This window comes from Lathyrus oleraceus, chromosome 7 (genome assembly GCF_024323335.1).
Source record: "Lathyrus oleraceus cultivar Zhongwan6 chromosome 7, CAAS_Psat_ZW6_1.0, whole genome shotgun sequence".
Classification (NCBI taxonomy): domain Eukaryota; kingdom Viridiplantae; phylum Streptophyta; class Magnoliopsida; order Fabales; family Fabaceae; genus Lathyrus; species Lathyrus oleraceus.
Window position 1 is genome coordinate 402,880,714 of NC_066585.1, and position 72,089 is coordinate 402,952,802.

Here is a 72,089-nt window from a genome sequence, read left to right on the forward strand (position 1 = left end):
TCATCTGCTACATGGGCAAACTTGAAGAAGATCATGGAGTGGCTAAAGCTTGGATGTGGCTATATTTATTTGATGCCTTGCTCTTCAAGTTTATATTGTATGCATTATTTATTGCTTGATTCTAATATCCAAGGGAATTTGTGGTTTTTATATGGCATTCTTGCCTATTGGATTGCTACCCATCGGTTAGATCTTTTCAACTCTTAACTTTTAATTTGGTGCCTAGGATTAGTCTCTTCATCTCCTTCCCATATCTTTAATTCCAAAATCTCTCCCTCCCTTTAAAAACTTCTTTGTTTGAACTTGTTATTTTTTCTAAACTTTGACCACTTTGCAAACTAGAAACTTTGGCCTTATGCCATTTCATTTTTAAACTTCTTTTCTTAATCAAACTTGTAAATGAACTTAATTATACTTGACTTAAACTTTCAACAAAATCCAAAAAGAACTAACTCATTCAAACCATTTTTACGCCTTTGTGCCTTTCAAACTTAAATTTTATTAAAAGCAATGCATCCACTTTGAAATTTGTATCACGAACTACGAGGTTTTTATCCCTCATTTTTATGTTGGTACGTAGGCACAAGTCCGAAGGTCTTGTCAAACACAAAAATATAATTAATGAATTCTTTTCTCATCCTCTCACTCTATTTGTTTGTAAACATCATTTTTGTACAAAACACATATGCACACAAAAAAGGGCTCCCTAGGAGTACCTAGGACACTTTGGGTGCTAACACCTTCCCTCTGTGTAACCAACCACCTTACTTGTAATATCTGACATTTTATTAGTTTTGATTTGAAAACTTCTTACTTTTGGATTTTGTTCCTACTTTTTCCCTTTTCCCTTGGAAACAATAAAAGCGCGGTGGCGACTCTTGTTATTTGATGTCTTGCTTATCCATAGCTTGATGATCATGAATTTGTCGCTATAGAAATTAACTGGCGACTCTGTTGAGGAGTAGTCTCCAGTGGGGTTAGCCTACTTTTTTGTGTGTATATAATTGTATATATGTGATGTTTGTATATTTGTTTGTATGATATAATCTTCTTGTTGTGCTTGTTGATCTCTGAGTGGTGAGATAAGTTCTAACCCGAACTTGAGTGCAATTAAGATAGGAGGATGGTATAGTCATGTTCGACTTGTGTGGAGTAGTCCTTAACAAGTTGGCTTGAGATCCGTCTACTCAGTGGAGACCCTTTTGGATTTGGAAATGTCACACAAGTATTTGTGGTTAGGCATTATTATCTCTAATTTGGGTCCGAGAAGCTAAGGATCGTAGAACATTTATCCCCTCTTAGCCTATTTAGGATGTAGTGCGGAAACTGTTCAGGTGTATACTTGATAACAGTTGTTACACGATACTACACTCAGACAAGTTTCTCTTGAGAATATTATGGGTCGATGAGTCAGTCATCTTAACCTGTAATATCCGATAGATGGAATTAGGACTCTGGGAACTTTTTAGAACATAATCTACATGTTTTTATCCTTAGTTCACTCCTTTGGGATGGTTCTTACCTAGACTCCATGCTCGTGACTCACAACAAACCCTTGATTCTTGGTTGATCCAATCAAGTGTTGTCAATATCAATGGAACTTGGGTGTTGATAAGGTGTAAACCATAATCCACCAAAATGGATGATTGATCTTGACAATGACTTGATTCATCCTTTGACCTTTGATTGTTTGCCTTGTGTGTGATCCCTTATTTGTTATTGTTGCATTCATGCATATCATAACATTCATCACACGAAAATTTCAAGGAACTGAGGTATTATTTGCAAATATTCTCAGACCATGGATTATGGACGAAGGAACACTAAGACGTACAGTTTCAGATGTCCCGACTTGAAAGAGTTAAGGAAGCTAGCATCTTTTGTATTAGATCCCTTGGACTTCAAACAACGCCATGGGAAGCTTCTATCTATCTTGTCTGCTGATGTGGTTGAAGGACTTTTGAGTGTACTAGTGCAGTTCTATGATCCTCTCTATCGCTTTTTCACTTTTCCATATTTTTAGCTTGTGTCTACATTGGAGGAGTATTCCCATCTCTATGGGATACCTGTTTCTAGTATGGTGACTTTTAGTGGATTAGAAGAGATTCCCCGATCTCATCTTATTGCTGAAGCTCTTCACTTAAAGAAGTCTGAGATAAAGGCTCATTGGGTGAAGAAAGGAGGATTGTTTGGGTTGCCATCTAATTTCCTCATCAAGGAAGCTATATTTGTGTTGCTCATTTATGGATTAGCTTTATTCCCTAACATTGATGGTTCTATTGATGTTAATCTCATTAGACTTTTCTTGATTGGGAATCATGTGCCTACTTTGTTAGGTGATATGTATTTCTCTTTGCATCTAAGGAATTCTAAAGGTGGTGGAACCATTGTCTGTTGCATTCCTCTTCTGTACAAGTGGTTTATTTCTATAGCGGGGTATTCATTACCATTAGAGATATTAACTAAATCCAAGGTAAACCATACAAGTCGAGTCACCACCGCACTTCTATTTATCCACAGGAATGGTTAGAAAGCGAACAAAAACCTAAAAGTTTTATCGAATCAAAAACTAGTAAAAATGTCAGAGATCGGGGTAAGGGGGTTGGTTATGCAATGGGAAGGTGTTAAGCACCCAAAACATCCTAGGTACTCCTAGGGAGCCCTTTTCACATTTGTTGTAAGGTTGGTATTTTGTGAAAGTTTAGTTGTGCAAACATGATTGAAGAGATGAGAAAAGAATGTACAAGTTTATTTACGTTTTATGTTTGGATGGATAAACCTATTGCCTACGTACCATCTTTAAAAAGATTAGGATCAAAACCTCGTAGTTCGGGGTAAAAATCTCAAAATGACTTGGTGAATTGATTGGTCCAAAAGCCTTAAGGTCTTTTGTTATCCAAGGGAGAAAACTCAACCTAAAACCACAAATCGACCATGTGAGGATAACTTCAACATGCTAGTGAGGGGTTAACCTTATAATAAGCATGGAAGACTCATTGTTCATCACTAAGGATATAGGTGAGTATTACATCTACCTCCAGAATAACTCAAACCTAATAGCTAAAGGTTATGAAAAAAGTTTGATTAAGGAAGTGGCCATTGAAACCACAAAAGACATTTGAATGGGTTATATTTACCAATTAGAAGTATGTACAAAATGGTCAATGTTGATTTAAAGGTTCAATTCCAAATAAGTGTTATGAAAAGAAAGTTGGAAAATCAAAAGCATAAGGTTGAGGTTTCTAATGTTGAAAACAAGTTTTAGATGTTTGCACAAAAGTTTGGCTTGGGTTAGAGTGGAGAGAAGGAGAAGAATGGCTAAATCCTAAACATACAAGAGGTGAGGGGAAAGAGAACAAAACCACACAAGGAGTTCCTCTCTTGAGATCATAGTGATGATCCAAGTAGCTCCCATCCTTTGGAATAAGCAATCACAAAGCAATAACTCAAACAATCAACAATCAATGAATCCTTGGAAAGACTCCTCAATGCATCTTGAATCTCTCTCTCTTAGGAGCTCATGGTAATGGTTCCTCAATGTGGATCAAGTTTTAATTTAAGCATTCTAAAGGCAGGAGGCCTAGTTGCTCTTTGACATTTAAGCACTCTAAAGGCATGAGGCCTAGTTGCTCTTCAAATTCCATTTGCTTGGGTAAGGTCCTAAATTCTAAGTCCATTTTGTCCAATTCTTTGCATTTGATTCACACCAAACAGACAAACACAAGCACAAAAGATATATACACAATTATATACCCAAGTGGGCAAAAGACAAATGGCATTAACATAAACATGTGCTCCAATGAGAAAAAGGAAAAAGCAAATGAATAATATGTGCAAGAATGGTAAATTGCATAAAAGTAGAGTGCATAAAATAACTGTTAATTGTTAGTGGTTAATAGTTAGTGTGCCATAACGCAAATTTAGCGCTATGTTAAGCAATCGTAATTGGACTTATGTAGAAGTCACAACTATCTGAGGCCGGTCAATAATAATGTAGGCAACAACACAAGTTAGAAGTCTTGATTAGTGAACCAAGTTCCAACAACTTGCCATGCCAAAAAGAAGAAGAGAATTGATCTTGTATTGGTTTAAGCCTTTTGCATGATTTAGAAAACAACATATCCTTAATGAAAAGTTATTCACTTGATCAATTGATCAAGATGAATTAGATTTGGATCAAGGAAGATTAAGTCTCCCTAATCAATGCTAACTTATCAACCTTCAACTCATTGATCAAAAAGAAAAAAAGAAGGAGAAGAAGAAGGAGATGGATAATGGAAATAAGAATGGCAAAAATACAAATGCATTAAATGAAATAAAATGTACCAATCATCATATGTTAACCAATAACATTGAAAGTCAAAGTCAAACAATCAAAAACAGAAGTGGGATGAAGATTGGAAGTCAAGAAATGAACAAAATATTTTTTGGCATTTTTAAATATTTAAAATTAAACTTGAATTAAAAATAAAAGAAAGGTCAAACTTCAAAATTACTTCAAATCAACCTTGAAAGGTCTAAGTAATTTATCCCAAGTTCAACAAGGTCAAACAAAGTTTGACAAAAAAATTCAGCATTTTTAAAAGTTAGAAACTATTTTTAATCAATTAAAAATGAATAAAAATAACCTAATTGAACTAAAACCTCAAATAAATCTCATATCAATTAAAAAATTGATGAGATTTTTTTTCATAGATTCATCATCATTCAAATAGGTTAGGAAAATATTTTTGTATTTTTTGAATATAAAAAACTATTTAAAATGAATTAAAAACAGCCAGAAAAGAGAAAATTCACAAAAAATATCAAATGACAAAATAAAAATATTAAAAATCATTTTAAGAAACTAGAAATTATTTGGAGACTAATGCAATTGGTCCCATATTTTTTGGATTAAAAATGAGAGAGTTATGAATTTTTGAAATAAAAAGGAATTAAAGAAAATAAAATCAGAAATTAAAAATGTGGAAAATCAGGAAGCGTTGGATCACGTTCATTAATTGACGTGGCCAATCTGATGGTCCTAAAGCGCACGCTGATGGTGAAACTTGGTCAAACGCGTCACACAAAGAATTAAAAAAAGTCATAACATCCAAAGGCTGAGATTGAATCTGGAGATGAGATCCAACGATCCAGATTCAACCTGGCAATGGACGGTCACCGGAGCCACCTTCTTCTCTGGTGAGCTTCCAAATTCCGGCCAGATTTGCAGGTTTTCAAACTTTCACCATTTTGCACGATCCTTATACCAAAATGAAGCTGGGGTGATGTACATCACCCCTGTAACCTTGAATCACACTCAAGATTCCTATAGGTTGAGAAATCTGAGGTGGAAGATTCAGGTATGAAAAATGCAGATCAAAGAAAAACAAAATTGAAGCTACCACTAGTTTGCCTCTCAAGTGAGGACTTCAGAAAACACTTTGGCAAGGAAAATAGATCAAAGAAATGAGAGATTCGAAGCAAATAAGTTTGAACAACAACCTTTGAAGTGTAGCTTTACAGGTCTTGATCCACTCCAAATCTTTTGTGCAATGTGTTCTTGAGGTAATAAGGAAGCAAGGCTTAGGAATTTAAATTCAGAGATCAACAAATGAAGTTGAAATCTGAACTATAAAATTGAAATGGAAAACTCAGAATTCCTTTAATGGAGGTTGGGATTTCACTTGTGCAGAGCTTCAGGCGCCATTAGGTTGGTTTTTGAAGAGAATGAAGCATGCTATTTATAGCCAAGACTGATGCAAGCAAGGAGAAAATTCGTGTGCATGGAACTTGGACTCTTCATGCATGGGCCTGTACAGGCGCGTGCAAAGCCCAAAAATGGATGAAAATGCAAGCTGAACTCAAATGCCAATGGTTTGAACGTGTGATTAGAGCTGCATTGGCTTGTGCATGAAGTTATGATGTGAATCCCATAATTGAACCTAAACATTCACCTCTTCGAAAATGCCAATTAGAAAATCCAAACATAAGCATGTGGGTAATGGTTGGAAAGGTCTTGATCTAAGGAACAATTGTTATGTTGGGCAAAAATTCATTTGAAGTGTGTAAATTGGTGAATTTTGAGTTTAAAGTGTAATGTGCAAAACATGTCAAGGCAAGGTTTCCAAATTTGGCCAATGTTCAAGCCCCTCTGGTTTGATGATGAAAGCCTTAAAAGAAAAAACCTTAAACATAAAAGTTGTATATATTCTCAATACAATAAAAATGGACTTAAATTTTGTATCATTTGGATTTTTTATGAAAGAGTTATAGGCACTTGAAGTTGGACCTTTTTGCCTTTCAATGCATTTGGTCCAAAAGGACCTATAATGTCTTGCATTATCACATATATTTCCTTTGAGATTTTGAAATTTTGTTAAACATAACATTTTAATTAGACATATTAAGCTTTACAATTACTTTGATCCCACCTTAAAATCATAAAAAATGAATGAGTTGTGTCCTTGGGAATTTGACCCAAAATTAGGGTTTCAGTCAAAATGACCTATAATGTCTTGGAATGGATGATGACCTTACAAGCTTCAAATCAATTTTTAATGAACATTAAAGTTGTTCATGTTGTCCTTAAGAACATTTTTGCTTTTGGAATCATCTCCATTTGACCAACACATAAAAAGTTAGGTCTCAGTGTATTTCAAAATAGTCAGATGAATTGACTGATCAACTTCTCAAGTCCATGACTCAAATCTTGATGAATTGATGATTTATGAAACTCAAATAATTTCAAATATGAATTAAATGATGAATTAAAGAACTTCCCTTGATTTTATTTGACCATGGGCTGAGGTTGCTTCAAGAGCAAGGCATTATGGTGCACAGATGAATTAGGGTTTCTTTGGGGAACAAACCTCAAACCCTTTGACTTGCTTTGATCAAAATGATGAGTTGAGATGCTAGGGAGGCATATCTGATGGATGAGAGATTTAGGAACCATTACCTTGCTTGCTTTCATCTTCTCTTGGCCATATCTTTGCACCAGTGATCTCCTAGGAGCTTTTAGACCTTGTGATTGCTCAAGCTACAAACAAAGGATGTTAGTGACATATTTTTATGCTTTTGGTTAGTAAACAAAATAAGAAAAGCAATGATATACAATTCAAGCATGCCTGGTGATCTCAAACCACTCTCAAGAAGTCCCACTCAAAGGCCAAGGGAATCAAGATGCTAATGATCCTTGAGGCAATGCAAGTGCAATGTTATGATGCCATGAGGGATCTTAGGGACAAAGTTGGGGTCTTACAGATGCCCCTATTTAAGGTCATTCTAGCCGGAGAAGTGAAGGTTAAAATCTTCGTCTCGACGGGGTAGAATGGGCTTAAATAATAGCAAAGAGACGAATTTTGGTCCCTAAGAGACCTCATGATGCGAATGTATGCATGCAAACGGTAATACTCTGCGGGGATATATGTCCGCAAAGAAAGAAAGAGACCAGGAACAATTGAAGATCCACTAGAGTAACATACTCATAAATGGAACAGAGACTCTACTGGGGAGTAAAAGGATAAAGATGCGTGAGCAGGCCACGACTTGAAATTTGCTGAGACACGGAGAGAATCCATGGAATAAATCAATAGAAGGACTCGAGCTGACTCGAAGATGCATGTATTGGGGAACATGCCAATACAGCCAAAAATTATCCACAACGGACACTTTGGATAAAAATCCGGACTCAGGTGGAGGATGTCCACTAAGGACTCAGCTGAGGAAAATCCCAACAGAAACCTCCTGGGGAAGCAACGGGATGAGGTATTACCGGTTACTGGGTAATAAGCTCAAAGAGACGTGTGATCTGAACACCGGTATCAGGGTGAGAGATACAACACGCTCAGGAAGAATGAATATCTAAGACCGATATAAGGGTGAGAGATATCAAACATCCCAAACGCCTGAGGAAGACCTAAAAGGTATATTTCAACTCAGGGATTCCGACTCCACAGGGGACAAAAAGTCATAATAGGGAGCAGAAGGAGGGAACACCAGGGATGCCGGTTACTGGGCATATAATAGGTGACCGACCAAAACGTGAATTGGGGAATATTCCCAAGACACTCATCATCCAAAAGAGGGCTGAAAGAAAACTTGATTATAGGATGGTCATTCGATTTCCAAAACAGGGATACGAATCTTACTCGACTGGGGAAGAACAAAAGGCTTCGACCAAAGAGTGCATGAGATATATTATCTATTACCGTCAGAACATAGATAACATACTCGCATGGAAGATTATCTACAACCGGTTACTGGGTTATGTAGCGGTGTATTCGTCACTTTATGATTTATTGACAAAATCAAAAGCAAAGCATACAAAGAATCGAGTCGCCACCGCACTTTTATTTATCCAAAGGAATGGCTAAAAAGCGAACAAAAGCCTAAGAAGTTTTACACATAGAAAACTAATGAAAAGATCAGAGAGTCTGGGTAAGGGGTTAATTACCCAATGGGAAGGTGTTAGGCACCCAAAACGTCCTAGGTACTCCTAGGGAGCCCTTTTCACACTTGTTGTATGAAATGTTTATTTGTTATAAAAATATTTATTGTGCAAACATGATTGGGAAGATGAGAAAAGAATATACAATTTTATTATTTTTGTGTTTGAACGGATGAACCCGTTGCCTACGTACCTTTCCATGGAAGGTAAGGATCAAAACGCCGTAGTTCGGCTAAAAAATTTCCAAAATATGAGTGGGTTCATTATAAAACAAAAGCCCTAAGGTCTTTCGTTACCCACGGGAGAAAACTCAACCTTATACAAACAACAAGTCCACCATGTGAGAAAAGCTTCAACTTGCTAGTGAGGGGTTAACCCTATAATAAGCAAGGAAGTCTTACAATTCAATCACTAAGGACAAGAAGGTGAGATTAATATCAACCAACTAGGATAAATCAAACCTATGGCTAATGTATGAGAACTTATCAAGAATGGACAAAGCCACAAAACAATTGAATGAGTTGGATTAACCAATTAGGATTTATTCACAAAAGAGTGGTCAAAGTATGATTAGAATTCAATTCAAAGAAGTATTATGAAATGGAGTTTGAAAAATCAAAGGCCTAAGCCTAGGTTTCTAATTTGAAAAGAAATGAAAATGTTTGCACAATATTTTCCAAGTTTGAGATCAACATGCAAATGGAGGTTTAAAGAAACAAAAGGTTGGGAGGGTGAGGAAGTGTAAAACTTCTTAGATGTTCACCTCTTGAAATCATATGTAGATGATTCAAGTAATTCCTTTGGAATAAGGCAACAATGCAAGTAAGCAAATGAAAAATGGATACCGGATGCCAATCAATGGACTTATACCAATCTCCTAAACAAACAATGATACCGGATGCCAATCAATGGACTTATACCAATCTCACAAACAAACATGGATACCGGATACCAATCAATGGATTTACACCAATCTCCTAAAACAAAACAATGATACCAGATGCCAATCAATGGACTTACACTAGTCTCCCACCATATCATAGGAACAACTACCAAGTAATGGACTTATGCTTGTCTCCTCCATGGACAAAGCAAAATGCTATAAAGCAAAGTTTATGAAATGATATACAAATGATGATGATAAATGCACAAAGGAAAACTCAAGCAACTATGCACAGATGAATCAAGTAAGCAGACAAACAAGTCAATTAGCACACACTATATACAATCAATTAGGCTCAAGCAAGGTTAGACTTTAAAGTCAATTGGAATGGGGTATGTTGTGCTATTAACCCTAACATTGAGAGTTAGGGTGAAGCAGATGAAATGGAGATGAGGGGTGTGCCTCATAGCTCTTATCCCTGGCCTGGGAGAGCTTTAAACAATAGAATGTGTGGGAGTTCAGAAAGTTGGAACTCTTCTCCACAAGTGATTTGACTCTATAAGATCTTGGGTTGATATCCACAATGCATCAACATGTTATGTGAGCAAAGGGATGACACACTGAATAGTAGGAGATAGACTACACATCTCTTTTATCTACCAATTGCCTCATAAGAGGACTTTTCCTGCTTGTCACAAAGAGTAAACAATCACAAGCATTGCCTCTTAAGGAGGAGTTCAGACAGGTGCCTGTCCACATAACAGGGCAGGTCTTCCAGACTACATGAAGAAGAGAGGTTATACCTAAGTGGTTAAGCAACCAAGCAAAAACAAGTTCAAAGTGAACTTAAGCAACTTATGTACCTGTGGAAACATCAAACAAATCATTACCACTATACAGACAAGCAACCAACAGTTAATATCAACAGTCAAACCCAATAAGCAAAGGGCATAAGCCACAAGTCAAGCTCAAATGAGTTAACAACCCTACAAAACACACAATGTTAGTATCCAAAGGCAAACATCAAATGCTCAAATGATGGAGCATCATGACCCATATAACTTGGATGTTTAACCTGAAATCAAAGCTTAAACATGAGAGACAAACCACTAGGTCAAAGCCTAGGGTCAAAGATGGAGAAAAAATTCAAAACAGAAGCTGAAAATTAACATGAATCAACTTCAAACAATCAAGAACACAATCCAAAAAGTCTCACATCAATATCAATTACCAGAAGTATTTCATGATCAATTGAAGTTCAAGACTATTTTAAAGCACAAATGTGACCAACCAGAATGAAAAATCCCAATCAAATCAGAAATCAATCAAATAATTCCCAGAAAGTTCAGGCTCAATCACAACATTCATAATATGCATCATGCAAAAAATCAGAGCAATTGGAATTCATTAGGCATGGAAATCACATCACATAAGATGAACAAGCAAAGGTGTGACACAAATTGTCACACCTACCTTAACATGAACATAAAACAGCAACTACAAATGGTAAAAGTACCAAATTAACACCAAAATATCAAGCCATGAGTCTAGTTTCAACATGTAAATTTTCAGATTCATTGGATAAAAACTCAGCATTTCACAAAAGATATGGCAAGGCAATGTCAAGATATGATACATGTACAAGAACCCTAGGGCAAAACAAAAACCAGCCAACCACAATTCATGGAAAAATAACCAAAAAATAATAGGCAGAAACTGTGACATCATGCAAAAAAACCACATATTTTTTGGAGCAATTTTCAATTTAATATGAATTTATGAAGATGAAGAAAAATTAAAAAAAAGGCATATGAAGCATGGATGAATATATGGAGGGAAAATAAATAATATGTGAATCATTTGAATTTTTGACACAGCCAGGAATCGAATAGGGAAACATTTTGAAATTGGCGCCAGGACCATATGCTGCGTTTCATTAAAAATTGCCTTGGCCAATCAGAACGCCGCATGAGCGTTCCATGCAACCAGTGAAATTGAAGCCCTAACGAACACCTAAAGCAACGGAAACGCGTGGTACTTGGATCAAAAAAACCGTTCTCAAAAGCCTGAATCATCTTCTTCACACAACCACGCATATGAACAGTAATTCAACAAGAACATGATGAACAAATTTTCCAGATCCTAAAACTAAGCACATGTACATGTAGCATAAACATCAAGGATCATGAATCAACTATTGGCTAAGCATGGATCATCGTATATCATGAGGATCGAACAAAACAAGATTCATCATCAAACTTTTAAACAGTCAAATCTCAATGAATATGGCATGGATTTTAGTGATTCAAAGCTCAGATTAACCACAACAACATGATCTACAACATTAGCATAAGAAATTTGAGAAAAGAGAGAATCAATTTCGTGACCTCTTGAAGAGCAGCTTTGGAATTCAATGGAATCAGGCCTTGCAATGCTTCAATCTTCCTCTAGCAAGCTTGTACAAGTGTTTGGAAGAGATCTTGAGGTTCAATGGTTCTTGATTCGAGCAGAATTTGATTTCACCATGGATGAGTTCAAGCTCCAAGCGGCTCCAATGTGCACGAATTCATGTGATTCCAAGTCCAATAATGATCAATGATGCTTCAGAGTGATGAATCAAGTAGTGGGTTGTGCTTTGGTTTGAAGAAATGTGAAGAAAATTTGAGAGAAAAAGTTTGGTATTCTAGATCTAGATCTAAAAATTGTGATGTTGTTTTTGCAGAAACAGTTAGGATTTACTATATATATGCTGTGTTAATCATCCCTTAATCATGTTTAAGCAATTGGAAAAGTGGATTAGCAAAATGATGGTGTAAGTGCAAATTAGAAAATTCACCTCATGCATGAAATGCATGGTGAATAGTGCACGAAAATCCAATCCAAATTCACTTAAAATCCTGTTTTGGAGCTATTAGCAATGATAGAATGTTCAAATAATTAGCCAATTTTAAACTTTAATTTTCCCTCCAAAAATTAAGTGAATTTGCACATGATTTTGTGATGGTAATTGATGTAATGCAATGCATGATTTGGAAAGTAGAAGTCAAAATGAGAATTTAGCAAAAAGAACCACTTGAATTGGAGCTTTGGTTGAGAAGTTATGCACATTTGAATCTCCATGTACACCTTGCCATGTTTTGATCATATCTCCTTAACCACACATGAGAAACTGATGATCTTGGACTTTTTGGAAATGGGAGAGAAAGATACAACTTTCATGTTCAACAAAATTTCATTTGAAGCATTTTTGGTGATGTAATTTGAAGTTGAAGTTAGGTTAAAACCTTTCCATTTTTGGCAATTTTGAATTATAGGTCACTTTCTATTTTTGGAAAGTTTTGACCTGACTTTATTTTCTTCAATGTTGATGTTTGAAATGTCAAATGAGACTTGTTTGAACATTAATGAAGTATTTCTAATCACTTCCCACCTCCAAATCCAACAGTTGACTGAGCTGTTGACTTTCTAGGCTTTCAGTTGACCTGGCAATGTTCTGATGAAATTCAAGCCTCTACCACTTGGGATTTTGATTCAAAATGGTGTCATAGCTCATATGAACTCTGGATAATGATTGTGGGGTCCAAATTCTCAAGAATGGCCACCATCTATGGCTTAATGAATGCCTTTGACTACTTTGACTGTTGATTGCTTCATCTGCAAGACAAGGGTTAGATGACATATTTTTGTACTTTTGGTTAGTGATAAAAAAGAAATGCAATGAAATACAAATGCAAAACATGCTTGGTGATCAAAAAAACCACTCTCAAAAGGATAACCAACCCACAGGGAAGGAAAGCAAGGTGCACAAGGATCCTTGAGGCAATGATATGGTATGATATGATGCCATGAGGGATCTTAGGGACAAAATTGGGGTCTTACAGATGCCCCTATTTAAGGTCATTCTAGCCGGAGAAGTGAAGTTTAGAAATCTTCATCTCGACGCGGTAGAATGGGCTTAAATAACAGTAATGAGACAAATTTTGGTCCCTAAGAGACCTCATGATGCAAATGTATGCATGCAAAAGAACAAAACTTTGTGGGAGAAAAGACGATCCATCGGAGTAATACACTCACTAGGAACAGAGACTCTAACAGGACTCTCATGGGGATAAGAAAAAGAAAAAAGAATGCGCAAGCAAGACACGATTTTGAATTAGGGAACAAACTGACACTACGCGAACAAGACACGACTTTGGATTAGAGACCTCACTGGGGAGTAAAGGACTCAAACTGGGGAAAATAAGAATTCCAAAGGAAAACACATCCATTGGAAAGACTCAAGCTGACTCAAATTATCCACAAAGGATACCTCGGATAAAAATCCGGACTCGGACTGGGGAAAAGATTCACAAAGAACCTCCCTGCCGGGGAAAATTGCATATATTGGGGAAAACGCCAATACAACACCGGGGTAAAGATCACCACAAGAAACTCCATTGGAGAGGGTCTAACAAAAAGACTCTCCTGGAGAAGCAACAAAGAATGAGGTGTTACCGGTATAAGGGTAACAAACTCAGGAAGAATGAATATCTAAGACCGGTATAAGGGTGAGAGATATCAATCAACCAAACATCTGAAAAGGACCTGAAAAAAGGTATATCAACTCAGGAAAATCTGACTCCACAGGGGGACCGAGGTCATAATAGGGAGCAGAAAGGAAGGAACACCAGGGATACCGATTACTGGGTATATAATAGGTGACCGACCAAAGCGTGAATTGGTATATATGCCAAAACACTCATCATCCGAAAGGAGGGCTTGAAAAAGCAAATCGACTTACATGATGGACATTCGAATCCACAACGGGAAAACGAATCTTACTCAACTGGGGACACAAACCCAAAGAGCGCATGAGATATAATATCCATTACCGTCAGAACATGGATAGTATACTCGCATGAGATATATTATCTATTACCGTCAGAACGTAGACAATACACTCGCATGGAAGGAAACACCAGGGATACCGGTTACTGGGTATATAATAGGTGACCTATCGAAAACGTGAATTGGTATATATGCCAAAACACTCATCATCCAAAACACAAACTTGTTAAAGGATGGATATTCGATTCTACAAAGAATACGAATCTTACTCCGCTGGGGAAAATCAACAAAGGATTTCAACCAAAGAGCGAAAGAGATATATCATTCATTACCGTCAGAACGTGAATAATACACTCGAAAAGGAAGAGACATCAGAGATACCGGTTACTGGGTATATAATAGGTGATCAACCCAAAAAGAGAGACAATCGATACCAACAACAACAGGGTAAACGAAAGATAAATCACAGGGGATAAATTGCAAACATCCGACAATTATCCAAGAAACAAAGAATATTCGATTCCACAAAGGAATACGAATCTTACTCGACTAGGGAAACACAACAGGCTTCGACTGAAGAGTGCATGAGATATATTATCCATTACCGTCAGAACGTGGATAACATACTCGCATGGAAGATTATCCACAACCGATTACTGGGTTAAAAAAAGGATAAATCAACCGAAAAAGAAAGGCATCGGGATACCCAAAACTAGGTATATAATGATGACCAATCAAAGGGAGCAACAATCATTACCAAGAAAAAGGGTAAATGAAAGAAGACCCGCTGGGGATGAATTGCATAAACAACAATTATCCTCAAGGACTTGCTGGCGACTTCAAAGGGGATAAAATTGCAGGCAAACGACAATTATCCAGAAGAAGATTTGCTGGGGATACAATTGCTAGCAACCGGCAATTACCCAGAAGCAAGGAAGGAATATCAACATCGAATACTGGATGAAGATAACCACGAAGAGTAACCATCATCGATTAGGATGAACAACAAGGTTAACTCTGCAAAGGGGAGAAATTAGGGTTTACAACTACCGAACACGGGGTAGAAGACCAAAGCTCTGGCTGGGGATAGGGTTGCTAGCATCCGGCAACTATCCACAAAAAGCGCAGACTCCGTTGGGAATAAAACCACAACAACATATGATTTACAACTACCGAATACTGGGTAGAAGACCACAAAATCCACCATCAACCAGAACGAACCACAAAGGTTACCTCTGCTAGGGGAAAAGAGATGGGACTTACAAATACCGAATACGGGGTAGTAGCTAAAACTCTGATGAGGATAAAAAGTAGGGTTTACATCTACCGAATACGGGGTAGAAAACCAAACAACTCCGCGTGGGGAATGAAGGAAATCACAAATCCGCACGGGAACAAAAATAGGGTTTATAACAAACCACCAACTGCTGAAGAGCAGAAAAACTAGGATTTACGACTACCGAATATTGGGTAGAAAACCATCGACTCTTGCTGAGGAATAAAAGATACATAACCACAAATTCCGCCAAGAAGAGGGAACATAGGACTTACAACTACCGGTATGAGGGTAGAGGCCCAAAAGATTCCGCTGGGGATAAAAGAATTATTTCCGGTTACTGGGCAATTCATTCATTTATTCCACAGGGAAGCACGAGAAACGGCTGACAAATGCCAATTCAGGGTCAAACTGAAAAGACAGACTGAATCAAAACTCATCCTAATGAGGGTATAACTCAAATAGGAAAATTCATCCCAATATATGTGTTGGGAGGAAACGGAAGAAACCGACATCCACGAGGACATATCTCAGTGGGGAACTGCAGAAGGAAAGACAGACACTTTCTGCTTATGGGCTGGACTCTACATTGAGAGATTAAACACCTGACATCTGCTTGGGAAGATCTATTGGAGATCTATATCACCCATAGCAGGAGACAACAAATAAGAGATATATGGCAAAAATGCAATATGAATATCTGAATGTTTATGAATATGCATGAATATGCGTGATTTATGTTTGATGAATGCTGACAAAACAGACATATCTAACACAACATGATCCAGGGATCAAACGCCCGGTACTACACTTCCAGAGGGAAAAAAAATCCAACTGGAAAGCCAATTTGCTGGAGATCTTCAAGCTGAAAAGCAAAGATCTGCGGGGAGGCAAAAGATCAGAGATATCAAAGAAAATCACAAAATCTCTGAGTGATGGATCAACAATCAACCCAACTGGAGAACAGAAAGTCACAACAGGCAACAACGGCCACAAAGACAAATCTGTTGGGGAAATGGAGAAATCCCGAGATTTCTGCAGGGGAACAAGAGTTCACTGCACAAGCGAGAACTGCCACGAAAGCAACTCCAAATAACTCCGCCGGGGAACAACCCACAAAGGGAGAACAGATCATCCATGTAGAATCTAACTGCACAAACAACTCTACTGGGAATAATGTCAGCCATTCCATCGGGGAATACACCCACTGAGGAAAAGGTAGATCACACAAGTAGATTCTGCAACAAGCCACTCTACTAGGGATCAAAAGCATCAGGAAATCAACCAAATCTCTGGATGATAGATCACCAACCGACCCTACTGGGGAAAACAAACTACGACGGGGATCCTGACTCTGTTGGGGACTCTGGGGGATAAAGGGGAATATCACCTATGCAATCCACCATACCATAAATCTACTGGCGACTTTACTGGGGAATCCACTGGGGATGAGGAGGATAGCTGGGGATTAACCACCAAATGCTGAACCTTCCAAGAATAAACCCACAACTGCCGAGGAGGAACATAAACACTGCTCTGCTGAAGGGATAAGAGGTAAAAACCTCAACAAGCACTCCGATGGGGAGATATAGCATCAAATGCAGTATATCATATCAACAACCCTGGCGACAGTGCTGAGGAGAGAAGCAACAACTCCTGCTGGCGACTGCACTGGGGAGAGTGATGGGGTACCGGGGTCTCAAACCACCTACTACCGAATCTTCCAAAGGAAAGCACCCATGCTGAGGAGAAAACACTGTTGGAGAAGAAAACAAAATCTTCAACAAGCACTCTGCTTGGGGAACAAGATCTCAACAGAGGCTCTGCTTGGGGAACAACCCCAACAGCAAAACTGGAGAAGAGGATACAACCATGCCAGGAATATGAACAAATGTCTTACCTGTTGGGAAATCATGCCACCCTTGGGAGAGCACTGAGAAATCTTGAAGTATCCTTTCATCATTGTGAATGTTCACTTTGTTTAAAACAACAATTTTATGAAAAATTTATTTGTTTAAAACAATGATATTTTATCAATTAAAACATGCAAAACATTTGTTGAATTGAAACAAATAAGAGTGCAAATAATTGGATAAAAAGCTCAAATTGATTTGATGGAATGGTAGCCTGCAAATGGCAAGACTCCATAGATCTGTACAAATTTGAAATCAGTGATGTATATTGGAAGAGGGCTACATTGAACATAATGATCCTTTCTCTACCAATTTGAATCTCGATGTATTCGAAGCTTCAGTTGACGACGAATCGAGAGTCTCTGACGAAAAGACAGTTGCGGAACAGAAAGTCTTGTCAGGATGCAGTTACTTGCCAAATCCCTTATTTTTGCCTAGATTGCCCCAGGGTGAGGTACTCAATCTAGCGGGATACAAATATTCTCTTTCAAGTCTCTAACTTTTGCCTGGATCACCCTTTCGGGTTCTCCACCGAGACGCTCATTTTTTTGCCTAAGCCACCCTTTCGGGTTTTCAACTTAGCGAGCTATTCTGTCTTTGTACTCTTTTTTTTTAGGCAAAGTATTTCTTGACTGCATCTGAATTCACAGGACGAGTGAAATCCTCCCCATCCATTGTTGTAAGCATCAAAGCACCGCATGAAAAGGCTCTCTTAACAACATAAGGACCCTCGTAGTTTGGAGTCCACTTGCCCCTGGAATCGGGCGCGAAAGACAAGACTTTCTTGAGCACGAGGTCACCTTCTCGGAACACACGAGGCTTGACCTTCTTATCGAATGCTTTCTTCATTCTCTGCTGATATAACTGACCATGGCACATGGCAGTCAATCGCTTTTCTTCAATCAAATTCAGCTGGTCATAACGACTCTGAATCCATTCAGCATCAGTCAACTTGGCTTCCATCAAGACTCTCATTGATGGGATCTCCACCTCTACTGGGAGAACAGCCTCCATGCCATAAACAAGAGAAAAAGGGGTTGCCCCTGTTGAAGTGCGGACAGATGTACGATAACCATGCAAAGCAAATGGCAGCATCTCATGCCAATCTTTGTATGTAACTGTCATCTTCTGGATAATCTTCTTGATATTTTTATTAGCAGCTTCAACAACCCCGTTCATCTTAGGTCTGTAAGGAGAGGAGTTATGGTGTGCAATCTTGAACTCAGTGCACAACTCTTCTATCATCTTATTATTCAGATTATATCCATTATCAGTAATGATCTTATCTGGCACACCATAACGGCAAATCAGCTGATTCTTGATAAACTTCACAACCACCTGCCTGGTCACATTCGCATACGAAGCGGCTTCAACCCATTTGGTGAAGTAATCAATTGCTACGAGAATAAACCTGTGTCCGTTGGACGCTTTCGGTTCAATCATGCCGATCATGTCAATTCCCCAAATAGAGAAAGGCCATGGTGACGAAATCACATTCAAAAGTGTCGGAGGAATATGAATCTTATCCGCATAAATCTGACACTTGTGGCATTTCTTCACATATTTGCAGCAGTCAGACTCCATTGTCAGCCAATAGTAGCCTGCTCTCAGCATCTTTCTTGCCATGGCATGTCCATTGGAATGAGTACCAAATGAACCCTCATGGACCTCAGTCATTAACAGGTTTGCTTCGTGTCTATCCACGCATCTGAGCAAAACCATATCAAAATTTCTCTTATACAGCACTTCACCACTGAGGTAGAAACTGCCTAACAACCTTCTCAAAGTTTTCCTATCTTTCACAGATGCCCCAGGCGGGTAGGCCTGGTTCTGAAGGAAATTCTTGATATCAAAATACCAAGGCTTGTCATCATTCACTTCTTCCACTGCAAACACGTGAGCTGGTCTATCCAAGCGCATCACGGCAATGTTAGGAACTTCATTCCAATACTTGACCACAATCATTGAAGCAAGCGTAGCAAGCGCATCTGCCATCCGATTGTCCTCTCGAGGGATATGATGAAAGTCAACTTCAGTAAAGAATGTTGAAATCCTCCTCGCATAATCTCTATATGGAATGAGACCAGGTTGATTCGTCTCCCATTCACCCTTGATCTGATTGACAACTAGGGCCGAATCACCATACACATCGAGATGTTTGATTCTCAAATCAATACATTCTTCCAATCCCATAATACAAGCTTCGTACTCAGCCATATTATTCGTGCATTTGAAAGTTAGGCTTGCTGTAAACGGAATATGCGTGCCATGAGGAGTAATGCTTACTGCCCCAATTCCAATTCCGTACTGATTCACAGCGCCATCAAACACCATCGTCCATCTGGAACCAGGTTCCGGACCTTCATCAAGTGTAGGCTCATCAGAATCTTTCATTTTCAAATACAGAATCTCCTCATCTGGGAAGTCGTACTGAACAGACTGATGATCTTCAATCGGCTGATGCGCTAAATGGTCAGCCAAGATACTACCTTTGATAACTTTCTGAGCTCGATACTCGATATCATACTCAGACAACGACATCTGCCAAAGGGGCAATCCTCCCAGTTAAAGCAGGCTTCTCGAAGATATACTTAATTGGATCCATTCTGGATATCAACCAAGTTGTATGATTTATCATGTACTGGCGCAAACGCTTAGCAGCCCAAGCCAAAGCACAACACGTCTTCTCAAGCATAGAGTATCGAGACTCACAATCAGTAAACTTCTTACTGAGGTAGTAGATAGCAGATTCTTTCTTCCCTGATTCATCTTGTTGACCGAGTACACAACCCATCGAGTCTTCAAGAACAGTCAAATACATGATCAGAGGTCTTCCTTCTACAGGCGGAGACAAGATCGGAGGTTCAGACAGATATTCTTTGATACTGTCGAAAGCTTTCTGGCAATCCTCGGTCCAATCAAGAGATTGATCTTTCCGGAGGATCTTGAATATCGGCGCACATGTGGCAGTCATGTGGGATATAAATCTGTAAATGTAGTTCAAGCGGCCAAGAAAACCTCGGACTTGCTTCTCAGCTTTGGGTGCAGGCATCTCTTGTATTGCTTTGACCTTTGCAGGATCAACTTCAATACCCCCTTCGCTGACAACAAAACCCAACAACTTGCCGGAACGGACTCCAAATGTACATTTGTTAGGATTCAGACGAAGTCTAAACTTCCTCAGACGCTGAAAAAGCTTCAACAAATGCTCAACATGTTCAACTTCCGTTCGGGACTTAGCAATCATATCATCAACATAGACCTCTATCTCCTTGTGCATCATATCATGAAACAAGGTAGTCATAGCACGTTGATACGTGGCTCCGGCGTTCTTCAAACCGAAGGGCATCACTCGATAACAAAATGTTCCCCAAGGTGTGATGAATGTTGTCTTCTCCATATCTTCGGGTGCCATCTTGATTTGGTTATAACCGGAAAATCCGTCCATAAAGGAAAAGACTTTGAATTTAGCTGTATTGTCTACCAACATATCAATGTGTGGTAGAGGGAAATCATCTTTCGGACTAGCTTTATTCAAATCTCTATAATCAACACACATACGGACTTTTCCGTCTTTCTTAGGCACAGGCACAATATTGGCCACCCATTGAGGATACGTAGAAGTCACCAGAAACCCCGCATCAATTTGCTTCTGAACTTCCTCCTTGATCTTCACTGCCATATCTGGATGAGTTCTTCCGAGCTTCTGCTTCACAGGCACGCAGTCAGGCTTCAAAGGCAGGAAATGTTGCACAATATCTCTATCTAGACCCGACATGTCTTCATACGACCAAGCAAAGATATCTGAATATTCTCGTAGCAAACTGATCAACCCCTTCTTGACAGACTCTTCAAGAAGTGCCCCAATCTTCACCATACGAACACAATCCTTAGACCCCAAGTTGACTGTTTCCAGATCTTCGAGATGCAGCTGAATGATCTTTTTCTCGTGCTCAAGGAGACGGGTAATCTCATCAGGAATCCCTTCAACATCATCTTCCTCTGCTTCAAATACAGGGAATTCAAAATTGGGAGATGGCGTTGGATCATTATGTTCAATGGGTTTTAGAATCAACCTGCATAATGATTTTGGATAATGAAAACTTTAGAATTTAAGCAAACAAATCATTATGCAGATGAAAAGATTGCTTTTATTCTTGTTTTTATGGTTTTTTGTGATCACTGATTTCATGCAAAAAGCAAAAAGTGAAAACAAATGGAAAACAAATGTTTAACAATGCATTAATTGAATGAAAATATCATTGTATAAATGCTGCCAACAATGTCATCACTTCTCCTTTTGGCATGGGGGAAGGGTTTTGAACAAAGTGAACCATTACTCTGATCTATGAATGACTGTAGGAACATCTACAGCGACCCAATTGTGGCAGACACCACCAGGTATGATGAAGTTGCTCAAATCCTCTGCATTCTCTTCCAAGATAGCAGCAGCTTCCTCAGGTTGATCAGCATGGATGAAACCTCCACTCTTGAACAAACCTTGCTTGTTGAATGCCCCAGAAGAATAGCCAATGCCAGCCCGAGATTTATTGTCTTCAAGCTCGATCATCTTCCCCAAACCAGCAACTGCACCACATTCAATGGCCAGTTTTGCATCACGATAAGAAGCAAATGATGGAGACTTCTTCTCAATCGGCTCATCAATAGACAAAGCTTGGAAAGGCGTTCCAACTTCATCCTCAGCATCAATAAATGAGAAAGAAGACAGGTGGCTAACCAGGAGAGCCTTTTCTCCCCCTACCACAACCAATTTCTTATTCTTGACGAATTTTAGCTTCTGGTGTAGGGTGGATGTCACGACGCCAGCCTCGTGAATCCATGGTCTACCAAGGAGACAGCTATAAGATGGGTGGATATCCATAACCTGGAAGGTAACTTGGAAATCACTTGGTCCAATCTTGATTGGGAGATCAACTTCCCCAATCACGGTCTTGCGCGATCCATCAAAAGCTTTCACAACAACACCACTCTGCCTCATGGAGGCCCTTGATATGACAATCTCGAAAGAGTGGTCTTTGGCAATACATTTAGAGATGATCCAGTGTCCACCAGCACGTTGGACATGGCATCAGTCTTGCAATTCATAGAAATATGTAGAGCCATGTTGTGGTCTCTTCCCTCCTCAGGGAGATCAGCGTCACAGAAACTCAAAGTGTTGCAAGCAGTAATGTTTGCAACAATACTGTCAAACTGTTCTATGGTGACATCATGATCCACATAAGCCAAGTCCAATACTTTCTGCAGAGCCTCCCTATGGGGTTCTGAATTCAGAAGCCAAGATAGTACGAAGATCTTGGACGGCGTTTGTAGAAGCTGGTCTACAATGTTGTACTCACTCTTCTTGATGAGCCTCAGCATCTCATCACTTTCTTCATTCACAGTGCCACTCGGGACAACAGAAGAAGCAGGAGTCTTTTGTACAGAGGAGGGTTTGGCAACAGCAAGTGCCGGATTCTGAACATTCACCACGGTCCCAACCGGACGCTCAGCAGAATCAGAAACAACGTGAGGCTTAGGTGCAGAAAACACGCGACCACTACGGGTCAACCCGCTCACGTCTGCAATATTAACCACAGAGGTAGAAGGCAACGACACTTCCTTCCCATCTTCCACAGCAACGGGATTATACCGGAAAGGAATCGCTCTATCTGAAGAATAAGGCACAGGGCCTGCAAGCTTGATTACAAGAGAAGAAGAAACCTTCGGCTTGCTACCATCATAACGAATGACAACAGGCTCGGGCAATTTGAACACAGAGAAATAACATTCACCTCTGGTTCGTCTTCATCAACATTTCAATTCTGCAGAATCTCAATGGTACCCTCATCCAACAGCTCTTGAAGCTCTCTTCGCACTTGGCGATAACCCAATCTATTAACAGAACAGATGCGGCATCTGTCATGGTCGTGCTCCATATGACTGTACTGACACAGCAAACGAGGCAACTCGACCAATGACTGTCGAATATGGCTCACATATTTGACTTTATACTTGCCAGGGCAACCCTGGACCATGTTCACTGACTTCCCATGCTCGGGCAATGGGTTCTTCGTAACATTCGGGCATGAGTCCTCAAAGCTCAGGATGCCGCATCGCATAAGGTCTTGCACCTTAGTCTTCAACGGATAGTAGTTTTCAATGTTGTGACCCGGAGCACCGGAATGATAAACACAATGTTGATCGGGCTTGTACCACCACTGCGGGTTAGCAGGCACATCCGGAGGCTCCCTGGGAGTAACCAGTTTCCTCTCCAACAAGGAAGGATATAGCTCAGCATATGACATAAGAATTGGATCGAAACTGATCTTCTTCCTATCGTAATTCAAATTGGCTTGATTACTGGTACTGCCACGAGGCTGGTAAGCCTGTTGCTGTGGACGATGTTGCTGTTGATACTGAGGTTGTTGCTGATGCTGATATTGCTGAGAATTATCTCTGAAAACAGGTGCTATATGAGCCACCTGGTTCTGGTTGCTGGCGTGACGCACAGGCTTCCTCTTAGCAGAGGGTCTTCTAGGTTTAGCATGGGATTGCACAGCATGTGCCTCCCCATCTTTCTTCTTAAACGCCCCATATCATTTAGAAGAGCTCTCATCTTTAGACAACCGTCCTTCACGGACACCTTCCTCCAAACGCATCCCCATGTTCACCAAGTCGGTGAAATCAGAGGGAGCACTTGCGACCATCCGCTCATAATAAAATGAACTAAGAGTTTTCAGAAAAATCTTAGTCATCTCCTTCTCTTCCAGCGGAGGAGTAATCTGAGATGCCAGCTCTCGCCACCTCTCGCCACCTCTGGGCGTACTCCTTAAATGTCTCTTTATCCTTCTGAGACATGGCCCTGAGTTGATCACGGTCAGGAGCCATATCAACATTATATTTGTACTGCTTGACGAAGGCTTCGCCAAGATCGTTGAAGGATCAGATGTTTGCACTATCAAGGCTCATATACCAACGAAGAGCCGCACCGAACAAACTATCCTGAAAATAATGGATCAGAAGTTGATCATTATCGGTTTGCGTCGACATTTTCCTGGCGTACATAACCAGGTGAGAGAGAGGGCAGGTGTTCCCCTTATATTTCTCAAAGTCAGGGACTTTGAACTTGACCGGAATCTTCACACCGGGAACCAGGCAAAGTTCAGCAGCAGACTTGCCGAACAGATCTTTCCCTCTGAGGGTCTTCAATTCCTTACGGAGCTCGAGGAATTGATCATTCATCGCATCCATCTTCTCATTAACATTTGGGCCCTCAGACGGCTAGATGCCGGCATGGAAGCAAAAGTAGGAGCTGGAATATCAGGCATGAAACCAGGAGGCATACCCCACGGAAACCCGGCTGGCATGGCATTCGGCCCGAAGTGGGCACTTGCAGCTGGCACAGTCGAAGATGCAACCTCTGATATAATAGTCCTCTGGAGAGGAGTTGCAGGAGGTGGAGAAGGTTGATGCTGAGCAGCCAACAATTGCTCCATCAGAGCATCCAATCGAGCGACCTCTTCCTTCAGCTCTCTGTTCTCTTGTTCAAGTTGATCCATCACTCTTGCAGAATTGGCTCTGGTGTAATACCGGTGAGTCAGCTTGTCTTCAAAATAAATGAAGAGCACAGAGTTAGGCCACAAACAAGAAGACCGGAACAACCTGCTTATGCAAAATGATGCATGTAATGCTTGTGCATATGCTTTGTTTTTATTTCAAGGAACTTTTAGGGTATTATTTGCAATTTTTGAATATTTAAGCATTTAATATCATATGGAAAATATCTCATCAAATATATATTCGAGACAAAGAAGTACAACATTTTTGATTATTACAAGGGAAAAGAAAAATAAACATCCTATGGATCCCTAGAAGCTCGGGATGCTGGAAGACGAGTACACAAAGCTTCTTGATCTCTCTCTCATAGGCTGCTTCTATTTCCGCTTTCTCCTTAGCAAGTCGATCATACTTCCTCTTCCAAAATTTGGAAGACTGAGGAAGCAGAGAAGTCCAGGTATCATTAGGATCATCTATCACCTGATGCTCGAGGAACTCGATCAGAGCATCCTTCTCCTTGATTTGCTGAAGCAATTCTTCTCTTTCACGGATCCAGGCACGTGAAAGGTCTTCGTCTCTCAACTCCTCTACGCCTTGGTTAGGGAGGGTTGAAGGCACAGCCATAACCAACGGTGTAGGTCTCGGATAATCGTACGACATCAGATACTCAGAAGCTCTCTGTCTGACCCAAGAAGTATATGGCTCCAAAGCTATGCAGTTCTTTGGACCCAACTCGCTCCTACCCTTCTTCTGAATCTTGCGCCAAGCGCGGACAAATCTGGCTTTCAGGCCTTGGGGATCTTTACCCTCCTGAAAGAACACACCTTCTAACAGAATGTTATGAGGTTTATCCTTTAGGGGGAACCCAAGCTGACGACGTGCTAGGATAGGATCGTAGTTGATCCCACCACATGTACCAAGAAGAGGCACATTAGGGAATTCACCACAATAATCAATGATCTGAATTGTATCATACACGCGATCATACAAAGAGATATCGTCATTAGTGAGAGACATAAGTCTCGTAGACCACCGTAGACATCCCTTGTTCTCCTTGAAAGCGACCGTCTGCGGTAAGTGAGAAATAAACCACTTATACAACAGAGGCAAACAACACACAATAACTCCTCCACCCTTTGCATTCCTCAGATGCAAAGAGAAATAGGCATCACCCAACAGAGTAGGAACGAGATTAAGAACAGAAAAGATCCTAATGGCGTTCACATCCACAAATTTGTCGATGTTGGGGAATAATACCAAACCATAGATGAGCAGCACAAATAAAGCCTCAAAGGCATCCTCACTCCTGGCCTTCCCATAAACGGTAGCTTGAGCAATGAGGAAATCAGAAGGAAGACCCTGAATTCCACCTTTGGTGTTCATATGCGCCTCAATAAGGGATTCATCTATGTACAACAAGTCTGCAATCTCTCGAGAAGTCGGAATACTCTCCAAGCCACTGAACGGCACCTGATCCAGAATCGGGATCCCAATAAGATGAGCATACTCCTCAAGCGTAGGCAACAGCTGGAAGTCCGGAAAAGAGAAGCAGTGATACAGAGGATCATAGAACTGAGCCAAAGTACTCATCAACCCTTCGTCAACCTGAGTAGTCAACAGAGGCAGAAGCTTCCCATAACGAGCTTTGAAACCCAAGGGATCTAATACATAGGATGTCAGATTCCTTAACTCTTTCACATCGGGCTGTCTAAAGCTGTACTTCTTTGTATGCCTTTTTGGTCTTTCCATGTCTGAAAATTTTGCAAATAAACCCTTTAAGTTCCTTGAAAATTTTCTGATTTTTCTGATGACATGAATGCAGATGAATGCATGAATGCATGAATGCAGCAATCACACTCAAGGATCAAGCAAGTCACACCAGACAAAGGTCATGGGAAAGCTCATAGCATCCTTAATATCAATCATCCATTTTGGTGGATTATGGTTTTCACCTTATCGACACCCAAGTTCCATTGATATTAACAATACATGAACCAGCTCAATCATCCTTAATATCAATCATCCATTTTGGTGGATTATGGTTTTCACCTTATCGACACCCAAGTTCCATTGATATTAGGGATGTCTGAACGACTCAACCATGAATCACGGGTTTGTTGAGAGTCACGAGCATGGAGTCTCGGTTAAGAACCACTCAAAGGGAATGTACTAGGGTTTAAACCTGCCGAACATGTTCTACAAGAGGTTCCCATAGTCATCATCCCATCTTTTGAATATTATCGGAGGAACGAATACTCGTATTCCAAGAATATTCTCAAGAGAGACTCTTATGAGTGTAGTATCGCGTAACAATCGCATCAGATCTGACATCTGAACGACCTCCGCACTACGTCCTAAAAATAGGCCAAGATGGGCTTGGTAAACTAAGGTCCCTGGCTTCTAAGGCACATGATTGAAAGAATAATGCCTAACCACAAATAACTTGTGTGACATTATTAATCCAACATGACCTCCACCAAGTGAATGGACTCGCAAGTCAACTTGTTAAGGAATACTCCACATAAGTCGACAAGACTATGCCATTCTCCTATCCTAAGGTGCACTCGAGTTCGGGTATAGAACTCATCTCACGGAGACCACCAAGCAAACAACAATTGTATATCAAGCAATTCAATCATTACAATCAATACAGTTATCCCAAATTGTACAAAAATATGTCAAATAACAAATAAACAAATATCATACAACAAGGGTGAAAAGTAGGCCAAACCACCAAGGAGATTCGTTCCCCAGCAGAGTCGCCACTTTTCTGTAGCGGTGTATTCGTCACTTTATGATTTATTGACAAAATCAAAAGCAAAGCATACAAAGAATCGAGTCGCCACCGCACTTTTATTTATCCAAAGGAATGGCTAAAAAGCGAACAAAAGCCTAAGAAGTTTTACACATAGAAAACTAATGAAAAGATCAGAGAGTCTGGGTAAGGGGTTAATTACGCAATGGGAAGGTGTTAGGCACCCAAAACGTCCTAGGTACTCCTAGGGAGCCCTTTTCACACTTGTTGTATGAAATGTTTATTTGTTATGAAAATATTTATTGTGCAAACATGATTGGCAAGATGAGAAAAGAATATACAATTTTATTATTTTTGTGTTTGAACGGATGAACCCGTTGCCTACGTACCTTTCCATGGAAGGTAAGGATCAAAACGCCGTAGTTCGGCTAAAAAATTTCCAAAATATGAGTGGGTTCATTATAAAACAAAAGCCCTAAGGTCTTTCGTTATCCACGGGAGAAAACTCAACCTTATACAAACAACAAGTCCACCATGTAAGAAAAGCTTCAACTTGCTAGTGAGGGGTTAACCCTATAATAAGCAAGGAAGTCTTACAATTCAATCACTAAGGACAAGAAGGTGAGATTAATATCAACCAACTAGGATAAATCAAACCTATGGCTAATGTATGAGAACTTATCAAGAATGGACAAAGCCACAAAACAATTGAATGAGTTGGATTAACCAATTAGGATTTATTCACAAAAGAATGGTCAAAGTATGATTAGAATTCAATTCAAAGAAGTATTATGAAATGGAGTTTGAAAAATCAAAGGCCTAAAGCCTAGGTTTCTAATTTGAAAAGAAATGAAAATGTTTGCACAATATTTTCCAAGTTTGAGATCAACATGCAAATGGAGGTTTAAAGAAACAAAAGGTTGGGAGGGTGAGGAAGTGTAAAACTTCTTAGATGTTCACCTCTTGAAATCATATGTAGATGATTCAAGTAATTCCTTTGGAATAAGGCAACAATGCAAGTAAGCAAATGAAAAATGGATACCGGATGCCAATCAATGGACTTATACTAATCTCCTAAACAAACAATGATACCGGATGCCAATCAATGGACTTATACCAATCTCACAAACAAACATGGATACCGGATACCAATCAATGGATTTACACCAATCTCCTAAAACAAAACAATGATACCAGATGCCAATCAATGGACTTACACTAGTCTCCCACCATATCATAGGAACAACTGCCAAGTAATGGACTTATGCTTGTCTCCTCCATGGACAAAGCAAAATTCTATAAAGCAAAGTTTATGAAATGATATACAAATGATGATGATAAATGCACAAAGGCACACTCAAGCAACTATGCACAGATGAATCAAGTAAGCAGACAAACAAGTCAATTAGCACACACTATATACAATCAATTAGGCTCAAGCAAGGTTAGACTTTAAAGTCAACTGGAATGGGGTATGTTGTGCTCTTAACCCTAACATTGAGAGTTTGGGTGAAGCAGATGAAATGGAGATGAGCGGTGTGCCTCATAGCTCTTATCCCTGGCCTGGGAGAGCTTTAAACAATAGAATGTGTGGGAGTTCAGAAAGTTGGAACTCTTCTCCACAAGTGATTTGACTCTATAAGATCTTGGGTTGATATCCACAATGCATCAACATGTTATGTGAGCAAAGGGATGACACACTGAATAGTAGGAGATGCACTACACATCTCTTTTATCTACCAATTGCCTCATAAGAGGACTTTTCCTGCTTGGCACAAAGAGTAAACAATCACAAGCATTGCCTCTTAAGGAGGACTTCAGACAGGTGCCTGCCCACATAACAGGGCAGGTCTTCCAGACTACATGAAGAAGAGAGGTTATACCTAAGTGGTTAAGCAACCAAGCAAAAGCAAGTTCAAAGTGAACTTAAGCAACTTATGTACCTGTGGAAACATCAAACAAATCAGTACCACTATACAGACAAGCAACCAACAGTTAATATCAACAGTCAAACCCAATAAGCAAAGGGCATAAGCCACAAGTCAAGCTCAAATGAGTTAACAACCCTACAAAACACACAATGTTAGTATCCAAAGGCAAACATCAAATGCTCAAATGATGGAGCATCATGAACCATATAACTTGGATGTTTAACCTGAAATCAAAGCTTAAACATGAGAGGCAAACCACTAGGTCAAAGCCTAGGGTCAAAGATGGAGAAAAAATTCAAAACAGAAGCTGAAAATTAACATGAATCAACTTCAAACATTCAAGAACACAATCCAAAAAGTCTCACATCAATATCAATTACCAGAAGTATTTCATGATCAATTGAAGTTCAAGACTATTTTAAAGCACAAATGTGACCAACCAGAATGAAAAATCTCAATCAAATTAGAAATCAATCAAATAATTCCCAGAAAATTCATGCTCAATCAAAACATTCATAATATGCATCATGCAAAAAATCAGAGCAATTGGAATTCATTAGGCATGGAAATCACATCACATAAGATGAACAAGCAAAGGTGTGACACAAATTGTCACACCTACCTTAACATGATCATAAAACAGCAACTACAAATGGTAAAAATACCAAATCAACACCAAAATATCAAGCCATGAGTCTAGTTCCAACATGTAAATTTTCAAATTCATTGGATAAAAACTCAGCATTTCACAAAAGATATGGCAAGGCAATGTCAAGATATGATACATGTACAAGAACCCTAGGGCAAAACAAAAACCAGCCAAGCACAATTTATGGAAAAATAACCAAAAAATAATAGAGAAAAAATGTGACATCATGCAAAAAAACCACATATTTTTTGGAGCAATTTTCAATTTAATATGAATTTATGAAGATGAAGAAAAATTAAAAAAAAGGCATATGAAGCATGGATGAATATATGGAGGGAAAAGAAATAATATGTGAAGCATTTGAATTTTTGACACAGCCAGGAATCGAATAGGGAAACATTTTGAAATTGGCGCCAGGACCATACGCTGCGTTTCATTAAAAATTGCCTTGGCCAATCAGAACGCTGCATGAGCGTTCCATGCAACCAGTGAAATTGAAGCCCTAATGAACACCTAAAGCAACGGAAACGCGTGGTACTTGGATCAAAAAAACCGTTCTCAAAAGCCTGAATCATCTTCTTCACACAGCCACGCATATGAACAGTAATTCAACAAGAACATGATGAACAAATTTTCCAGATCCTAAAACTAAGCACATGTACATGTAGCATAAACATCAAGGATCATGAATCAACTATTGGCTAAGCATGGATCATCGTATATCATGAGGATCGAACAAAACAAGATTCATCATCAAACTTTTAAACAGTCGAATCTCAATGAATATGGCATGGATTTTAGTGATTCAAAGCTCAGATTAACCACAACAACATGATCTACAACATTAGCATAAGAAATTTGAGAAAAGAGAGAATCAATTTCGTGACCTCTTGAAGAGCAGCTTTGGAATTCAATGGAATCAGGCCTTGCAATGCTTCAATCTTCCTCTAGCAAGCTTGTACAAGTGTTTGGAAGAGATCTTGAGGTTCAATGGTTCTTGATTCGAGCAGAATTTGATTTCACCATGGATGAGTTCAAGCTCCAAGCGGCTCCAATGTGCACGAATTCATGTGATTCCAAGTCCAATAATGATCAATGATGCTTCAGAGTGATGAATCAAGTAGTGGATTGTGCTTTGGTTTGAATAAATGTGAAGAAAATTTGAGAGAAAAAGTTTGGTATTCTAGATCTAGATCTGAAAATTGTGATGTTGTTTTTGCAGAAACAGTTAGGATTTACTATATATATGCTGTGTTAATCATCCCTTAATCATGTTTAAGCAATTGGCAAAGTGGATTAGAAAAATGATGGTGTAAGTGAAAATTAGCAAATTCACCTCATGCATGAAATGCATGGTGAATAGTGCACGAAAATCCAATCCAAATTCACTTAAAATCCTGTTTTGGAGCTATTGGCAATGATAGAATGTTCAAATAATTAGCCAATTTTAAACTTTAATTTTCCCTCCAAAAATTAAGTGAATTTGCACATGATTTTGTGATGATAATTGATGTAATGCAATGCATGATTTGGAAAGTAGAAGTCAAAATGAGAATTTAGCAAAAAGAACCACTTGAATTGGAGCTTTGGTTGAGAAGTTATGCACATTTGAATCTCCATGTACACCTTGCCATGTTTTGATTATATCTCCTTAACCACACATGAGAAATTGATGATCTTTGACTTTTTGGAAATGGGAGAGAAAGATCTACAACTTTCATGTTCAACAAAATTTCATTTGAAGCATTTTTGGTGATGTAATTTGAAGTTGAAGTTAGGTTAAAACCTTTCCATTTTTGGCAATTTTGAATTATAGGTCACTTTCTATTTTTGGAAAGTTTTGACCTGACTTTATTTTCTTCAATGTTGATGTTTGAAATGTCAAATGATACTTGTTTGAACATGAATGAAGTATTTCTAATCAGTTCCCACCTCCAAATCCAACAGTTGACTGAGCTGTTGACTTTCTAGGCTTTCAGTTGACCTGGCAATGTTCTGATGAAATTCAAGCCTCTACCACTTGGGATTTTGATTCAAAATGGTGTCATAGCTCATATGAACTCTGGATAATGATTGTGGGGTCCAAATTCTCAAGAATGGCCACCATCTATGGCTCAATGAATGCCTTTGACTACTTTGACTGTTGATTGCTTCATCTGCAAGACAAGGGTTAGATGACATATTTTTGTACTTTTGGTTAGTGATAAAAAAGAAATGCAATGAAATACAAATGCAAAACATGCTTGGTGATCAAAAAAACCACTCTCAAAAGGATAACCAACCCATAGGGAAGGAAAGCAAGGTGCACAAGGATCCTTGGGGCAATGATATGGTATGATATGATGCCATGAGGGATCTTAGGGACAAAATTGGGGTCTTACAGGTTAATAAAGGATAAATCGACCGACAAAGAAAGGCATCGGGATACCGAAACTAGGTATATAATGATGACCATTCAAGGGGAGCAACAAACATTACCGTCAACCGGTACATGAAAGATGACTTGCTGGGAATAAACTGCCTAATCTGAGCAATTATCCAAGAGAAAGAGGGAATATCAACACCGAATATTGGATAATGATAACCGTCAAGGAGGGGATTACATCTACCGGATACTGGGTAGAAAACCACAGACTCCGCCGAGGATAAGATGAATGATTACTAATTACTGAGCAATTATTCATTTATACCACGGGGAAACAGGAAATAGTCACAAGGGGCCAATCTAGGATCAAACCAAAGAGGCAAACTGAATCAAGACTCGTCCTAGTGAGGATATAACTCAATAGGGAAACCTATCCCAATATATGTGTTGGGAGGAAGCAAAAACAACCGTTGTCCACGAGGATATAACTCAGTGGGGAATGCGGAAGGAAAGATAAACACTTTTTGCTTAATGGGCTGACTCTATATGGAGGGATAAGACTCCGGCATCTGCTTGGGAAATGTATTACCAACTAGCAGGGAATAACAAACAAAGATATATGGCAAAGAATGCGATATGAATATCCGAATGTTTGAAAATTATATGCACACATGCGTGGTTTATGTATGATGAATGCTGACAAACAAACATTTCTAACACAAACAGCTCCAAGGAATAAGCACTCAAACAACCGGTATTACATCTCAAAAGAGAGAAAGCCAGGTCCACTGAGGGAAACTGTTACTGGGAAGCGAAGATCTCTGCAGGGGGATGAACATCAGTCATTCCAGCTGGGGCAGGAGTTATCACAGATAAAATCTACTGGGGAATTTATCCGAGGAAATAAAGGAATTCTGGGGATCAACCACCAAATACCGTACCTACCAAAGAGATCACATCTGCTGAGGAAGGAAAAATCGCTACTCTGCTGAAGGGAAGAGTCACCAAACACTCCAACCAGTAGGAAAACCACAAAAGGCTCCGGAGGAAGAAGATACAGTCATGCCAGGAATATGAACAAAAGTCTTACCCTGTTGGGGATCATACTATCCTTGGGAGAGCACTGAGGATCTCCTAAGTATCCTTTTGTCATTGTGAATGTTTACTTTGTATAAAAACAAGTTATGAAAAATTCGATTATTCAAAACAATGATATTTTCTCAATTAAAGCATGTAAAACATTTGTTGAATAAAAACAAATAAGAGTGCCAATAATTGGATAAAAGGCTCAAATTTATTTGATGGAATGATAGTCTGCAAATGGCAAGACTCCATAGATCTTTACAAGTTTGATATTGGTGATATATATTGGAAAATGGCTACATTGAACATAATGACCATTTCTCCACCAATTTTGAATCCGATGTATTTGAAGCTTTGGTTGATGACGAATGAGCAAGAATCCCTGACGGATGACAGTTGCTAGGATAAAGACTTGTCGGGATGCAGTTACTTGCCAAATCCCTAATTTTTGCCTAGATTGCCCCAGGATGAGGTACTCAATCTAGCGGGATACATATATTCATTTTTTATGTCTCTAACTTTTGCCTGGATCGCCCTTTCGGGTTTTCAATCCATTGAGACGCTCATTTTTGCCTAAGTCGCCCTTTCGGGTTTTCAACTTAGCGAGCTATTCTGTTTTTATTTTAGGTGAAGTACTTCTTGACTGCATCTGAATTCACAGGACAAGTGAAATCCTCCCCATCCATAGTCGTAAGTATCAAAGCACCACCTGAAAAGGCTCTCTTAACAACATATGGACCTTCATAGTTTGGAGTCCACTTTCCCCTGGAATCGGGCGCGAAAGACAAGACTTTCTTGAGCACAAGGTCACCTTCTCGGTACACACGAGGCTTGACCTTCTTATCAAAAGCTTTCTTCATTCTCTGCTGATATAACTGACCATGGCACATGGCAGTCAATCTCTTTTCTTCAATCAAATTCAGTTGGTCATAACGACTCTGAACTCATTCAGCATCAGTCAACTTGGCTTCCATCAAAACTCTCATTGATGGGATATCCACCTCTACTGGGAGTACAACCTCCATGCCATAAACAAGAGACAAAGGGGTTGCCCCTGTTGAAGTTCGGACAAACGTACGCTATCCATGTAAAGCAAATGGCAACATCTCATGCCAATCCTTATACGTGACAACCATCTTTTGGATAATCTTCTTGATATTCTTATTAGCAGCTTCAACAACCCCATTCATCTTGGGTCTATAAGGAGAAGAGTTGTGATGCGTAATCTTGAACTCACTACACAGTTCTTTCATCATTTTGTTGTTCAAGTTAGATCCATTATCAGTAATGATCTTATCTGGCACACCATAACGGCATATGAGTTGATTCTTAATAAACTTCACGACCACCTGCCTGGTCACATTTGCATATGATGCCGCTTCAACCCACTTGGTAAAGTAATCAATTGCGACGAGAATAAATCTGTGTCCATTAGATGCTTTCGGCTCTATCATGCCAATCATGTCAATTCCCCACATGGAGAAAGGCCATGGTGATGAAATCACATTCAGAAGTGTCGGGGGAATATGAATCTTATCCGCATAAATCTGACACTTATGGCATTTCTTCACATATTTGCAGCAGTCAGACTCCATTGTCAGCCAATAATAGCCTGCTCTCAACATTTTTCTAGCCATGGCATGTCCATTGGAATGAGTACCAAATGAACCCTCGTGGGCCTCAGTCATCAACAGGTCTGCTTCGTGTCTATCCACGCATCTGAGCAGGACCATGTCAAAGTTTCTCTTATAAAGCACATCACCATTGAGGTAAAAACTGCCTGACAGTCTCCTCAAAGTCTTCCTATCTTTCACAGATGCCCCAGGCGGGTAAACCTGGTTCTGAAGGAAGCACTTGATTTCATAATACCACGGCTTATCATCTTTCACATCTTCTACCGCAAACACATGAGTTGGTCTGTCCAAGCGCATCACAGTGATATTGGGGACTTCATTCCAAAGTTTTACCACAATCATCGAAGCAAGTGTAGCAAGAGCGTCTGCCATCCGATTCTCATCTCGAGGAATATGATGGAAGTCAACCTTAGTAAAGAACGTTGAAATCCTCCTCTCATAATCCCTATATGGAATGAGACCAGGCTGATTCGTTTCCCATTCACCCTTAATCTAATTAACAACGAGGGCCGAATCACCATAAACATCGAGATGCTTGATCCTTAGATCAATGCACTCCTCCAATCCCATAATACAGGCCTCATACTCAGCCATATTATTCGTGCACCTGAAAGTTAGCCTTGCTGTAAAAGGAATATGTGTGCCCTGAGGGGTAATAATCACTGCCCCAATACCATTTCCATATTGATTTACAGCGCCATCAAATACCATACTCCATCTGGAACCAGGCTCTGGCCCTTCATCGAGTGTAGGTTCATCACAGTCTTTCATTTTCAAATACAGAATTTCCTCATCTGGGAAGTCATACTAGACTGACTGATAACCCTCAATCGGTTGATGTGCCAAGTGGTCAGCCAAGATACTACCTTTGATAGCTTTCTGAGCTCGATACTCAATATCATACTCAGACAACAACATCTGCCAGTGGGAAATTCTCCCAGTTAAAGAAGGCTTCTCGAATATATACTTGATTGGATCCATTCTCGATATCAACTAAGTCGTATGATTCAACATATACTAGCGTAAGCGCTTAGCCGCCCAAGCCAAAGCACAACATGTTTTCTCAAGCATTGAGTATCGAGATTCACAATCAGTGAACTTCTTGCTCAAATAATAAATAGCATATTCTCTCTTCCCTGATTCGTCTTGCTGACCAAGGACACAACCCATTGAATCTTCAAGAACAGTCAGATACATAATCAATGGTCTTCCTTCCACGGGTGGAGACAGGATCAGAGGTTCAGACAAATACTTTTTAATACTGTCAAAAGCTTTCTGGCAATCCTCGGTCCAATCATGAGACTGGTCTTTCCGGAGGAGCTTGAATATTGGCGCACATGTGGCAGTCATGTGGGATATGAATCTGGAAATGTAATTCAAGCGGCCAAGAAAACCTCGGACTTGCTTCTCAGTTTTGGGCGCAGGCATCTCTTGTATTGCTTTGACCTTTGCAGGATCAACCTCAATACCTCTTTCACTGACAATGAAGCCCATAAATTTGCCAGAATGGACTCCAAATGTACACTTGTTGGGATTCAGACGAAGCTTATACTTTCTCAAACGCTGAAAAAGCTTCAACAGGTGCTCTACATGCTCAACTTCTGTTCTTGACTTAGCAATCATATCATCGACATATACCTCGATCTCTTTGTGCATCATATCATGAAACAAAGTGGTCATAGCTCGTTGATACGTGGCTCCGGCGTTCTTCAAATCGAAGGGCATCACTCGATAACAGAATGTTCCCCAAGGTGTGATGAATGTTGTCTTCTCCATATCCTCGGGTGCCATTTTAATCTGATTATATCCGGAAAATCCATCCATAAATGAGAAAACCTTGAATTTAGCTGTATTATCTACCAACATATCAATATGTGGTAGAGGGAAATCATCTTTCGGACTAGCTTTATTCAAGTCTCTATAGTCCACACACATCCGGTCTTTTCCATCTTTCTTAGGCACGAGCACAATATTGGCCACCCATTGAGGATACGTAGAAGTCACCAGAAACCCCGCATCAATTTGCTTCTGAACTTCCTCTTTAATCTTCACTGCCATATCAGGATGAGTTCTTCTGAGCTTCTGCTTCACAGGCACGCACTCAGGCTTCAAAGGTAGGAAATGTTGCACAATATCAGTATCTAGATCGGGCATGTCTTCATATGACTAGGCGAAGACATCAACATATTCTCGTAGCAAATCAATCAACCCCTTCTTAACAGATTCTTCCAGGAGTGCCCCAATCTTCACTTCTCGCACACAATCTTCAGACCCCAAGTTGACTGTTTCCAGATTCTCAAGATGCGGCTGAATGATCTTCTCTTCATGCTCAAGTAGACGGGTAATCTCATCAGGAGTCTCTTCAACATCATCTTCTTCTGCTTCAAATACAGGGAATTCAAAGTTGGGAGATGGTGTTGGGTCATTATGTTCAATGGGTCTAGAAATCAACCTGCATAATGATTTTGGATATGAAAAGCTTTAGAATTCAAACAAGGCAAATCATTATGCAGATGAAAAGATTGATTTTATTCTATTTTTTTAGGGTTTTATGCGATCACCAATTTCATGCAAAAAGCGAAAAGGGAAAATAATTGGAAAAACAAACATTTAACATGAATTTATTGAATGAAAATATCATTGTATTTATGCGCCAACAATGTCATCACTCCTCCTTTTGGCATGGGAGGAGGGTTTTTGAACACAATGAACATTACTTTGACTTATGGGTAACTGTTGGAATATCCACAGTGACCCAATTGTTGCAGACCCCGCCAGGGATGATGAAGTTGCCAGAATCCTCTGCATCCTCTTCCAAAATGGTAGCAACCTCCTCATCTTGACCAGTGTGGATGAAACCTCCACTCTTGAAAAGCCCTTGCGAATTAGAAACCCCAGAAGAGTAGCCGATGCCAGCCCGAGACTTGTTATCTTCTAGCTCAATCATTTTTCCTAAATCAGCGGTTGCACCACGCTCAATGGCCAACTTTGCATCTTTGTAGGAAGCAAATGAAGGTGTTCTCTTCTCAATAGGCTCAGCAATAGATAAAGCTTGGAAAGGAGTTCCAACTTCATCCTCAACATCTATATAAGAGAAGGATGACAAATGGCTAACCAGGAGACCCTTTTCTCCCCCTACCACCACCAGCTTCTTCTTCTTCACAAATTTCAGTTTCTGGTGTAGGTTGGATGTCACGGCGCCAACCTCGTGAATCCATGGTCTGCCTAAGAGACAGCTATACGATGGGTGAATGTCCATAACCTCGAAGGTAATTTGGAAATCACTTGGTCCAATTTTGATTGGGAGATCAACTTCGCCAATCACAGTTTTGCGAGACCCATCAAAAGCCTTCACAACTACTCCACTCTACCTCATGGGAGGCCCCTGATATGATAGTTTTTAGAGGGTGGATTTTGGCAATACATTCAGTGATGACCCAGTGTCCAACAGCACATTGGACATGGCGTCGTCCCTACAGCCCATAGATATATGTAATGCCAACTTGTGGTCTCTTCCCTCCTCGGGGAGATCAGAGTCACAAAAACTCAAATTGTTACAAGCAGTAATGTTTGCAACAATGCTATCGAATTGCTCTATCATGACATCGTGATCCACATATGCCACATCCAAAACCTTCTGCAGAGCCTCTCGGTGTGGTTCTGAATTCAAAAGCAATGATAACACCGCTATTTTGGATGGCGTTTGTAGAAGTTGGTCTACAACATTATACTCGCTTCTCTTGATGAGCTTCAGCATCTCATCACAGTCTTCTTTCACATTGCCGCTTGGGCCAACAGAAGCAGGAGTTCTTGATGCAGCGGAGGGCTTAACAACAGGTGCCAGATTCGGAGCGCTCACAGCATTCCCAATCGGACGTTCAACAAAATCATTAGTTTGGGGCTTTGGCGGTGCTGAAAATACACGACCGCTACGTGTCAGACCGCTAACATCAGCAATATTGACAACAGACGAAGAAGGCAAGGACACCTCTTTTCCATTTTCCACTGCTACAACATTGTAGCGATATGGAACTGCCTTTTCGGAGGAGTAAGATACTGGTCCGGCTGGTTTAATGATAAGAGCAGGGGAAGCCTTCTGCTTGCTACCATCATACTTGATGATAACAGGCTCAAGTATCCGGAATACTGGGGAAATCACGTTGACTTTGGGCCTATCTTCATCAACATTCCTATTCTGAAGGATCTCAATGACTCCTTCATCCAGCATTTCTTGAACATCTTTGCGTACCCGGCGACAACCTCTCTGATTAATAGAGCATACTCGGCATCTATCATGGTCATGTTCATAATGACTATAATCACATAGCAAACGATGCATCTCAACTAGAGACTGTCGAATATGGCTGACATATTTGACTTTGTATTTGCCAGGGCATCCCTGGACCATGTTGACAGATTTCCCAAGCTCGGGCAATGGGTTCTTCTTCACATTAGGACCTACGTCCTCGAAACACAAAATACCACACCTCACAAGGTCTTGAACCTTGGTTTTCAAAGGGTAGCAATTCTCCACGTCGTGGCCGGGAGCACCAGAATGGTAAACACAGTGTAATTCAGGCTTATACCACCACTGGGGGTTAGCAGGTATAGCCGGGGGTGTCTCGGAGTAATCAACTTCCTCTCTATCAAAGAGGGATATAACTCTGCATACGTCATTGGAATAGGATCGAAGGTGACCCCTTTCCTTTCGTAACTCGTGCTGGTTTGATTACTGTTTCGAGGCTGGTAGGCCTGCTGTTACGGACGGTGTTGTTGTTGTTGATATTGCTGTTGTGGTTGCTGATTGTTGTTGTGTTGCTGGTAATGTTGATTATCTCTGAAGACAGGTGCTATGTGCGCCACCTGGTGCTGGTTACCGGTGAAACGCACGGTCTTCCTCCTCACAGGGGGTCTTCTTGGTTTTACATGGGAGGTCACAGCATGTGCCTCTCCATCTTTCTTCTTTGCAAACGCCCCATAACGTTTGGCAGAAGAGCCTTCTTCTCTGGTCAGACGTCCTTCTCTAACCCCTTCTTCTAGACGCATCCCCATATTCACCATCTCGGTGAAGTCAGAAGGAGCGCTAGCAATCATTCGCTCATAATAAAAAGAACTTAAGGTCTTCAAGAAGATCTTAGTCATCTCTTTCTCTTCTAGCGGGGGCACGATCTGTGATGCCACCTCTCGCCACCTCTGGGCGTACTCTTTGAATGTTTCCTTGTCCTTCTGGGACATGGCCCTCAATTGATCCCTATCGGGAGCCATATCCACATTGTACTTGTACTGCTTGACGAAGGCCTCGCCAAGATCATTGAAGGATCGAATGTTTGCTCTATCTAAACCCATGTACCAACGCAAAGCAGCACCGGACAAACTGTTCTGAAAGTAGTGTATGAGCAATTGGTCATTGTCGGTTTGAGTTGACATTTTCCTGGCATACATGACCAGGTGGCTGAGAGGGCAGGTATTTCCTTTGTACTTTTCAAAGTCAGGGACCTTGAATTTCACAGGGATCTTCATATTAGGAACCAAGCAGATTTCGGCAGCATATTTGCCGAAAAGATCCTTTCCTCTGAGAGTTTTCAATTCCTTGCGAAGCTCAAGAAATTGATCATTCATAGCGTCCATTTTCTCATAGACATGTGGGCCCTCGGACGGCTCAGAATGGTAGATGGTGTCGTCTACTCTGGGCAGAGTATGCACGACAGGAGGAGGAACAGCAAGGACCGGGCTAGATGCCGGCATAGAAGCAAAGGTGGGAGCAGGACCCTCGGGCATGAAATTGGGAGGCATCCCCCACGGGAACCCGGCTGGCATGGACGCTGGAGCAAGGTGTGCACTGGCTGCAGGCACAGTCGAGGAGACAATCTCAGAGATGACTGTCCTCTGGGGAGGAGTTTAAGGTGTCGGAGAAGACTGGCTCTGGGCAGCCATGAATGATTCCATCAAGGCACTTGATCTGGCCACTTCCTCTTTCAGCTCGCGGTTCTCTTGTACCAGATGATCCTCAGTCTTGAAATGTTGGCTCTGGTGTAGTACCGGTGAGTCAGCTTATCTTTGAAATAAAGGAAGAACACAGAGTTAGACCACAGGACAAGAAGCCGAGAACAAAACCTGCTTATGCACATGATGCATGCAATGCTTGTGCACATGATTTGTTTTTTTTTCTTTCAAAGGAACTTTAGGGTTCTACTTGCAAATTTTGGAAATATTAAACACTTTTATATAATATCTGGGAAATATTTTATATCAAAGAAGTACAACATTGGTAACCATGTACAAGAGAAAAGGAAAATAATCATCCTATGGACCCCTAGAAACAATCATCTAAAGCCCGGGACACAGGAAGATAAGATGCATGAAGTCTCTTCACCTCCCTCTCGTAGGCTGCCTCCATATCCGCCTTTTCCTTGGCGAGTCGATCATACTTCCTCTTCCAAAACCTGGAAGACTGAGGAAGTAGAGAAGTCCATGCATCATCAGGATCATCAATAACTTGATGTTCGAGGAACTCTATCAAAGCGTCCTTCTCCTTAATCTGCTGAAGCAACTCTGCTCGTTCACGGATCCAAGCACATGATCGGTCTTCGTCTCTCAACTCCTCTACTCCTTGGTCAAGGAGGGTTGAAGGCCCAGCCATAACCAAAGGTGTAGGTCTCGGATACTCATAAGGCATGAGATACTCGGATGCTCTCTTCCTAACCCAAGCAGTGTAAGACTCCATAGCAACACAATTCTTAGGACCCAACTCCTTCCTTCCCTTCTTATGGATCTTGCGCCAAACACGGACCATTCTGCCCTTCAAGCCTTGGGGATCTTTACCCTCCTGAAAGAACACACCCTCTAACAAAATATTATTGGGTTTATCCTTTAGGGGGAACCCAAGCTGACAACGTGCCAAAACAGGGTTGTAGTTAATCCCACCACATGTACCAAGAAGAGGTACATTGGAGAATTCACCACAAGAATCGATAATCTGCACACCATCATACACACGGTTGTACCAAGAGATATCATCATTAGTGAGAGATATAAGTCTCGTGGACCACCGTAGACATCCTTTGTTCTCCTTGAAAGCGACCGTCTGAGGTAAGTGAGAAATAAACCACTTATACAACAGAGGCAAACAGCACACAATGGCGCCACCACCCTTTGCATTCCTCATATGCAAAGAAAAATAAGTGTCACCCAACAGAGTCGGAACGGGATTAAGAGTAGAGAAGATCCTAATAGCGTTCACATCCACAAACTTGTCGATGTTGGGGAATAACACTAGCCCATAGATGAGAAGTACAAATAGGGCCTCAAAGGCATCCTCACTCATGGCCTTCCCATACATAGTAGCTTGAGCAATGAGGAACTCAGAAGGGAGACCTTGAATTCCACCTTTGGTAGTCATATGAGCACTAACCAGAGATTCATCTATGTGTAACATGTCTGCTATCTCTTGAGAAGTAGGAACCTTCTCCAAGCCACTGAACGGCAACTGATCCAAAATACATATGCCCACAAGATAAGCATACTCCTCAAGGGTAGGCAAAAGCTGGAAATCCGGAAACGTGAAGCAACGGTATAGAGGGTCATAAAACTGCACCAATACACTCATCAATCCTTCATCCACCTGAATAGTCAGAAGGGGAAGAAGCTTCCCAAAACGAGCCTTGAAACCCAAGGGATCCAATACATAAGATGTCAAATTCCTTAACTCTTTCAAATCTGGTTGTCTGAAACTGTACTTCTTGGTATTCCTTCTTTGTCTTTCCATGTTTGAAAATTTGCAAATAGACCTCTTAAGTTCCTTGAAAATTTTTCTTCATTATTTTGATGATATGGATGCAAACGAGTGCATGAATGCATGAATGCAACAATCACACTCAAGGATCAACCAAAGCACACCAAACAAAGGTCATGAGATGGATCATATTATCCTTAATATCAATCATCCATTTTGGTGGATTATGGTTTACACCTTATCAACACCGAAGTTCCATTGATATTAAGGATACATGAACGGATCAACCATGAATCAAGGGTTTGTTGCAAGTCACGAGCATGGAGTCTTGGTTAAGAACCACCCAAAGGGAATGTACTAAGGTTTAATCCTGCCAAACATGTTCTACAAGAGGTTCCCATAGTCATCATCCCATCTTTCGGATATTATCGGAAAAACGACTACTCGTATTCCAAAAATATTCTCAAGAGAGACTCTTATGAGTGTAGTATCGCGTAACAATCGTATCAAATCATACACTTGAACGACTTTCGCACTACATCCTAAAAATAGGCCAAGATGGGCTTGGTAAACTAAGGTCCTTGGCTTCTAAGGCCTATATTGGAAAGAGTAATGTCTAACCACAACTTACTTGTGGGACATTATTGATCCCAACATGACCTCCACCAAGTGAATGGACTTGCAAGTCAACTTGCTAAGGAATAACTCCACATAAGTAAACAAGACTATGCCAATCTCCTATCCTAAGTGCACTCGAGTTCGGGTATAGAACTCATCTCACAAAGATCACCAAGCATCCAAGGAATTAATATTCAAGCAATTCAATCATTATATACAATACAGTAATCCCAAATTGCACAAAAAATATGTCACAAAACAATACAACACAACAAATGTGAAAAGTAGGCAAAACCCACTAGGCAATGTTTGTTCCCTAGCAGAGTCGCCACTTTTATGTAGCGGGGTATTCGTTACCATTAGAGATATTGACTAAATCCAAGGTAAACCATACAAGTCGAGTCGCCACCTCACTTCTATTTATCCAAAGGAATGGTTAGAAAGCGAACAAAAACCTAAAAGTTTTATCGAATCAAAAACTAGTAAAAATGTTAGAGATCGGGGTAAGGGGGTTGGTTATGCAATGGGAAGGTGTTAAGCACCCAAAACATCCTAGGTACTCCTAGGGAGCCCTTTTCACATTTGTTGTAAGGTTGGTATTTTGTGAAAGTTTAGTTGTGCAAACATGATTGAAGAGATGAGAAAAGAATGTACAAGTTTATTTACGTTTTGTGTTTGGATAGATAAACCCATTGCCTACGTACCATTTTTAAAAAGATTAGGATCAAAACCTCGTAGTTCGGGGTAAAAATCTCAAAATGACTTGGCGAATTGATTGGTCCAAAAGCCTTAAGGTATTTTGTTATCCAAGGGAGAAAACTCAACCTAAAACCACAAATCCACCATGTGAGGATAACTTCAACATGCTAGTGAGGGGTTAACCCTATAATAAGCATGGAAGACTCATTGTCCATCACTAAGGATATAGGTGAGTATTACATCTACCTCCAGGATAACTCAAACCTAATAGCTAAAGGTTATGAAACAAGTTTGATTAAGGAAGTGGCCATCGAAACCACAAAAGACATTTGAATGGGTTATATTTACCAATTAGAAGTATGTACAAAATGGTCAATGTTGATTTAAAGGTTCAATTCCAAATAAGTGTTATGAAAAGAAAGTTTGAAAATCAAAAGCATAAGGCTTAGGTTTCTAATGTTGAAAACAAGTGTTAGATGTTTGCACAAAAGTTTGGCTTGGGTTAGAGTGGAGAGAAGGAGAAGAATGGCTAAATCCTAAACATACAAGAGGTGAGGGGAAAGAGAACAAAACCACACAAGGAGTTCCTCTCTTGAGATCATATTGATGATCCAAGTAGCTCCCATCCTTTGGAATAAGCAATCACAAAGCAATAACTCAAACAATCAACAATCAATGAATCCTTGGAAAGACTCCTCAATGCATCTTGAATCTCTCTCTCTTAGGAGCTCATGGTAATGGTTCTTCAATGTGGATCAAGTTTGAATCCCTAGCACAAGAACACACACATTAAAAGATTCTAGCAAACAAACAAGGAATGGACAAGAAGAGTTTAGAATATGGTCATTTCAAAGTTCATCCTTAAGCTTTAAGCATTATAAAGGCAGGAGGCCTAGTTGCTCTTTGACATTTAAGCACTCTAAAGGCATGAGGCCTAGTTGCTCTTCAAATTCCATTTGCTTGGGTAAGGTCCTAAATTCTAAGTCCATTTTGTCCAATTCTTTGCATTTGATTCACACCAAACAGACAAACACAAGCACAAAAGATATATACACAATTATATACCCAAGTGGGCAAAAGGCAAATGACATTAACATAAACATGTGCTACAATGAGAAAAAGGAAAAAGCAAATGAATAATATATGCAAGAATTGTAAATTGCATAAAAGTAGAGTGCATAAAATAACTGTTAATTGTTAGTGGTTAATAGTTAGTGTGCCATAAGGCAAATTTAGCGCTATGTTAATCAATCGTAATTGGACTTATGTAGAAGTCACAACTATCTGAGGCCGGTCAACAATAATGTAGGCAACAACACAAGTTAGAAGTCTTGATTAGTGAACCAAGTTCCAATAACTTGCCATGCCAAAAAGAAGAAGAAAATTGATCTTGTATTGGTTTAAGCCTTTTGCATGATTTAGAAAACAACATATCCTTAATGCAAAGCCATTCACTTGACCAATTGATCAAGATGAATTAGATTTGGATCAAGGAAGATAAAGTCTCCCTAATCAATGCTAACTTATCAATCTTCAACTCATTGATCAAAAAGAAAAAAAGAAGGAGAAGAAGAAGGAGATGGATAATGGAAATAAGAATGGCAAAAATACAAATGCATTAAATGAAATAAAATGTACCAATCATCATATGTTGACCAATAATATTGAAAGTCAAAGTCAAACAATCAAAAACAGAAGTGGGATCAAGATTGGAAGTCAAGAAATGAACAAAATATTTTTTGGCATTTTTAAATATTTAAAATTAAACTTGAATTAAAAATAAAAGAAAGGTCAAACTTCAAAATTACTTCAAATCAACCTTGAAAGGTCTAAGTAATTTATCCCAAGTTCAACAAGGTGAAACAAAGTTTGACAAAAAAATTCAGCATTTTTAAAAGTTAGAAACTATTTTTAATCAATTAAAAATGAATAAAAAAACCTAATTGAACTAAAACCTCAAATAAATCTCAAATCAATTAAAAAATTGATGAGAATATTTTTCATAGATTCATCATCATTCAAATAGGTTAGGAAAATATTTTTGTATTTTTTGAATATCAAAAACTATTTAAAATGAATTAAAAACAGCCAGAAAAGAGAAAATTCACAAAAAATATCAAATGGCAAAATAAAAAATATTAAGAATCATTTTAAGAAACTAGAAATTATTTGGAGACTAATGCAATTGGTCCCATATTTTTTGGATTAAAAATGAGAGAGTTATGAATTTTTGAAATAAAAAGGAATTAAAGAAAATAAAATCAGAAATTAAAAATGTGGAAAATCAGGAAGCGTTGGATCACGTTCATTAATTGACGTGGCCAATTTGATGGTCCTGAAGCGCACGCTGATGGTGAAACTTGGTCAAACGCGTCACACAAAGAATTAAAAAAAGTCATAACATCCAAAGGCTGAGATTGAATCTGGAGATGAGATCCAACGATCCAGATTCAACCTGGCAATGGACGGCCACCGAAGCCACCTTCTTCTCCGGTGAGCTTCCAAATTCCGCCCAGATTTGCAGGTTTTCAAACCTTCACCATTTTGCACGATCCTTATACCAAAATGAACCTGGGGTGATGTACATCACCCCTGTAACCTTGAATCACACTCAAGATTCCTATAGGTTGAGAAGTCTGAGGTGGAAGATTCAGGTTTGAAAAATGCAGATCAAAGAAAAACAAAATTGAAGCTACCACTAGCTTGCCTCTCAAGTGAGGACTTCAGAAAACACTTTGGCCATGCAAATAGATCAAAGAAATGAGAGATTCGAAGCAAATAAGTTTGAACAACAACCTTTGAAGTGCAGCTTTACAGGTCTTGATCCACTCCAAATCTTTTGTGCAATGTGTTCTTGAGGTAACAAGGAAGCAAGGCTTAGGAATTTAAATTCAGAGATCAACAAATGAAGTTGAAATCTGAACTGTAAAATTGAAATGGAAAACTCAGAATTCCTTTAATGGAGGTTGGGATTTCACTTGTGCAGAGCTTCAGGCGCCATTAGGTTGGTTTTTGAAGAGAATGAAGGATGCTATTTATAGCCAAGACTGATGCAAGCAAGGAGAAAATTCGTGTGCATGGAACTTGGACTCTTCATGCATGGGCCTGTACAGGCGCGTGCAAAGCCCAAAAATGGATGAAAATGCAAGCTGAACTCAAATGCCAATGGTTTGGACGCGTGATTAGAGCTGTATGGACTTGTGCATGAAGTTATGATGTGAATCCCATAATTGAACCTAAACATTCACCTCTTCGAAAATGCCAATTAGAAAATCCAAACATAAGCATGTGGGTAATGGTTGGAAAGGTCTTAATGTAAGGAACAATTGTTATGTTTGGCAAAAATCCATTTGAAGTGTGGAAATTGGTGAATTTTGAGTTTAAAGTGTAATGTGCAAAACATGTCAAGGCAAGGTTTCCAAATTTGGCCAATGTTCAAGCCCCTCTGTTTTGATGATGAAAGCCTTAAATGAAAACACCTTCAACATCAAAGTTGTAGATCTTCTCAAGACAATCAAAATGGACTTAAAGTTTGTATCATTTGGTGTTTTTATGAAAGAGTTATGGGCACTTGAAGTTGGACCTTTTTGCCTTTCAATGCATTTGGTCCAAAAGGACCTATAATGTCTTGCATTATCACATGTATTGCATTTGAGATTTTGAAATTTTGTTCAACATAACATTTGAATTAGACATCTTAAGCTTTACAATGCCTTTGATCCCACCTCAAAATCATAAAAAATGAATGAGTTGTGTTCTTGGGAAGTTGACCCAAAATTAGGGTTTCAGTCAAAATGACCTATAATGTCTTGGAATGGATGATTACCTTCCAAGCTCCAAATAAATTTTTTATGAACATGAAAGTTGTTCATATTGTCCTTAAGAACATTTTTTATTTTGGAATCATCTCCATTTGTCCAACACATAAAAAGTTAGGTCTCAGTGCATTTCAAAATAGTCAGATGAATTGACTGATCAACTTCTCAAGTCCATGACTCAAATCTTGATGAATTGATGATTTAGGAAACTCAAATAAGTTCAAATATGCATGAAATTATGAATTAAAGAACTTCCCTTGATTGTATTTGACCATGGGCTGAGGTTGCTTCAAGAGCAAGGCATTGTGGTGCACAAATGAATTAGGGTTTCTTTGGGGAACAAACCTCAAACCCTTTGACTTGCTTTGATCAAAATGATGAGTTGAGATGCTAGGGAGGCATATCTGATGGATGAGAGCTTTGGGAACCATTACCATTCTTGCTTTCATCTTCTCTTGGCCATATCTTTGCACCAGTGATCTCCTAGGAGCTTTTAGACCTTGTGATTGCTCAAGCTACAAACAAAGGATGTTAGTAACATATTTTTGTGCTTTTGGTTAGTAAACAAAATAAGAAAAGCAATGATATACAATTCAAGCATGCCTGGTGATCTCAAACCACTCTCAAGAAGTCCCACCCAAAGGCCAAGGGAATCAAGATGCTAATGATCCTTGAGGCAATGCAAGTGCAATGTTATGATGCCATGAGGGATCTTAGGGACAAAATTGGGGTCTTACAATTTCGCACTTGCCTCAGACGCCTGTTTTTGTGGAGAACAAACATTGTCTACGATGGTTTCAGAGACTTATGTCCCTCACTAATGATGATATAGTTTGGTATGATCCCTCTTTGAGCATTTTGGATATTATTGATAGTTGTGGTGAATTTTCTAATGTACCTCTCATTGGTACACAAGGAGGAATTAACTACAACCCTGCTTTGGCTCCACTACGCCAAAAAGGTTTTTTAACAGCGCATCTTAGACAGCGCTTTTAAAAGAAAGCGCTGTCTAAGGTTAAAATAAAAATAAAACACGGAAAATGTTCTAAAAAAATAATGAAAGCGCTGTCTAAGGGGGGGTCTTAGACAGCGCTTTTAGAAAGCGCTGTCTAAGACCCCCCCTTAGACAGCGCTTTTAGAAAGCGCTTTTAAATATAGACCTTAGTCAGCGCTTTTGAGAAAGCGCTGTTTAAAGTCTTTCAATTAAAAAAAAAATTAAAACCAAAAGCGCTGTCTAAGGTGGGGGTTTAAAAAAATTACACAACACACTCTTCCTCTTTAACCCTTCCACTCTTTCACACCGTTCCACGCTTTCTCATCTCAAATCCAAACCCTATTCCCATTCCCGAAGAGCTTTCTTCTGCAACTGCACCGCTTCTACTCCCACTCCCTCAAATGACCAACCCTTTCTCCTCACAACCCCTCTCTACTACGTCAACGCTCCTCCCCATATGGGTAGCGCTTACTCCACCATCGCCGCCGATGCCATTGCTCGCTTCCAGGTACACCCACCCCTCTTTCGTTAAACTGGTATCCAATTTGATAACTGTGATTCAATTTGATTATTGTTATTGTTGCATTTCATTATACAGCGCTTATTGTTAAAGAAAGTGATATTCATTACTGGAACTGATGAACATGGTGAGAAAATTGCAACTGCTGCTATGGCCCAGGGTTCCACTCCACCTGACCATTGTAATCTCATTTCACAAGCTTACAGGATGCTTTGGAAAGATGTAATTATTCACCCAAGTTTTTCTATTTTTATCTATTTAGTCCCTCAAATTTGCGAAACAACAATTTACTCCCTTAATTTAAGATAAATATTCTTGTTGGTGTATATTGTTTTTTATGGTTTTGTGGTAATTGCAGCTAGATATTTCGTATGACAAGTTCATTAGAACAACTGATAGCAAGCATCAAGCAATTGTAAAGGAATTTTATTCGAGGGTGCTTGCCAATGGTGACATTTACCGAGCTGATTATGAGGGAATTTATTGTGTCAGCTGTGAGGAGTATAAGGTTCTAGCTCTTAGATTGACAGTTTTTATTTTTTTAATTTTGTTGTCTTTCTTTAAGTTTCTCATCTTAGTTTCATACTTTTACTTTAAGAATGTATTGCTATTTGACAGTTTTTATTTTTTTAATTTTGTTGTCTTTCTTTTAGTTTCATCTTAGTTTCTCATCTTAGTCTCATCTTAGTATCAAGACATTGCATTGTTGGACACAAAGCCATTTGGCAAGGTAAGTTCTTAAATACTACTACAACAGAAACTTATCTTAACTTAAAATAAAAATAAACCAGAAACTTAATTATCTACTATTTTGCAGGCATTAGTACTTGATGGAAAGCTTCAGAGTGCAGAAACAGATGAATTTATCTACCATGAATGTCTTGTTCATCCAGCTCTTCTTCACCACCCTATGTACATCATCTCTATCTTGCTAAGTTTAAACAGCACTTAAACTTATTTTCATTATCTAATTTTAATTCCATTTTGTAGGCCAAAAAATGTTTTCATTATGGGTGGAGGAGAAGGGTCTACTGCAAGGGAACTTCTCAGGCACAAGACTATAGACAAAGTTGTAATGTGTGACATTGATGAGGTATGTTACCTTTCGTTTATTTATTTTTATTTCTTTCAATCTCAAGTGGTTTAAACTTAATGTGTAAATGTTGATGGAAGCAGGAAGTGGTGGAGTTTTGCAAATCATACCTAGTTGTAAACAAGGAAGCTTTCCATGATTCGAGACTTGAAGTCGTCATCAATGACGCGAGGTTATTTTTGCTACTAAGATTAATTTGATATTGCAGACATTATGATAATGATCGGTTCTAAATTTTATACTTGTGATATTGCAGGGCTGAACTAGAAGGCAAAGAAGAGAGGTATGATATAATAGTTGGAGATTTGGCTGATCCAATAGAAGGAGGTCCTTGCTATAAGCTTTACACTAAAGACTTCTATGAACTCAGTCTCAAGCCAAAACTGAAGAAAGGTGGAATATTTGTGACACAGGTAAAGTCGTGGAGAATATAATTGTATCGATAATATATATTAAAAACTCGCTAGAGTGAAAGAAATAGAATTCATGATTTGAAATTGTTGTTGTTATTCCTATAATGCAGGCAGGGCCTGCTGGAATATTCAGTCACACAGAAGTTTTCTCATGTATTTACAACACCTTGAGACAAGTTTTCAAGTGTAAGTATTTGTTTAAGTAAAGTTATTAGTATAATTCTAATTAAAGCTCTAATTAAGTCAAATTAAATTAACCTTCTTTTTTCATGTTTGCAGATGTGGTGCCTTATTCAGCTCATATCCCATCTTATGCTGATATTTGGGGATGGGTCATGGTAGGTTTATAACTATTGATGATCAAATTTCAATGTTTTGACAAGTTTTTAATACCGAAATGATTGGACAACATACCCGGATATGAAGGTCCTAATTGACACGTAAGTGAGAATGTTCAAAATTTTTCTTAGTTTATGTGAATTGTTCTAATTGCTTCATTTTTATTTTATTAGCGTCCTACAAGCTTTTCGGGCCCAACGAGATATCCAAACCTCAAGGAGGGGCGCCAACTCCATTACATGGATTAAAGTGGCGGTATATTTTTAATTACCACATTTTTTATTATATTAGTGATGACACTTGATAACACTTAGGATTTATAATCCATATTTTTTTTTTCATATGTAGTGTCCTCAACAACGTAATCAAATAGATTGCGGGTATTTCATGTTGAGGTTTATGCGAGATACTCTTGCTTTGGGCCGATTAAAGATTCCCACCGATGTATGTATTTCTAACTTATGAGTTATTTTTATATTTACACATATCTCATATATAAAATGTGATAATTGTCTGTCAAAATTTGGTTGAAAACAGGTAGAAATTCTGGTTTATAAACCTGGAAAAAATGTGGTTTAAAACAAAAGCTTCAAAAATTTTCGTATACCTTAGACAGCGCTTTTGTAAAAAGCGCTGTCTAAGGGGGGGATTAGAAAGCGCTTTAGGCAAAAGCGCTGTCTAAGGGGGGGGGGGGGCTTAGACAACGCTTTTTGAAAAGCGCTGTCTAAGGTATACCTAAAAAAATTAAAATAGGAGGGTCTTAGAAAGCGCTTTTGGCCAAAGCGCTGTCTAAGGGGGTGGGGCTTAGACAGCGCTTTTCAAAAGCGCTGTCTAAGGTAAACCTAAAAAATTTAAAATAAGAGGGTCTTATAAAGCGCTTTTGGCCAAAGCGCTGTCTAAGGGGGGGGGGGGGGGGGGCTTAGACAGCGCTTTTAAGATTTAAAAAAGCGCTGTCTAAACCTTTAGCAGTGGAGGTTTAGACAGCGCTTTAAAGCGCTGTCTAAGGCTAAAAAAAGCGCTGTCTAAGGTCTTGTTTGTTGTAGTGCTCGTTGTCAACTTGGGTTCCCCTTGAGAGACAAACCTAATAACACTTTATTAGAAGGTCTTTTCTATCAAGAGGGTAAAGATCCCCAACATTTAAAGCACAAGATCGTGCATGCTTGGCATAATGTGCATAGGAAGGGAAGATCCGAGCTTGGTCCGTGCAATTGTATAACTTTGGAAGCTTACACTCTTTGGGTGAAGAAGAGAGCTTTGGAGTTGAAGATGCCTTATCCTTGTGAAAGACCTATGTCTATGGTTGTGGTTGAGCCATTAACTCTCCCTAACCAAGATGTAGAGGAGTTGGAAGACGCGCTCGCCAAGATGAAGCAAGAGAAAGATATTTGGGAAGAGCGTTTCCGTGCTTTGAGAAAGAAGCACGAAGAGTTGTAGTTGGAGTCTAAGGACAAATATGCACTTATTGAGCTACTTGAAAACTGAGTGACAAAGAGACAGAGAGATCTAGAGGTTTCATCTTCTAGCATGCCTCAGTCTTCCGTTGCTTGGAAGAAGATTGTTGATCAGCTTGTCCTTGAGAAGACTCGAATGAAGGCTTCTTTTGAGACCGAGATTTGGCGCATTCAGAGGAAGTACACGCCTTCAGCTAGATCTTTTGATATTGTTGTTAGGGATCCTTAGGATGACTAGTCTTCTTTTCTCTTGTATTTTTCATTTGGGTTCTGAAATTGTACTCAGTGCAATCCTTCCAATTATATAAATAAAAAGATATTTTTGGTCATATTAAAATTATTGCAATTGTTGATATATATATATATATATATATATATATATATATATATATATATATATATATATATATATATATATATATATATATATATATATATATATATATATATATATATATATTTGCAATTGTTATAGTATGTTCCTTGAAAATACAAATAAATAAACAAGCATTGCATTTCATGCATCATTCGCATAAGCAGGTTTCTCTTTTGCCAGATGTCTCATTGGTGTTCTTCTGTGTTTTAGCCAAGCTGACTCATCGATACAATACTCGCGCCAATCATATTAGAATCACGGAACATTTGGAGTAAGAGAAAAGAGAACTGAAGGACGAGATCTCCCGATTGACTGCCATGATGGAGTAAGTGCTAGCCGTCCAAAGCCAAGCTTCTCCAACACCCGCAACTCCTCCTCAAAGGACAGTTATTTCAGAGGTGGCTACCTCTACCATGCCTGCTGCTGCCGCTCATTTTGGGCCTGCTATGTCTACCGGATTCCCGTGGGGAATGCCACCGAAATTTATGCCAGAAGGCTTTGCGCCTACTTTTGCTTCCATGCCGACATCTAGCCCAGTCATGTCTGTGCCACTTCCCGTTGTGCACACCTTACCTTGTGTAGAGGATACCATTTATCATTCTGAGTCGTCTGAGGGTCCGGATGTTTATGAGAAAATGGATGAAATGAAGGATCATTTTCTTGAGTTGCGCAAGGAATTGAAGACACTAAGGGGAAAAGACTTGTTTGGGAAAAGTGTTGCTGAGTTGTGTTTAGTGCCAAATGTGAAGATCCCGGTGAAGTTCAAAGTGCTTGACTTTGAAAAGTATAAAGGGAACACATGTCCGCTCAGTCATCTAGTGATGTATGCTCGCAAGATGTCTACCCAGATTGATATTGATCAACTGTTGATTCACTACTTCAAAGACAATTTGACCGATGTTGCGCTCCGTTGGTATATGGGGTCTATCTCTCAGAAGGATAAGGAGACATTTAAAGAGTACACACAAAGATGGAGGAAATTGACTGCTCAGATCACTCCTCCCTTGGAGGAAAAAGAGATGACAAAGATCTTTCTGAAGACCCTGAGTTCATTTTATTATGAACATATGATTGCTAGTGCCCCCAGTGACTTTACCGAAATGGTAAACATGGGGATGAGGCTTGAGGAAGGAGTCCGAGAAGGACGATTGTCAAAAGATGAATCATCATCAAGTAAGATGTATGGTCGTAGTTTTGGGAAGAAAAAGGACAACGAAGCTAATGTAGTAATCAATGGAAGGCAGAGGAGGCCTCATATTAGGTGGAGTCAACCATCCCATCGACATCATCATCAAGTATCTTTAGTCATTCCAGTATTCTCTAATAATAAATCAACACCAGTTCAACAACAACAACGTCAACAACAACAACCGCAACAACGAACAAACACCTACAACAACAACAGTACCAACAATAATCATCATCAACAAAACTTCGAGAGGAAGAAGGTCTCTTTTGACCCGATTCTTATGTCTTATGTCGAGCTGTACCCATCTTTGGTTTTCAAGAACCTAACCCAACCAAGAAACCCGCCACAGATTCCAGAACCACTTCCTTGGTGGTACAAACTTGAACTCCGTTGTGCTTTTCATCAAGGGGCACCTGGACATGATATAGAGAACTGTTATCCACTCAAGTATGAGGTTCAAAAGCTGATGAAGAGTGGAATGGTGTCCTTTGAGGACCGAGCGCCGAATGTGAAAGCAAACCCATTGCCCACCCATGGAAATTCTTCTGTGAATATGGTGGATGGTTGTCCTGGCGATTTTAAGGTTTTTGATGTTCATTTTATCCGGAGGTACTTAGTGCAGATGCATAAGGACATTTGTCTTGTGAGTGATTGTGAGCATGGCCATGATGGTTGTGCTATTTGCAGTATTAATTCAAGGGGTTGCAAAGTTGTGAAAAGGGACATCCAACGACTGATGGGTGAAAGCATGTTTCAGATTGTTCAATCCCGTCATGTAGATGATGATGTAAATGTCATAGTGCCCATTTTCAAGCAACCAGAAAGATTGGTAATTCAATACAACAGTAGCAACAGTAACAATGTCAACAATAGATCAGTATCGCCGTTGGTTATACAGTTAGCGGGTCCAGTCCCGTATTCATCTGATAAAGCTGTTCCGTATCAGTATAATGCTACAATGATGAAGGATGGTCAAGAGGTCTCATTTCCTATGACCAGCTCTGTAGTGAGGATTTCTAATGTTACCAAGGTGACCCATAGTGGTCGTGTGTTTGGGCCGGTGTTCCCAAAGGATAAAGAAAAATCAGTTGTTAGTAAGGAAGTGGAAGTGCCTGCTGTAGATCCGGTTAGTGCTTCGAAGGGTAAGTCTGGTGAATCCAATAATTTGAAGGCTAATGATGATGATGAGGTACTTCATTTGATTAAGAGGACTGAGTTTAATGTGGTGGAGCAGCTGCTCCAAACCCCCTCAAAGATCTCAATGTTGTCTCTGCTCATGATCTCAGAAGCGCGGAGAGAAGCACTACAGAGAGTTCTAGAGACGTTTGTAGAACATGAAGTTACAGTGGATCAATTCGATCATATTATGGCTAACATCACTTCCTGCAACAATCTCAGCTTTTGTGATGAAGAACTCCCTGAGGAGGGCGGAAATCATAACTTGGCTTTACATATCTCCATGAATTGCAAAGATGATGCTTTGTCTAATGTGCTAGTTGACATCGGGTCTTCATTAAATATGTTGCCAAAGTAAATTCTTTCAAAGCTATCATACCAAGGAGTGCCTATGAGGTATAGCGGTGTAATCGTCAAAGCTTTTGATGGTTCGCGCAAAACAGTTATTGGCGAAGTGGACCTTCCAGTTAAGATAGGTCTGAGTGATTTTCAAATTACTTTTCAAGTAATGGATATCCACCCGGCCTACAGTTGCTTGTTGGGAAGGCCATGGATCCATGAGGAAGGAGCTGTTACCTCTACTTTGCATCAGAAACTCAAATCTGTGAATAATGGAAAGCTTGTAATCGTTGGTGGGGAGAAGGCGTTGTTGGTTAGCCACCTGTCATCTTTCTCTTATGTTGAAGCTGAGGATGAGGTTGGAACTCCGTTCCAAGCCTTATCTATTGCTGCTGAAAAGAGAGTTGGGGCACCTATGTCCTCGTTGAAAGATGCAAAGAAGATTGTAGAAGAAGGCAATGTTGATCAGTGGGGGCACATGGTAAAGGTCTCCGACATCAAAGGCAGAACCGGTTTGGGTTTTCAATGAGGTTCATCAACTGCAAGGTCTGAAGATATGAAACTTAGCTTCCGTAGAGGAGGATTCATTCATGGCAATGAACAACACTTAGTTGTTGTGCTAGAAGATGACGAAGAGGAAGACTACACCAATTTTGTGATGCATGGAAAGGCTTGCAACAATTGGACTGCTGTTGATATTCCTGTTATTTTGCATCAATCTAAGTAATTTCTATTATATGTTTTTAAAAAAATCCTTCTCCTATGCCTAAGGGAGAAGGGAACATTGTTTGGGCATTTTCAAATTCATCATTAATGAAATTAATTCTATTCATCCACATCTATGATGTTTGTTTTTACTTTTTGCTTTGTTCTGAAAATGGTAATCACAAAAAACATAAATAAACAATATAGTTGTATATCTGCATAATATTTGGCCACAAATTCACTTCTCTAAAATCAAAATATCAAATCATTATGCAGGTTGGTTTCTAACCCCATTGAATACAATGATCTTTCTCCTTCTCCAAATTTTGAATTCCCTGTGTTTGACGCCGAGGAGGAAAGTGATGAAGAAGTGAGTGATGAATTATATCGTCTTCTTGGGCAAGATGAAAAGACCATTCAATCATTTGAAGAGAAAATTGAGCTAGTCAACTTGGGTTCTGAGGATGATGTGAAGGAAGTCAAGATTGGGTCTCAATTGTGTTCAGATGTCAAGAAGGGATTGATTGATCTTCTTCGAGAGTATTCAGATGTGTTTGCTTGGTCCTATCAAGACATGCTTGGTCTGGATTCTGAGATTGTGGAGCATAGATTATCGTTGAAGCCAGAATGCCCGCCACTCAAGAAAAAATTGAGAAGAACGCATCCTGATATGGCTGTGAAGATCAAAGAAGAAGTGCAGAAGCATATTGACGCTTGTTTCCTTGTGACCACTGAGTATCCGCAATGGGTGGCGAATATTGTGCCTGTGCCGAAGAAAGATGGAAAAGTCGGAATGTGTGTCGATTAGAGAGATTTGAATAAAGCCAATCCGAAAGATGATTTCCCTCTGCCACACATTGATATGTTGGTAGACAATACTGCTAAATTCAAAGTCTTTTCGTTTATGGATGGATTTTCCGGATATAATCAGATCAAGATGGCACCCGAAGATATGGAGAAGACCATATTCATTACACCCTGGGGAACATTCTGTTATAGAGTGATGCCTTTCGATTTAAAGAATTCTGATGCAACTTACCAAAGAGCAATGGCTACTCTTTTTCATGATATGATGCATAAAGAGATTGAAGTTTATGTTGATGACATGATTGCTAAATCAATTGATGAAGAGGAACATGTTGAACATTTGTTGAAGCTATTCCAGCGTTTGAGAAAGTATAAACTCCGCTTGAATCCCAATAAATGTACTTTTGGTGTTCGTTCTGGTAAGTTGTTGGCACTACGCCAAATAAGGGAAAAGAGGGCGCTTATTTTGGCCTATAACAGCGCTTTTAAGCGCCCTCTAAAGTGGCGTTGGCATAGGTAAAGACAGCGCTTTGTTTTCCTGGAGAAAGCGCTGTCTAAAGTGGCCACATTATAATGCGCTTTCAGAAAAAAGCGCCCTCTAAAGTTGTCAATGTAAAGTGTTTAGAGGGCGCTTTCAGGAAAAAGCGCCCTCTAAAGTTGTCAATGTAAAGTGTTTAGAGGGCGCTTTCAGGAAAAAGCGCCCTCTAAAGTTGTCAATGTAAAGTGTTTAGAGGGTGCTTTCTGGACAAAGCGCCCTCTAAAGTGTTAGTTATTTTAAAAAAAATTGTTTGAAAAACAGTGGATATATATTTAATTGGTAACCTGTTCGAATGCTGCAAAAGTGTAAAATTCATATTGATTTCATCCTTTAATCCAATGTTATACACCATTAATCCATTGATATATACAACATGAATCCATTTATATACAACATTAATCCTCCATATATACAACATTAATATATGATTCTTTGATCAACAATATACAACAACATATTCATGATTTAGTAAAAGTACAACAACAATATACAACATATATACAACAACAGCATACAACAACAACATTCCATACATATATGTACAACAATATACAACCTAGCTATATGATTCTTTGATCAACAATGAATTGACACAATTCATCCTTCATTTCATCCAAATGAGCTCTTGAGTAAGATTTGTATTCCTCAAAGTACTACTATTAAGAGAATAAAACATATTCATGATTTAGTAACAAATTAGATGAAATATCTGACAGACATAATTAAATATACAAATACACACGAATATTTAGGGGAATTTCACTTACGCGTCAACCGTCTTCTTCATACTCGGATATTTACTCCAATCACCCGATAACGAATCGAGATAATACACTATTAGTCTCGAAAGATCCATAGCAACCAACACCCAGTGACCACTGTATCCAAAAGCTGTCTAGTAGTTCTAACCAATACTAAACAAAATAACGCCCATCCACCCATGGTGAATAATAGCAAGTGTGCGTATGCGCTATAAGAAAAAACATGGAAACTTGGACCATATGCTAAGCATCTCAACCTTTCTGTTATTGAAGCGGGATCTGAATAATACTTTGAATAAATATGATCCTTAATCCAAGGTATAAAACATCGATTGTGCTCTCGTACTATCCAATTTTCATTTCTATTGGGATTTAAACCTCGGAGAACATCCTTGTGAATTTCAACATACGGCTCAACCTCATTCTCATTGTGCAGAACATACAAATGCACTTGATCCCGTTCGACCCTTGATACTGCCACGATTTTATTTCCAATTAGATTTTTTCCTTCTTTCTTTTCGACAAGCTGAGACTTGGGGAGTCCGATTGACTGAACATTAGACAAATATTCAGTACAAAACTCAATCGCTTCTTCAACAATGTATCTTTCAACCATACAACCTTCTGGTCGACTTCGGTTCTTCACGTACCCTTTTAATATTTTCATATAACGTTCAACAGGGTACATCCATCTCATATAAGCTGGTCCACACAATTGTGTCTCTTTCACAAGATGAACAACTAGATGTACCATTATGTCAAAAAATGATGGAGGAAAAAACATTTCAAGCTCACACAAAGTAATAACGATTTCTTTTTGCAACTTTGGTAAGATCGCAGGATTGATCACCTTACTGCAAATTGACTTGAAGAAAGAACACAACTTAGTTATAGAGCTTCTTACTTTTTCTGGAAGAATAGAACGTATACCTATTGGGAGAAAATGTTCCATTATAACATGGCAATCATGGGTCTTTAAACTCTTTAACTTGAGGTCTTTCATAGACACAAGTCTTCTAATATCTGAAGAGTACCCTTCTGGAACTTTAACTTCACTTAGAAACTTACACAATGTTTTTTTCTCCTTTCTAGATAGAGTATAAGCAGCAGGAGGTAGATATGTTCGTTTTCCTTTCTTCAAGGGTCCTAATTCAGTTCTTATTCCCATCGCTATCAAGTCCTTTCTTGCCTTAAGGCCATCCTTAGACTTTCCTTGTATATTGAGTAACGTGCCAATAACACTTTCAAATACATTTTTTTCAATATGCATAACATCAAGAAAATGTCTCACATACAAGGACTTCCAATACGGCAATTCAAAAAAAACTGACCTCTTCTTCCACCCACTTTTGACAAGTGTGTGGGCAAAAGGCTTGCCAAACTGAGTATCCAAATCTTTCACCTTTTCAAAAATTTGATCACCCGTCAATACAGGTGGAGCTCTGCCTTGTTCTGTCTCTCCATTGAACGCCTTTCTCCATCCACGGTAGTGATGATTTGAATTTAAGAATCTTCGATGACCGAGAAAGACATTCTTCTGACCAAACTCCAAGCGCTTCCAATCTGTTTTATCTTCACAAATAGGACACGCACATTGACCTTTTATGCTATACCCTGATAGATTTCCGTATGCTGGAAAATCATTAATTGTGCCAAACAACATCGCCCTCAAATTGAAACTTTCTTTCCTATATCCATCATAAACCTCCACACCGGTCTCCCACAAAATCTTTAAATCTTCGATTAAGGGCTTCAAGTACACGTCTATGTCATTCCCTGGTTGTTTAGGTCCAGAAATCAACATAGACAACATCATGTACTTACGCTTCATACATAGCCATGGAGGTAGGTTATAAATCATAATAATCACATGCCATGTACTGTGTGAGATACTCTGGATACCGTGTGGGTTCATTCCATCAGTAGATAATGCCAAGTGAAGGTTTCTTGATTCTTCTCCAAATTCAGGATAATCATTATCAATTTTCAACCACTGTGGTGAATCTGCCGGATGTCGATACTTTCCATCTATAATTCTTTCATCTGCATGCCAGGTCAAGTGTCTTGAATCGGTTTCACTACGAAACATGCGTCTAAATCTCGGAATAACAGGAAAATACCACAAGACTTTTGCTGGAGACAACTTGTTCTTATATCGCGAGACACCGCATTTAGGACACTCATTTAACGATGCATACTCATTTCGAAACAAAATGCAATCGTTTGGACATGCATGTATCTTATCATAGCTCATGCCAATAGAGCACAACATCTTTTTGGTCTCATATGTTCGATTGGGAAGAACATTATCCTCAGGAAGCATATCTTTCAAAAGGGCTAATAACTCTGTGAAACTTTTATCCGACCACCCATTGCCCGCCTTTAAGTTGTACAACTTTAATACCGCAGACAATCTTGTGAATTTAGTTCAACCATCATACAAAGGTTTCTCTGCATCACTTACCAACCTCTCAAACATTTCGGGACAATCCTTAAGATCTCCTTCAAGTGCTTCTGCAATCTCTTCAACTCGATCACAATCGTATGTATCTGCGCCACTATAGTTTGAGGCATAGGTCGTACTATCCCCCGGTTCAACATTCTCGTTACTTTTCTCACCATGCAAATTCCAACATGTATAACTTCGATCAATTCCATGCCTCATTAGATGCGATGTCAACTGAACTGCGTCAACCCGTTTCCCATAACAACAACCCAAGCAAGGACATATCATTCTACAGGGGTCTTCGGCGTGCGCAACAGCAAACTTAACGAATTCTGATACCCCATTCTCGTACTCTCTCGACAATCGATTGGAAGACATCCATGTATTATCCATTACTAATTAGAATAAACAAAAAACAATTTCAGAAGAGTTCAAACACATTCGGACCTAGGTTTCTAATGATACTGGTATTGACACAAAATCATATGTTCATAGGTCGTATAACCCTAACTACTGGGTAATGTAGTCCCATTGCATGCGCTATCATGGTCACTAAAAACCAACCGTCAATTTCCTATTGCATGCGCTATCATGGTCGAAACAAACGTAGAAGGAGGAAACGCGCAGTAATAATGTAAAACAGAAATTGGGCAAAGCTAAAACAAAGCAATAACATAAAACAGAAATTGGGAAAAGCGTGTACCTTTGATTGGTAGAAGGAGGAAACGCGCAGTAATAATGTAGATCTAACAGAGGTGGAAGGAAAACGCCTTAGAACCCTAACGTGAAAAAGAACGAAAATAACAAAACGCGCAGTATGTTATAATTTTAATGTTTACTAAAGGGGACATTAGAGGGCGCTTGTGGAAAAAAAGTGCCCTCTAAAGGGGGCCTAAGAGGGCGCTTATGAAAGCGCTCTCTAAGGCTTTCCAGAAGCGCTTTATAAGCTGGAAATGCACATGGACTTATAACAGCGCTTTATTAAAAGCGCCCTCTAAGGGTAACCTTAGAGGGCGCTTTCTAAAAAGCGTCATGTATTGTTGTCCCTCTATCTCCTCCTTATTTTTTCGCTTCACCTTAGAGGGCGCTTTGTTACAAAAGCGCCTTCTAAAGTGCGCTGTCTATTGCTCCTTATTTTTTGCTTCACTTTAGAGAGCGCTTTTGTAATAAAGCGCCCTCTAAGGTGCGCTGTCTATTCGAGTTTTTGGCGTAGTGTGTGCTTTATTGTCAGCGAGAAGGGTATTGAGGTTGATCCTGCCAAGGTCAAAGTAATACAAGAGATGCCTGCGCCCAAAACGGAGAAGCAAGTCAGAGGTTTTCTCGGCCGCTTGATTTATATTTCTAGAATTATTTCACACATGACTGCCACATGTGCACCTATATTCAAGCTTCTTCAGAAAGATCAGTCTTCTCATTGGACCGAAGATTGCCAGAAAGCTTTTGATAGTATCAAGGAATATCTGCTTGAACCTCCAATTTTGTCTCTGCCTGTTGAAGGAAGAGCACTGATTATGTATTTGACTGTGCTTGAAGATAGTATGGGTTGTGTTCTTGGTCAGCAAGATGAGATTGGAAAGAAAGAATTTACAATTTACTACCTCAGTAAGAAGATCACAGACTGTGAGACTCGGTATTCAATGCTTGAGAAGACTTGTTGCGCATTGGCTTGGGCTGCTAAGCGTCTACGTCAGTATATGTTGAATCATACCACTTGGTTGATATCCAAAATGGATCCGATCAAGTATATATTTGAGAATCCTGCTTTAACTGGGAGAATTTCTCGTTGGAAGATGTTGTTATCAGAGTATGATATCGAATACCGATCTCAAAAAGGAATCAAAGGTAATATCTTGGCTGACCATCTGGCTCACCAATCGATTGAAGATTACCAGTCATTACAGTATGATTTTCCCGATGAAGAAATCTTGTACATGAAAATGAAAGATTGTGATGAACCATTGCTTGAAGAAGGGCCAGAACCTGGGTCCCGTTGGGGCATGGTATTTGATGGAGCTGTTAATCAATATGGTAATGGCATTGGGGCAGTAATTATTACTCCTTAAGGCACACACTTCCCCTTTATAGCCAGATTGACTTTCAAGTGTACAAACAATATGGCAGAATATGAAGCTTGCATTATGGGGCTCGAAGAGGCCATTGATATCAGAATCAAGCATTTAGATGTCTTTGGAGATTCAACTTTGGTTGTGAATCAGATCAAAGGTGAATGGGAGACAAATCAACCCGGTTTAATACCATATAGAGATTATATGAGGAGGATTTCAAATTTCTTTATAAAAGTTGAGTTTCATCATATCCCTCGAGATGAAAACCGGATGACAGATGCTCTTGCAACGTTGGCGTCAATGATTGTAGTGAAGTATTGGAATGAAGATCCCAATTTGACTGTAATGCGTCTTGATATGCCAACTCATATGTTTGCTGTTGAAGAAATCAAAGATGAGAAACCATGGTATTACGACATCAAATGTTTCCTCCAAAGTCAGATTTACCCGTCTGGGGAATCATTGAAAGATAAGAAGACTTTAAGAAGATTAGCCGACAAGAGAAACTTCGGCATGGTTTTGCTCAGATGCGTGGATAGACACGAAGCAAACTTGTTGATGGCTAAAGTGCATGAAGGTTCCTTTGGTACTCATTCCAACGGACATGCAATGGCGAAGAAGATGTTGCGAGTAGGTTACTATTGGCTAATAATGGAATTTGACTGTTGCAAGTTTGTGAAAAAATGCCACAAGTGTCAAATATATGCGGATGAGATTCATGATCCTCCGACACTATTGACTGTTATTTCTTCCCCATGGCCCTTATCCATGTGGGGAATTGATATGATTGGGATGATTGAGCCCAAAGCTTAGAATGGACATCGTTCCATTTTGGTGGCTATTGATTACTTCACAAAATGGGTTGAAGTTGCATCGTATGCAAATATAACCAAGCAAGTGGTTGTGAGGTTTATCAAGAATAAGATCATATACCATTATGGTGTGCCAAGTAAGATCATTACTGATAATAAATCGAACTTGAATAATAATATGGTGGAAGCTCTTTGCAAAGACTTCAAGATTGCACATCATAATTCTTCTCCCTACAAACCTAAGATGAATGGGGCTGTTGAAGTTGCGAACAAGAACATCAAGAAGATCATCCAGAAGATGGTTGTGACGTACAAAGATTGGCATGATATGCTCCCATTTGCTTTGCACGGGTACCGTACATCCATCCTCACTTCAACAGGGGAAACCCCTTTTTCTCTTGTATATGGCAAGGAAGCAGTGCTCCCTGTAGAAGTTGACATTCCCTCATTATGTCTGCTCATGGAAGCCAAGTTGACTGAGACTGAATGGTGTCAGACCAGGCTTGATCAGCTGAATTTGATAGAAGAGAAAAGATTAACTGCCATGTGTCATGGTCAGTTATATCAGCAAAGGATGAAGAAAGCTTTTGATAAGAAGGTCAGACCTCGTGTGTTCAGAGAAGGTGACCTTGTGCTCAAGAAGATTCTATCTTTCAAACTAGATTCTAGGGGCAAATGGACTCCTAAATATGAAGGCCCATATCTTGTTAAGAGAGCCTTTTCAGGCGGTGCTTTGATTCTTACAACTATGGATGGTGAAGAGTTCACTCGTCCTGTGAACGCAGATGCAATCAAGAAATACTTCTCCTAAAGAGAAAAGAACAACTTGCTAAGTTGAAGACCCGAAAGGGCAACTTAGGCAAAATTGAGCGTCTTGGTGGGTTAAAAACCCGAAAGGGCGATCCAAGCAAAAGTTAGAGACATGAAACATAAATAATTTTCCGATAAGTTGAGTACCCCACCTTGGGGAAACTTATGCAAAAATTAGCGATTATGGCAAGTAACTGCAGTCTGCTGATCTTCCAATGTTGGAAAGCCTTTATTGAGCACAAGGGTTAACGTCGATTCATTATCCCGGCAGCGGTCAAGAGGATAGCAGACATCAAAAGTTAGTAGAAGGATTAAGGATTGTTTGTATTCAGTGTAACCCCTTTCCATGTAAATTTCCATTTTCAACTTTGTAAAAATCTATGGAGTCTTTTCATTTACAGACTACCATTTTATTAAATAAAGTTGAGCTTTTATCCAATTATTTCTACTCTTATTTACTTCAGCCAATAGTTTTAAATTTTATTATGATCATTTTTAAAATTGAAATCTTTAATCAAAATCATTTTTCTTAAATATATAAAAGCAAGTATTTTTCAAAGCAATTAAAAAGAAGTATCAACAGAGTTTCAAAGAGCAGCAAGTCTTAGGTGTGAAGCATTAAGCGTTCCCCAAAGCAGTTAACCTTTTGGGTATCCTTAGCCGAGTTTGTTGACCTGGTTCCCCTGCGGAGTTGTGTTTGATCCCTAGTGGAGCTTCATTTCTTTTCCAGCTGAGTTGGTTGATTCAGTTCCCTGCGGTGTGTTATTTCCCCGACAGAGTTTTTGCGTCCCCCGACTGAATTTGTGTATTCCTCAACATTTTTTATCCTCAGCAGAGTAGTGAGACTCCCCAGTAGATCACGTTGGTTTCTCCGCCAATCATCCGACTTGCTCCCATTCAGGGTTTCCTCCTGGTTTCTGAGCAGCCACTTGTGTTTATCCTCTGTATGGTTGTCTCCCATTTAGATATGGTGTTGACCTAAAATTCCCTGCATATTTGATAAAATTTCCTCTCCTCGAAGGATCTCCTCCTTCCTCAGCTAGAGTTAAGCCTTTGGGTCGTTGATCTCTCTCTCTGTTTTCCAGCAGTTGTCTCCCTCTTGTTGTGGATTGACCGAGGATTGTATCGATGATTAAAATTCTTTGCGACACTTTTGTATCCTTTGTGATCGTTTTATCAGCATAATTATCATATATATATATATATATATATATATATATATATATATATATATATATATATACACTCATATAATTTCATAATTGCATCATCATATTTGATTTATTTATTTGAGAGTCTTATTCTCGGTTATGGTGGTACTTTATCCCCCTACAAATTCGGTGTCTGTCCACCCTCAATTGTAGAATGTCAGCCCCTTAGGCAGAAAGACTTTAACCTTTCTCCTTTTCCCCACTGAGTTATTTCCTCATAGATGATTATTACATCAGCTTCCTCCCTAGTTGATTATCTAGAAGGAATTGCTCCCCTTGAGTTATATCCTCATTGGGTTGAGTCTTGATTGACCAGTTCTTTTTAGCTCTTGCCTAGATAAATATTTTGAGTCTCCTAAAAGCTTATTACACAGTAACAGGTAATATTCTTCTTAGTTTGCAGTTTGTTACTTCTTGCCCAATACATGGCAGAAGTATCCTTGTTTTTCCAGCAGAAGAGTCCCAAGTGGATTGGTTTTTCTTGATTCCTCAAGAAGTATATCCTTGATATGTTCATCCTAATCGGTGACGAATATCTTTCTTTCCCCTGCGTGAGTTTATCCTTGATATGTTCATCCTAACTGATGACGGATACTCTCATTTTTGGTATCCTACCCAGTAAAAAGGTAGTTATAATCCCTATTTTGTTCCCCAGAGAGTTAATCCTCGATATGTTCATCTTAACCAATGACGGATTTCCCTCTCCTTGTGGTATTCTATACAATAACCTGTAGTTGTAAACCATACTTTCTCCTCACAGAGTCTATCCTTGATATGATCATCCTAACCGGTGACGGATTTTCTCTTTGATGTCATTCTATCCAGCAGTCGATAGATGTAATTCCTACTTTTTGTTCAGTTGGTATATCCTTGATATGTTCATCATAACCGATGACGGGTATCCTCCTTGACATTCCCAGGAAAGTCTATCCTTGATATGTTCATCCTAACCGATGACAGATTTTCTTCCCTGTTGAGTTTATCCTTGATATGTTCATCCTAACGGATGACGAATACTCTCACCTTTGGTCTTCTGCCCAGTAACTGGTAGTTGCAAATCCTTTCGTTCTATAGTTTCCCCCAACAAGGCTATTCTTACCCAGTAGCTGGTAATGAATACTCCCTTCTGGTGGTTCCTAGTGAGTCATCCTTGATATGTTCATCCTAACCGCTGGCGGGTGTCCTCTCTGTCAGATCTTTATTATCTCCTTACCCAGTAACAAGTAGTGGATAGTAAATTTCTGCTCCTCCTGCGTTGAAGTTTATCTTCCCCAGTCGAGTTAAGTGTGGATTTCCTTAGTAAAATCACTTTTCCTGCATGACTCAAGTACTTCAGTGTTATCCTGATCTATTCGCTTTCCCTGCAGATGTGTTGTTTCCCTGGCTGAGTCTTGCCATTTTGTATGGAATTCCTCTAGTCTCCCAGTAGTTTTAAGTCGTAGCCTGGCCTACGCATTACTCCTTTCCCCCTCAGAGTATTTGTCTCCCCAGTGATTTTCCTTATGGAATGCATTATGCTCCTGCGGATTTTCGGTCTCTCTGATTTCTTTTCCTTTAGGGCAATATTCCCCACAGATAATTAACTTTTACGTTCATACCATATGCATCATGAAGTCTCTTAGGGACCAAAATTTGTTTATATGTTGTTATTTAAGCCCATTCTACTGAGTCGATACGAAGATTTTAACCTTCACCTTCTCAGTTAGAATGTCCTTAAATAGGGGCAGCTATAAGACCCCAATTTTGACCCTAAGATCCCTCATGCAATTTCATCATATGCATTAGCGATGGGATCATACCTTGACATCCTCCTTACCCCTATTTCATTGGGTTTGTTATGGGAGAGATCACCAAGCACCATGCGATTGTATCATACTTGTATATTATCATTTTACTAACCAAAATACCAAAAATATGTCTTTGCATTTGCCTAATTCTTTTGTAGGTAGGGCATGATCACCATTGATCTATCAAGTTCACATCTAGGGTTTGGGATCCTCATGACAAAGAGAACAACCAACGATTGATCCAAGAATGGTTATGAGCATCATATATGAGTTCCATTGATCCCTACATGTCATATTGATCAAGTTTTCTTCAAGAGTTTGAGGGTGATTTGCCTTGGAAACCCTAGTTTGACTGGGTATCTTGAGTAACTTCTCCAACAAGCTATCTCACCAACTGATCAAATTTCTCAAGGGACACTTCAAAAATTCATCATCTTATGCATATATGATCTACCATGAGCCAATAAATTCAAGATAATTGAAGGATAGCAAGTTGGTGGATGGTGGTTGACCATATGAATTCATCTGATCAAAACTGGGTCTCCCTAGGCCCCATCTCCTACACTTTTCACCATATGAAAATGATTACAAGAGAAACGTTACTCTAAATGACATTACAAACAACTTTCATGTTGAGAACTAGAGATAGTTTTTCTTTGAAAATCATTTTCTATGTGGGAACATTATAAGTCATTTTCTCTAAACCCTAATTTGAAAGTCAACTTCCCAAGGCCATAACTTCCTCAATTTTTATGAGGTGAAAGATTTCCAAGTTGAACAATAAAATTCAAGATGTCTAATTCAACTTTGATGTTTAGAGTGGAAGCAAATTAAACGTTTATGAGCATGTGATATGAGGATACATTATAGGTCATTTTTTACCTATACCATTGAACAAGTGATTTTTCCAAACTTCAAAAATGCATAACTCTATCATTCTAAATCCAAATGACATGAAATTGGTTACCATTATGAAGTTCTTTGAAAGAGATACAACTATGATGAAGACACTTTTCTCATTTGAAGCTCACATAAAAAGTTAAGTAAGGTGGAATATTGAGATATATGACTTTAAACATAGAAAATTTTTCAACATGTTGAAATTTCCAAACTTCCACCTCAAAATTCACCATGATCCAAGCTCCAACGGAAAAAGTGTTCAACAAAAAACTTGTTCCTCTTGATCCAAGCTTTCTAAAAAACTCAAGTTCATGAATTTTGGATGAGGTTTACTAGGGCTGCGCATGGCTTTAATAGAGCTGCATCATTGGAGGGAATCAAATGTGCAAACTTCATTTCACATTGCCTTGTCATTCAAGCTTCATTCAGACTCCAGCATGATTGATTTTGGACCTTAATGCATTACCTCATGGGCATGTACATGCCCATGCACTCGTGCCATTCACATTGCTAAATTTGGACAAAATTTCAAGTGTGCAAATATCACTCCCTCATGCTATAAATACATGACCTCTGTGCTCAATTCAAAGAGACTTTGGCACACCAACTTTTTCCCCATTCAAACCCTCTATTTCTAAAGGAAAACCTGAGAATTTTCAATTTGAAAATTGAGTTTGAATCTCAACTGTTGGAGATTCAAAAAGTCCAGGATCCAAAGCCTTGCACCCTTGCTAATCACTTCCTGCAAGCTTCTCAAGTGTGATCAGATCGTGTTTGAAGCAAGCAACATCAAGTTCTACACAACATTGAAGGTAATTTTCAGAAAACTTCATATCTTCGATTCTCACTCAATTCTCAACAATTCTCTTGGATCTTTGGTTATCTGAAGTCCTACCAATATAGGGAAAAAGATTAAGTTGCTTAGAGGTCAAATCGAAGCAACTCAGTTGACACACCTCAAAATTCAACTCCTCATATCTTTTTATGTATGTGGAGTTAGTTAAAATTGAGGCCAGATTCGTGCTCTACGCCATTTTTTTCTTTCAGATCATGTCCTCCTTTTTTATTTTGGTGATGGTTGAAGGTGGACTAGTCCGGTGACTTTCACCGGAGAAGAATACCGGAGTTACAGCTCAGGAGGTGCGTTGGCACGTCTCCCAGCCATATGATCCATTCAATTTGTTTTAATCCTGAGCGCTCATTGTGATTACCATCCCTGCAGCGTGCTGACTCGTGTGTTTGGTGGAACGCGCGTTTCAGGCCACTTGATCTGCCACCTCAATTAATGAGGGAGATCAAGTGGCTCGCGTTTTTTTGATTTTCTGATTTAAATTTCTATTCCTTTAATTTTCATTAATTCATATTAATTTTAATATTGATCCAAAAAATATGAGAGTTTCACCAAAAAATTTCAAATAATTTCCTCTTTCATATTTTGAATTAAAATTATTTTTTTGATCATTATTAATATTTTTCATGATTTAATGGATTTTGTCATTATTTTTAATTCTTTAAAAATATTTTTAAGTCTGTAAAAATTCTGAAATTTTTCCTCCAAGGTCCTTTGACCTTGTTTGACCTATGATAAATCTCATGGCCATTTCTTTGGTGTTTTGATGAGGTTTTAGGAATTTGACAAACCATATTTAATTTAAATGTACTATTTTAGTATTTTTATTTTGAATAAATGGCAATTAATTGTGTTGACCGATTGTGATGACTTGTATAAGTTTGACTCTTGTTGTTGGGCCTTGGTCAAGGTTGATTGGACTTTGCCAACGTAATACCATTGGATTTAGGGGATTGATGGAATGTACATTCCATCTCCCAAAATTAATGGATGATATTAATTTGGTAAAAGTCCTCCTTTGACGAATTTGAGTTTTAATCTATCCCCCTCCCTCTTCATCTCATTCCCTTTCTTTATGCATTCATCTCATTTGGCCTATGATATCTATAAGCCCTAAGGCTAGTTGATTGCAAAATCAACATAAGTATGGATGAGATTAGGCCACCTCTTTTGCATATTCTTTTTGTGTGTGGTATGTTTCATGAGCATAGTCCATTATACTATGTCTCTAACATGCATTAACACCAAAATTCTATTGCCCGACCTCAAATAGTTGTGACTTCTACATAAGTCTAATTATGATTGCTTAACATATCGCTAAATTTGTGACACAAAAAGGCATAGCATTCTAGTTAGTGAGATTGCAAGTCTCCCTTCTTTCATGGTATTGTGTGGAAACTTGGCCTTTTTTCCATCCTTTGGAAGATGTCTTGGTTCAAGGATCCATGCTTGTGATAAGTGGGTTGAGTGTTCTCCAAAGAATGACTTAAAATGAAAAGCAAAAGCAAAACCATACTAACTTCTAACTCATTAACAACAAAAATTTAATTTCAAGTCCTTTATTTTAATGCACTTTAATTTATAAGCTCTATTCATTTGCCATTATTCATACCATTTTAATTGTTTATGTTAATGTTATTTTCCTTTTGTCCATTTGGACCATATTGTGTGACATATCTTGCTTGTGTATATTTTGTTTGTTTGTGTGGTCTTGGACCATTAATGTACATAATAAGAACAAAAAACCCTAAAAAACTTTTGTCTGGACTGTTGACTTGATCTTGGACCAATTGGACTTAGAATCTAGGCAACCTCCCTATGCTAAAGGACTTGGCCAATGCCAACAGTTTGTGAAACCAAGTGCTTGCAATTTGAAACTTCATCTGACACATCATTGAAGATCCATCTGAGTTCATCTGCAACATGATCATTGTGAAAGTTGTTATTTCGATCCATTGACTTATGGTATTGTGGAATTCATATGCTACATGGGCAAACTTGAAGAAGATCATGGAGTGGCTAAAGCTTGGTTGTGGCATTATTTATTTGATTCCTTGCTCTTCAAGTTAATATTGTATACATTGTTTGTTGCTTGATTCTAATATCCAAGGGAATTTGGGGTTTCTATATGGCATTCTTGCCTATTGGATTGCAACCCATCGGTCAGATCTTTTTAACTCTTAACTTTTAATTTTGTGCCTAGGATTAGTCTCTTCATCTCCTCCCCATCTCTTTAATTACAAAATCTCTCCATCCCTTTAAAAACTTCTTTGTTTGAACTTGTTATTTTTCTAAACTTTGACCACTTTGCAAACTAGAAACTTTGGCCTTATGC

At 39.2% G+C, this 72,089-nt stretch overlaps 1 pseudogene; it reads left to right on the top strand.

Annotated features, from left to right (window-relative positions):
• The first annotated feature begins 24,695 nt into the window (after positions 1 to 24,695).
• LOC127104030 (uncharacterized) lies at positions 24,696 to 51,556 on the top strand (annotated as a pseudogene).
• The last annotated feature ends 20,533 nt before the right edge of the window (positions 51,557 to 72,089 follow it).